At 33.3% G+C, this 63,007-nt stretch overlaps 1 protein-coding gene across 1 annotated transcript; it reads right to left on the minus strand.

The window, feature by feature from the left end:
• Nucleotides 1-46,236: 46,236 nt before the first annotated feature.
• Nucleotides 46,237-48,129, minus strand: LOC135955592 (uncharacterized). Its single transcript, XM_065505946.1, has one exon. It carries the CDS (start codon nt 48,127-48,129, stop codon nt 46,237-46,239), a length of 1,893 nt encoding a protein of 630 aa, XP_065362018.1.
• Between the last annotated feature and the right edge of the window lie 14,878 nt (nt 48,130-63,007).

Raw genomic sequence — 63,007 nt, forward strand, 5'->3', positions numbered from 1 at the left:
AGAAATTTGTTGGATATTTTCCCGAAGCTCCTGATTACCCACCAACCGAATTCTATCACTTATCGAAGGCCAGAATGATGACCTAACGGTAGAATATTGGAAGGTCTTGAATCGGGTCAGCAAGGGCAGTATTGCTGAAATCACATTTGCAATTTACCCTAAATCAGCCTCCAAACTAAAGGCAAAGGAATACAACATTGGGTATGGTACAGTGCACTTGAGGCCTACTAATCGCCAGCACGTGGCGAAAGATTTACCCATGAAGGCAAAAGTGAGTGACAGAACAAGTCAGCTAGCGTCTAGCGTAAAGGACACCAAGTGCCCAAAAATGCAATTAGACCAACCTTCTTGTTCTGGTACAATCACCAAGCCTGCTACGCTGAAGAAGGATGTACCCTACTCAACGGGAGTGGTTCGTCATGACCTAAAGGACAATATTGCCCACAAAAGGTCCTCTGATGAACCAACCAGTTCGAGGAAAGGTATAACTTCTTCTGTAACTAAGCCAAAATTCAACTCAGCGAAGAGAAGCTCTGGAAACAGACCACGAAAGGGCGCCAGTGCCTCTGCAGAGGAAGCAGCTCTTAACAGCACAAACCGCGGCAGAAAGATGGCAGCGCGGTCCAGGAAACACTAATGTTTCCGACCGCTAGCAAACAAAAAGCCAAGAGGCACTTGAAGTGCCTACAGGTGAACTTACACCACGCCATGGCAGCGTCTAATTTGCTATGCCGTAAGTTCACCAATGAACTTCTGGATATAAGCTTTATCCAGGAACCATGGATCAACTCAGGGGTAATTAAGGGACTCCATTGTGATCATGGTAAGCTCATTTATGATTCAAATGCGACAAGGCCCAGAGCGGCAATGCTTGTCAGGAAGGATCTAACGTTTTTAACTATTTCAGAATTCCTACATGGGGATCTGGTGGCGATACGGGCAAACATTCCATCGATAGCAGGCGAACACGAAGTGGTCATTGCCTCTGCCTACTTGCCAGGTGATGATACAATAGCGCCTTCATCAGAGGTCTCTAAACTGGTAGAGTATTGCCAAAATAGAAATCTGGGATGGATTATTTGCTGCGATGCCAATGCTCATCATACGGTTTGTGGAAGCAGTGATATCAACAAACGAAGAGTTATCAGACTCATAGAGCCTACACTGAATGGCTCATCTATAGGGTTTTCTAAGGAGGTGAAATATCTTGGGGTCACACTTGATAGTTCTCTCAATTGGAATTCTCACTTATCCAACACTATCAAAAGAGCTACTAGGGCAATATATGCCTGCCAGCGACTTTTTGGTAAAACGTGGGGGTTAAGACCGAAGATGATATATTGGTCTTTTATTACAGTTATTAGACCAATAATAACATATGCTGCTTTGGCATGGTGGAAAAAAGTGGAACAGGTAACAGCAAGATCGCTACTTGATAAGGTCTATCGGCTTATCTGTATTTCTATTACTGGGTCCATGAGGACCTGTCCCACTCATGCTCTGGGTGCAATCCTACACATCCCACCCTTACATTTATCAGTAATGGAGGAGGCCTATAGGAGTGCATCCAGATTACCGGAGATATCGCGCTTAATGGCGGGTGACCTGGTAGGGCACATGAGCATACTGGGTATCTTTGGGAATGATCCCAGTATTGCAGTATCGGACTATATGCCAACGACTCTGGTGTTAAATGGGAATTTTAGGGTCCTTATACCTGAAAGGGATGAGTGGTTAAACCTAACATGGTGGCAGAATAATGCCGATCAAGTGTGGTTTACCGATGGTTCCAAACAGGCAAATGGTGACACTGGGGCTGGTATATATGGGCCCAATTTTCAAAGAGGTATCCCAATGGGTACATTCCCATCTATATTTCAGGCGGAAATTTACGCCATCCTTATATGCTCTAACGAATGTTTGAGACGGAGAGTTAGGAATAATAAGATATTTGTTATGTCCGATAGCCAAGCTGCTCTCAGATCCTTATCTTCATATGAGGTAAGATCGGGTCTTGTTATGGACTGCTGGACATCATTGAATGAACTCGGCACACACAATGAACTTACCTTGTGCTGGGTACCGGGTCATGAAGGCCATGCTGGTAATGAACGTGCTGATTGTTTGGCCAATAGAGGTGCCCGGCGCCCATTTATAGGCCCTGAACCGTTCTTTGGCATCCCACGTGGATACACTATGGAACGAATTCGTTCTTGGGTCGAATCGGAATTTTCCCGATTTTGGAACAACCTACCAGGACTTAGACAGTCTAAAAGGTTTATTACTTTATCCAAACGTAGATCTAAATTGTTGCTATCGCTCAGAAAGGGTGAATTGAGACTACTTACTGGATTATTCACAGGACACTGTGGCTTTAGGTATCACCAATTTACCATAGGTAATGCTGCGAATGAACAGTGTAGGTTTTGTGAACTTCAAGCTGAAACTTCTGAACATATTCTATGCGACTGCCCAATGCTGGCAATACGCAGAACAAGATGGTTCGGAAGGGCCTTTATGGCCCCAGTGGATGTAATTGATCTCTCATCTAATAGGATAATTGGCTTTATACACAGCCTAAATCTGACATGATGAAACTCTAAGGCTGCACAAAAGATCCTACGGGTCGTAGTGCTTGAGGCCTTGTTAATAATAATAATAGTAAAGAATCATGGTGTGCCTTTAAACTCATATGAATGTGTGGCTCCAAAGGTACTAATTGGATTGGACCATTGCCATTTAGGATTGCCCGATGAAATAGTCCCTTTGGAAGATGCTGGTCCATATGCTGCCAATACTCCTCTTGGATGGGTTGTTTTTGAAAACGTGAAAGGAGGTTGCCCTGGAACACAAACATGTTTGCTGACACAGTTGGATAATTTAAATAATTTGGTGGCAAATTATTTTGAAACTGAAAATTTTGGTGTTAAGGCTCTACCAGTGATTGAGTCAAGAGATGATTTACGTGCACGAGAGATATTGAGAAATTCGACGAAGAGGGTTGCCGGAAGATTTGAATCCAGACTACTATGGTGTAATGATGACGTAGTCCTGCCGGATAGCTATTCCATGGCCCTTAATAGATTTTTTGGAATGGAAAGAAAAATGAAAAATAATCCTGAATTTGGTGCGGCCTATAAACAAATAATGAGTGAATATTTGCAGAAGCGGTATGTACGCAAATTATCATTGAGTGAAGTCGATACGTTTCATCCGAGAACATGGTACTTGCCCCACTTTGGTGTCGTAAACCCTAATAAGCCAGGGAAGATTCGTGTGGTGTTCGATGCAGCAGCAAAAGTGGAAGGTGTCTCGTTGAATTCAAAGTTATTGAAAGGCCCTCAGCAGTACAAACCGTTGCCATCAGTTTTATTTAATTTTAGAATCGGTTCCGTAGCTGTTTGTGGGGACATACAGGAAATGTTTCATCAAGTTGTTGTTGCTGAGGAAGACAGGTGTTCGCAGAGGTTCTTATGGCGAGATGATGCTAGTGGTCCATCGGAAGTGTATGAGATGCTTGTGATGACGTTTGGAGCTGCCTGTTCGCCCTGTATTGCCCATTATGTGAAGGAAATACATAAAGTTGCTGGTTTTGAAATGCTCAGGAGACATAATGTACTTTGGGACGAGATGTTGCCCATTGTTGCGTCATTACAAGCAATGTGGAATAAATTGCGCCAAGAGCTAAGAAATGTTGTCCATGTAAAGGTTCCACGATTTTATTTTGGAAATGGTTTGCCCTTGGAGTTAGAGCTGCATATTTTTGTTAATGCCAGTGAAGATGATTGGAGATTGTTGCCTACAGTTCTCAATGTTGCCGATGATACTACAGGAGCTAAAAATGAAGTTGATTTCTCCATTGAAACACGTTGGTTCCAAGGGCCACAATTTTTGTACGAAAACAAAGCTGACTGGCCGAATAAGAATTCTGAGAAATCTGATGATTTGTGTGAAGAAGAACTTCGGCCCAAATTTGTTATGATGGTTAGTACAAATTTAGTAATTGATTTTAATCGTTTTTCTTCATTTCTCAGGCTTAAACGAACAATGGGTTCTGAGATTTATAAATCGCTGCCGAAAATATGATAAATGTAATGGTTCGAGATGCCTGTGTGCTGAAGAGTTAAGGGTTGCTGAAACTAGTCTGTCCCAAGAAGAGTGTTTCGCCTTTGAAATAAACGTTTTAAAATCTGATGGTTCTTTAAAAAAGGACAATGAGTTATTTTCCCTTTCGCCTTATTTTGATGAAAATAATTTACTTCGAGTGAGCGGTCGTATTGATGCTGCGAGTTGGTTGCCTTTAGATGCCAGGCACCCCATTATTTTGTCGTCCTGTCACCGCTTTACACAACTACTTGTTGCCCATTTGCATAATAAAATGAGACATCAAAATTTTGAGGCTACCATAGGCGAAATAAGGAAAAGATTCTGGATTCCACGACTTCGAAATCTGTTGAGAAAGACTACATCAAATTGCAACATTTGTAAGATTCGTCGTACCGTTCAAGTAGCTCCCTTTATGGGATCGTTGCCAAGTGATAGACTAACTCCATATGTCCGGCCATTTACTTATACTGGTGTTGACTATTTTGGTCCATTAAATGTGACTGTTGGTAGACGCCATGAAAAACGTTGGGTTGCCCTGTTTACGTGCCTTACAATCAGAGCTGTACATTTACAAGTGGCATATGATCTATCTACTGATTCGTGTATTTTGGCTATACGGAATTTTATAAATCGTCGTGGCACCCCGTTGAAGATTCGGAGTGATAACGGAAAGAATTTTGTTGGAGTTAACCAAGAAGCCCAGCGATTTGATGAAGTATTTGATCTGGTTAAAATTGAAGATGAGTTGTCCACAAGGGGCATTGAATGGCAGTTTAATTGTCCACATAATCCTGCAGAAGGTGGAATATGGGAGCGAATGGTTCAATGTGTTAAAAAGGTTTTAAGAGTAACCCTAAAAGAAGTCGCCCCAAAAGAGCACACCTTGCAAAGTTTTTTAATTGAAGCCGAAAACATCGTGAACTCTCGCCCATTGACTCACTTGCCTGTCAGTCCGGAAGACGAAGAACCATTGAGCCTAATCATTTCTTGTTGGGTTCTGCAAATACGGCTCAAACGCCAGAAGGTATTGAAACTACAAAGCCAGTGGTACTGAAGAAGCAGTGGCGAATTGCTCGACAGCTACGAGATCATTTTTGGAAAAGATGGATTGTGGAATATTTGCCCACACTTACAAGACGGTCCAAATGGTGCGAACATACGAAGAAGCCTGTGGCCCCGGGAGATCTTGTACTAATTTGTGATCCAGCTGTTTCCCGCCGAGATTGGAAGAGAGGTCGTGTCGTAAATGTGTTTCCTGGCAGTGATGGTGTAATCCGAAGAGCTGATGTCCAAACAAGTAGTGGAATACATAAACGCCCAGTTTCCAAACTAGCAGTCCTTGATTTGGAGTAGTGAATCGTTGCCGATCCACGGGGGTGGGAATGTCGCCGATGGCTCATATATTTATTTATTTAAATTTATTACGATTTTTATTTTTATTAATTTTGAATTATTTCGGTTTGTTTATATTTATTGTTTGTGAGCTACCTTAATGTTTACTTAAATTGTCTTATTTGCCAATTGTATGATCACTGTTGTTTGGTTCATTTGTCCGTTAGGATTTTTTTTATATTGTTTTGTATTCCCTTTTGTTCATATTTGTTTACGAACTAATCGCACTTTTTGTCCCTAAATTATACTGCAGTATTTTCGTTCAGTTTATTTATTTGGAAATGAACTGTTTTAATAGTACATAAACAAAAAGAAATTTGTAGGGTCAGTAATAACTGGCTTTAGAATTAAAATTTAGTTTGTTGGGGATAAAGACTGCGGTAAGTCGCTTTATGTATTTATAAGTTATTTTTTTGTAATAAGTTCTATTTTTAGAAATAAACGGTGCTCAAGTATATGCATCATTAATTGTAAATTTGTGGTTCATTTATTTGGGACTGGTTAAATTCGCTGTCCTCAACATATAGGCTCAGGTCGCAGCCAGCGACAACACTTAACAACAACAAGATACAAATTCAGCTCACCAAAATGCTTATTAATATAAAGCTTCAATACTAATGTATATTGAGTATTCTAAGAAACCAGACCTCTCTGTCTATCTGACCATCTTTCTGTTTGTTGGTCTGACTATACATAAGCCTATCTGCCACTCTGTCTGTCCGATTGCTTTTCTTTCTTCAAAAACACTTCAGCACTTGATTTATTAAAATTAGAAAATAAACAAATTCCCCCAAACACTTTCTAAGTATGCACATGATCATTAACCAAACTAAAAATCACAACAACAACATACGTTACATGTAGCTCATCATCCTAAACAAATTTTTATACGATAATTAAGGCCGACGCAATTTTCTTTTTTTATTTAACAAATAATTTTTTCACAATTAGATTTTTTTACATTTATGTAAACAAAACAAAATTTAACATCTAGACAACAGCTGTTTCTCTGAGTTGCCGCAAACTAGAACAATCGTGTGACTGGAATGCGACAATTATTGCCACTATATCGCTTTGCGCCAATTAACGACAATCAAATTTATATAAAATGAGGCAATCATGTGACTGCTGAGAATTTGATTGGGACAATTTCTTTATTGGGCCCCAATTCAGCACAATAAAAATTGTATTAAATTGGTGCATTGCGGCAATCGTGTGATCCTACCTTTAGAATGTTACATTTGGCTATGCCGAATAGACAAACAAAAATGTATAATATTTATTCCTGTATGTAGATCCTTAACTTTAAGATAACGTAATATGGGGCCATGTTTTAAAGCCTCGTATTTATCACCTGGCCTGCAAAATGATCCTAGCAAATTTTTTTATATGAAAGACAAATTATGAATAGAGTAATCCTTTGAGATAACTTCGATGGAGAATATTTTAATAAGTGAATATATGGCAAATTTGCCTCTCATGTAATGCAGAAAAAAATATTCTAAAAATTATACACGTCGCCGGACAGAATTGATTTTCATTGGCAAAAACATAAATTATGCCATTAGTTAGTAAACATATCAAAACTAAGGTAGCCAAAATATGTAAACATAAATATTTAATTAAATTTGGAAAAAAGTTAATTTTCAGATAAAAATTATCATAGCTAAATTATTATCGACTAGCTGACCCGGTGCGCTTCGCCACCCCAATTAGAAGCAATAGTACTATCAAGTCTCACTTTGTGAATCTATTTGTAAATGTCTAATTTCATATTTCTGGGTCCATTATTATAGAAAATGCAAAATGTGTTCCTAATTTTAAATTTTTAGGTTTATTATTATAAAATATTCAAAAAGTACCATTGCAATAAGGAAATAGTACCATTGATTATCACTTATAAATTCGCATTCACTAAACCATAACCCTTCAAGTTTGAATTTTAGATTTGTAATCATTTCCTATATTATCAACTAATTTTGTTTCTATAATACTTAATATTTAATAAATTATCACAAAACCGAAATTTTTAATTTTTTAAAACCGAAATCGCGGTTTTGAAATTCTTCGATTTTTTGGAAACTCTATGTCCATTATTATAGGAAATTCAAAAAAAGTACCATTAGAACATATAAAAAGTACCAAAAATCCCCCACTTGTGGATTCCCACTCACTCGGGTCCATATAAGCTTAATTTCATGGCTTTAGGTTCATTGGAGAAGAAATTACAAAAAGTACCATTCGAATAAAGAAAAAGTACCCAAAAGTCTCCCCCTAGAATTCTAACTCACTTTCGACCATGTATGCTTAATTTCATGTTTTTAAGTCCATTGCTATAGAAAATTAAAAAAAGTACCATTAGAATAAACAAAAAGTACCGTGAGGTATCCGCTTGAATTTTTAATCACTTAGGACCATATACGCTTAATTTCATATTTCTAGGTCCATTATATTATAGAAAATTCAAAAAGTACCATTAGAATATCCACTCGGGTCTATATAACCTTTATTTCATGTTTATATGTTCATTGGTGAAGAAATTACAAAAAGTACCATTTGAATAAAGAAAAAGTACCAAAAAGTCTCCCCCTAGACTTCTCACTCACTTAGGACCATATATATTTAATTTCGTGTTTCTAAGTCCATTGTTATAGAAAATTCAAAAAAGTATCATTAGAATATAGAAAAAGTACTAAAAAGTATACACTTGTGGTTTTCCAGTCACTCTGGTCCATATAACCTTTATTTCATGTTTCTAGGTTCATTGGTGAAGAAATTACAAAAAGTACCATTCGCATAAAGAAAAAGTACCAAAACGTCTTCCCCTAGAATTCTAACTCACTTAGGACCATGTATGCTTAATTTCATGTTTTTAAGTCCATTGCTATAGAAAATTAAAAAAAGTACCATGAGGTATCCGCTTGAATTTTCAATCACTTAGGACCATATACGCTTAATTTCATATTTATAGGTCCATTATATTATAGAAAATTCAAAAAGTACCATTAGAATATAGAACAAGTAAGAGTGCTATATTCGGCTATGCCGAATCTTATATACCCTTCACCTTTGTTGTGGATGCATTATTATTTTTTATAATTAGTATATAGGTATGTATGTACATTGCCCACTTTCAGCGTACAGCATCCTAAATTTATCAAGAACACAAAAAACAACAACAACGCCAAACAAAACAGAACACCAAAAGAAAAAACAAAAACAAAATACGCAAGGCAATGAAACCAACACACATCCAAACATACGTTTAATTGTATAAAAAACAACAACAACGCCAAAAGAAACAAAACACAAAAGAAAAACAAAATACGCAAAGCATGCACATTCATACATACGATTTGTTGTTTTTTTGTCAAAAAAACCAACACACAACCAAACAAACGTTTAGTTGTATAAAAAACAACAACAACGCCAAAAGAAACAAAACACAAAAAAAAACAAAATACACAAAACTTGCACATCCAAACATACGTTTTGTTGTTTTTTTATCAAAGCATGCAATACATTGTGTTTTTTGATGAAATTTTCAGAGGTTGTCTCGGATTTTTGCTCATATCTCCGTTATTTATGGACGGATTTTGCTGATTTTAAATAGCAAAATTCTCGAAAGTATGTCTGACAGAATTGTTGAAGATTTGGATCCCGGAGATAGACAGACAGACAGACAGACAGACAGACAGACGGACATGGCTTAATCGACTCCGCTATCTATAAGGATCCAGAATATATATACTTTATAGGGTCGGAAATGAAAAATGTAGAAATTACAAACGGAATGACAAACTTATATATACCCTTCTCACGAAGCTGAAGGGTATAAAAAGTACCAAAAAGCACCCACTTGTAGTTTCCCACTCAAACTACATTCAAAAAAGTACCATTAGAATAAACAAAAAGTACCAAAAAGTCTCCCCCTAGAATTCTCAATCACTTAGGACCATATACGCTTAATTTCATATTTCTAGGTCCATTATATTATAGAAAATTCAAAAAGTACCATTAGAATATAGAAAAAGTACCAAAAAACCCACACTTGTAGTTTCCCACTACTCGGTTTATGTATAAGCTTTATTTCATGTTTCTAGGTTCATTGGTGAAGAAATTACAAAAAGTACCATTCCAATTAGGAAAAAGTACCAAAAAGTCTCCGCCTAGAATTCTCACTCACTTAGGACCATATATGTTTAATTTCATGTATCTAAGTCCATTGTTATAGATATTTCAAAAAAGTACCATTAGAAGAACAAAAAAGTACCTATGTTCAGTTCACACATTTTGGTACATAAATATTATCCCCTATTCCTAACACTAACTTCACTCAGATACATATCAGCTAACTTTAACTAAAAATATATGTGTTTTGTGATATATGTTAATGTAACGTTGTTCCGAATGATAGTGATGATATCTGTATGCGATAAATAATTTGTTGCAATTAGTTTGCAAATCCATTAGTCTTCGAATTGTTTCTTTTGTTTAAATTCGTAATACAAAACAAAGGCATTTAATTTTCAATATTAAATGTGAACAAAAGTTCAGAAACAATCAACCCAACCTATGAAAAATTATGTAGTAGTTCCCTCAAATTTCTTTTGTTTTTTCATACAAAAAAAGAAACCTTTTAACTACCTATTAATGAAAACCAAATAAAAACTATGAGCTTATTTTCTAAATCCCAGAAACAAAATATAAAAAAATATTATTGCCAACATTGTACCATTACCTACTTTCCTAATCTAGAAGGAGTTTAAAGTTATTACAAATTCGCCAGACCATTAACATGTTTCAGGCCACTTGTACATAAAATTTAGGAAAAAAATTAACATATTTCGAGAAAAATTAAAATAAAAGCTAATTTTTATTTAAAATATATCCGTATTTACTTGTGTACGAGTTTTTGTCTTCGTAGGATATCGTTAACCTATTCGTACGTATGGCCAAAAGAAAATATTTTTTTTAACGGCCGTTTCGAATCTCCATTTTCAAATTTTTAAAAATTTTGTTAAAGAAATTTCAGAATTTTTTGATCATAACATTGGGATTTATTGAGATCAAAGTAGGGAATAAAAATATGAAAAAACTATGTCAATACCTCTTACAGTTTTTCCTTACCTCCGATTTAAATTTGGCGATTTTCAAGAAAAACTAATTTTTTGCCCATATTTAGGCGAATGAGCCCAATTTCCTCACTGTTATAAATTTTAAGTAAAACTTATTCATAATATTATAATCCTGGTAATTTTAATTATGGTCTGAAAGTTTTACTAAAATCGGAAAACGAAACTGTAATAACTTTAACATTTTTTAACCAAATTTTGTCATTTATATCTCATTACAACGATAATTACGTACATATTTCGATTCTTTTGCATTGAATTGCAAAAGTATTTATTTAGTAGCAAAATTTTATCAAAAACTGAAAAATTTGCATTTTTCTTTAATTTTGGCGATAATACAGTTTTTGGGTCATTTCTAGTTCAGTTCTAGTTCAGTTCGGACGTGTTTATTTTTACTCCGAGTTAAGTCGTTATTTTAATGTATCTATCGGAAAATAAATATAAATATCACCTGTTTATTATTTACGCGAAAGGACGCTTTTATTTTAATAATAGTATTAAATAAAAAAATCAAAACAACAACTAAAAGACAAATAAGTAAAAAAAATTCTTTATATATTTTTCTTTTTTTGAACCTTTTTTGTGCATTGACTATTAAATAAAGATCAAGAGTGTTAACGAAAGTAATTACAAATACTCTTAAATGAGTCTCTTCAACGAAAACAGTGAGCGAAGGTTAAGTGTAAACGGCAGAAATGCATACATTACAGTTAATGTAGACGAAAAAAATATAAACAAAACAAACAGAAGAATAGATGACAACTTGTTTTTAACCGCCAAACCTCTTAACCGCGCTCGTTCTTGTTCCCCCGCATTGACAACAACTAATGATTGTCAAACAAAAGAAAATTCAATTCAATCAGAAAATAAAAATATTTTATCTATGCCTGAAAGTATGCTAGCTATATCAGCTTCAGATACGAAATCCACCACAGTAACTACAAATAAAATTAACCCATTAATCGGCGCTGTACCCAAGATTAGTCAACAATTAAACAATGATAATAAATCCCAAATACAGGTTGGAATGGACCGGTATATTACAGTATTAAAACGGGCACGAAGTCCCAAGTCCTCGAAAGCGGCACCCTTGGCCAAATTATATAAGGATAGTGAACCTCATAGACTAAACAATGAAAATCGTTTTTCTATTCTGGAATGTGAAACTAATGAACCAGTAAATAAAATCCATTCTACAAAACCACCCCCCATTTACTTGAGAGAAAATAATTCGAATCCACTGGTTCAGAGCCTGATCTCATTAATAGGAGAGAACTCTTTTTACGTAATCCCAATCAAGAAAGGCACGATTCATGAAACTAAAATACAGGTCAATAGTGAAAACGATTATAGAAAGATTGTAACATATTTTGAAACTCAAAAGAAAAGTTTTTACACTTATCAGCTGAAAGGAAGCAAGGGTCTACAAGTTGTAATAAAGGGTATTGACTGTAATGTTGAACCACTCGAAATAAAGCAAAGCTTAGAAGATAAAGGCTATAAGACAAAAAACGTGATAAATATTAGAAATCGCGAAAAAAAATACCCCAACCACTCTTCCGTGTTGAACTTGAACCCGGTGACATAAACCTGAAAAAAATGAAACACATCCCATATATAACCTGAAGTACTTATTGCATCGTAAAATTACGGTAGAAGAACCACATAAACGATTTGGCCCCGTCCAATGTATGAATTGTCAAGAATATGGACACACCAAGGCATATTGCAAATTGCCACACGTATGTGTTATTTGTGGAGAGTTGCATAACACATCCCAATGTAACAAATCCAAGGATGATCCTAAAATGAAAAAATGCAGCAATTGCGGAGGTAACCACACATCGAACTACAGGGGTGTCCTGTCTACTCAATTGTTAAAAAATCACAAAGCCATAAACCGAAGATTTTCCCCGCTCAGCCATTAAATAACATCAATTTTAACTACCCCCCGTTGCAACAGACATATGACAACAAAGAAACATATGCAAATGTACTAAGAAACAACCAAACTCAGACGCAAGTCCGTCAACCCCAAAACGAAAATATGAACCCAGAGGTAAGAGAGCAAACGCCAATTTTCAATTTTACCCGACTAGAATCTACAATAGAAACTCTTGTACAATCGGTAAATAACTTTACAAACTCAATGAGTAACATGATGCAAGAAATGCTTAAGATGCAATCAATGTTATTGCAGGCTGGGCTTAACAGACCATGAACTGCCTAAGAATATGTTTTTGGAATGCAAACGGCATACGCCAACACAAAAACGAACTCGAATATTTTTTAAGAAACCAACAAATTGATGTAATGCTGGTTTCTGAAACTCATTTGACTTCCAGAAGTTCCTTTCGAATAAATGGATATGTAATATATGACACCAAAGATCCCAGAGGTAGAGCATGCGGAGGCTCGGCAATTTTAATAAAAGCTCGAATAAAACACTACTTAATGTGTGATTTTTGCGAAGATTATCTTCAAGCTACTACAATCTGTCTTGAAGATTTTCATCGAAACTTAGTGATTTCATCGATATACTCACCCCCAAGATTCTCAATTACAGAAAGTCAATATAATAGATTTTTTAAATCGCTAGGCCCCCGTTTCCTGGCTGCTGGCGATTATAATGCTAAGCACACATTCTGGGGATCACGACTGATTACCCCTAAAGGTCGTGTTTTGTTCGACTCAATTTCTAAAATGGGTTTGCATGTGCTTTGGAGCGGCCTACTTACTGGCCTACTGACCCACGAAAAATACCGGATGTTATTGATTTTAGCGTGATGAAAAATATCCCTAGAGAAATGATTCAAATTGAATCCTCGCTGGAACTATCTTCAGACCACTCACCCACTATTATTCTATTATTAATTTATTGAGCCCCCTAGAAATTGTATCCCCGACTGGTAATTTAGCGATGGCAGGCACAAGAATAAATTGGCTCAAATATAAAAAATACCTCAGTACACATTGCTCGGAAAACATACCGCTAAGAACACCAGAAAACATCGATCACTCTCTTATCTATTTCGATAAAAATCTCAGACTGGCTGCTCAACATGCTACCCAAACCCCCCGACAATTCAGATATAATAGAATTAATTCTGCAGATGTCGAACGGCTCTTAAATGAAAAAAGAAGATTTCGAAGAGAGTGGCAATTGCACAGATCCCCCCAACTAAAATCGAAGCTTAAAGATTGTATAAAAAGACTTAAAAAGCTCTTGGAATTTCGAAAAATGGAATCATTGAATAAATATTTAGAAAGCCTGGACGCAACCCCGCAATCGGATTACTCATTATGGCGAGCAACAAAAAATCTTAAAAGACCCGTTATATGTAAGTCCCCTTTGCGAAATTCAAGTGGTGGTTGGGCAAGAAATTATACTGAAAAAGGGAATCTGTTTGTTAATCATTTAAAAAAAGTATTTACACCGAACACATCAAACGAAGCAATTGAGTTGCCACCAGTTGCACCCTATTTTGGAGCAGCCGTACCCCTACGTTTTGAGATTCGAGAGATCGAAAATGCTATTGCTGATAAGCAACAAGATGCTTATGGAGCTACCCCGGATAGCAATAAAAATAATTCTTTTTATTTTTAATGCTATATTACGACTTGAATATTATCCTCCAGAATGGAAGGTTTCACTGGTTACCATGATACCCAAGCCGGGAAAAGATCACACAAAAGTAGAATCATACCTATTGTCTAATATATCAAAGCTATTTGAGAAGATACTTATGAACAAGTTGTACCCGATGTTAACTGAAAACAATTGTATTCCGAATCATCAATTTGGATTTAGAAGAAAACACAGTACTATCGAACAAACCCATAGACTTGTAAATATGGTGAGAAAAGCGTTTGAAGAAAAGAAATACTGTTCTGCACTCTTCATCGACATCTTTCAAGCGTTTGATAAGGTATGGCATGCTGGATTAATATACAAATTGAGTCAAAATTTACCGGCAAACACACATAAGCTGTTGGAAAGCTATTTAACTGGTCGAACATTTAAGGTTAAAGAGGGAAACTTTTTAAGTACTGCACAACCCATTGAAGCTGGAGTCCCCCAAGGCAGTATTCTGGGACCTCTTTTATATTTGATGTATTCGTCTGATATGCCAACTAACAATCGCACTCATACATCAACATTTGCTGGTGATACTGCTATTCTAAGCATTCATGAAAACCCTCAAGAAGCGTCTCGTTACTTACAAAACCACATATTTGAATTAGAAAAATGGTTAAAACAATGGAAAATTAAAGTCAACGAGCAAAAATGTACCCCCTATTCATATCAATAACCAAACAATAATTCAACAATCGGAAGTGAAATACCTCGGAATACATCTCGATCGTCGCCTTACATAGAAAAGTCATATAGATGCAAAGTTGACTCAAATGAAATTGAAATCAATTCAAATTAATTGGCTTATTGGCAGAAACTCCACGCTTAGTTTAGATTGTAAATTTCTACTTTATAACATGATCATAAAACCGATATGGTGTTATGGCATACAGTTATGGGGCACGGCCTCAGCGTCAAATGTAGAAAAGATCCAAAGACGCCAAAACAAGTTTCTAAGAATGATCACAGTTGCCCCCTGGTATATCAAAAACGCGAATATACACAAAGATCTAAACGTGCCCATTGTAAAAACTGAAATCTCCAAAAACGTACAAAAATATTTTAAAAAAACTTGAAGTTCACCCAAACCCGCTGGCCCGCAACATATTAGATAACCGTGGCCACACTCGATTAAGAAGGAGGGACACAGCAGACCGAATCTAGAAGGAAGAATGCCAATTTAACCAAAACAACCATGAACACAAAATTTTTTCGTCCGGCACTGGCTGGACTAATTAAATAATAATATTAGATATAAGATTTGAACCACTTATTGTTAGTTCATTAAATAATGAAGATACAATAAATAAATGATGAAAAAAAAAAAATTTTTGACCCAAAGGAGATACTTTGAACTCGATGCGCGTCCAGAAATCGTTGCCCGATTTGGCTCAAATTTTCAGCACTTAACATGTCACAATATTCCACCCGGCACTCTTTAAAATCTAAAAAAAAATCGGCTGTCACTCTAATATACATATTACAAATCTCACTTATTACAAATTTCCTAAATATCCCGTTTAAATTGTTTTTGCAATAATATTTCTCCAATATTATAAAGAAAAGGAGTGAAGAAAAATACAAAATAATATTTGTTGTATGGTTTTTTTTAAGCAAGTGTTTTAACAGTATAAATAAAACAAAAAATATACACCCAAAGAAAAAATAAGTGCTCGCTTGTAATTAAAAATTAAAAGAAAATATTACAAACATATTAAAGTGCTACAATAATAAAATAAATTTATTTTTCTGCTGTAAATCTCAAACAAATTACTTCATCTACTCAAAGTGATTCTTTAAAGAAAAAATTCAATCACAGTGAAATTTTTATTCTTACTAAAAATTGTGATCATTAGTGCTGATATTTTTTCTCGAGTGTAAAATAAATAAGAATGCTTTGTGTTGTTCTCTCAATTTAAATATTTTGTTGTTCCTTAAACCCAAATAAAATTACATACAGTCCACTGTAAAAACAAAAAATTATAAGCAAAACAACATAAATAGAAAAACAAAATTAACAACACAAAGTTATTATTAAATTTGTTCACAATACTCTAAAAAACAAAGAAGAAAACTCGAAATATAAAGAATTAAATTAAAATAACAATTTCCAAATTAATTAAAAAAGCAGAAAAATAAATTTTTAATTTTATAATCCCGTTGAATTATTCCAAAAATAATTTACTAAATAATTTACAAAATAAAACTCAACCCAAAAAATTAAATAAAAAAGTGCAAGTGTAAAAGTGTATTAAAAAAAAAATTCGCTTAATATTGATCGTGTTGACATCACTTTAATTTTTTTTCATACATTCTCGCTCATTCTCAATAAGTGTTACCATCGTGTTTTTTTTAATAATTGATCGCAGAAAAGTGTTACCATCGTATTTTTTTTATTTTTTCTTAAAATCATAAATAAAATAATTTCTTTGAAATAAATTTCATACGAAGAAAAATTTTTTGGATTTTGAAAATTTTTTAAACTCAATTAGCGAAAAATTTTATTCGGATCACTATTTTTAAATAATTAAATAAATTTAATTAAAATCTCGAAAGCAAATTTAAAAAAATAAATTAAAGTAATTTAAAATTTTTAAATCAATCGATTTTTTTTTCGAAAAATTAAAATTATTAACCCTATATTTGCACAATAACTATGGTAACATTTAAAGCTCATTAATACACTATTAAGCGAATACACTTTTAAACGTACACAATTTGCAGCAATTAAACAATTTTAACACATTATTATATTATATACATATATCTCATCTCCATATCTCAATATTTAATTTTGTTTCAGCTCAATTCGAAAATCTTTATTGAATACATAATTTAACTAGATAAAAGTTATCTAGTGCTATTAATAAAAACTCACAACAAATTAAAGATAATCGAATAACATTTTTTTAAATTTTTAATCTGAAATTTTATAAATATTAACTCGACAATCTTTATTCTCAATTTTAATAAGCTATCTCGTGCTATTAAACAATAGCATATAACAAAATAAGGAGAATAAAGAAAATCGAATACAAAAATTTGTTTATAATTCAATATTGAAAACTTTTTTGCATGATTTCTGTCGTTATTCTCATTTATATTAAATTTTTAACAAGATACAATTTATCAAGTGCTATTTCTCAATAGCCACATTACAAAATTAAGAGAATAACGAAACACATGTAAATTTGCTCTAAGATTCCAAAAAGGAAAAATTAAAATTTTTGTTTATTTCCGCGAGTTTGATTCATCATTTCAACTAGATATCAGCTCTAGTTTGCAATAATCGCTTACAAACCACTAGAATAAAGAAAACTAAATAATTTTGCTCTGAAATTCCCAATTTCGAAAATTTTGATCACATTGTGTCACTATTCTATTCTTATACTCAATTTTTAACTAGATAATTGGTATCTAGTGCTATAACCTAATAGCCCCTTTACCCAGAGTATTAAGAAATACGAATAATTGATTATCTGAAATTTTATAACTTTTTCTTTATGTTCATATTATATTTTAACTAGATAATTGGTATCTAGTGCTATTACTTAATTTTTGGGAAATTTCTAACTCGTTGGTTTATATATTTGTCCTTAATCTTATTTATCTAAATTCCAATCATTTAATATCAAATAATAACCGCTACTCAATAAAGAGATTAAGAAAAGCAAATAATATTTTAACAAAAAGTCGCAATTATCACTTTTTATTTTCATTTTGCCAATTTAACTAAAGAGCTATAAGTCAATAGCCGCTTATACAAAAAAAAATCTTATAGAAGATTTTTATTCTCGTCTTTATAACTCAGCTTTTAATAGCTAAAAAACATTAATATGACTTCTACATCAAAATCAAAGTCTACTTCAGCTCCAAAAGAGCGCTTCGTATTTGACTGCGGTCATCTTCTCCTATTTTGCGAAAAATTCAACAGAACGCCTGTTGAAGAACAATCTGAATCTGTTCTCGAAGTAAAATTAAAAGATTTGGACACAAGATGGGTTAAAGTCGAAGCTTCTTATGAAGAAGTCATGTTAGCTTCTGATGACTCGATAATTCCCGAATTCAAAGAAGAAGCGAAAACTAATTTTAATGCATGCGTAGATGCATATTATTTATGCATCTCTCAAATTCTCGATTTAATTAAAGCTACTAGACTAGATATTTCTAATGTAGCAGGGTTCGAGGCAACAGCCCGATACTCACTCCCAAACCAACCTCTCACTCAAAACTTTGTGCCAGATAACTCAAGTAACTGTATAAAACTTCCCCCTTGCGATACTGAAATATTTAAAGGCAGTTACGAACAATGGCCATCGTTTCGTGACATTTTCACGGCCGTATATATAAATCACTCTAAACTCTCTTCTGTCACAAAATTATACCACCTTCGAAATAAAACACGAGGTGAAGCTGGTGACATTGTAAAGAGATATCCCTTATCTCATGAAAATTTTGAATTGGCGTGGAATGCTTTAAAAAACCGCTATGAAAACAAACGTGTTCTGGTTGATAACCAAATAAAACAACTTTTTAATATACCACCAGCAACTGCTGAAGACAGTGATTCAATAAGAAGAATACAATCTTCAGTTAATGTTTCCCTAGCAACTCTGAGTACTCTTGGGGTAGAAGTACAAAGCTGGGATCCTATTTTAATACGTTTGATTTCAACAAAATTGCCAGATTTTACTCTATCCCTTTGGGAACAGTCTTTAACTTCTCCCCGCGAACTTCCCAAGTGGTCTCAAATGTCACAATTCCTTGTAGACAGGTATGAAGCAGTAGAACGCATTAACAGCATAAAAACTTCAAAAAGTTCTTTTACTCTCACAAATGCACCTCAAACCAAAATTCAAACTTATACATCTCAAGAAAATCTGTATGATCCCGAATGTAAACTCTGTAACGAAATTCACTCGTTAAGAACATGTCCAAATTTTAGGACATTTACCGTACAACAGAGAGTGGATTATGTCTTTAAAATTAGTTTTGTAATAATTGCTTGGGTTCATCTCATTTTAAAGCAAATTGCTAAAGTAAAGGAACTTGTCTCCATTGTAAAAAATCCCATCATACTTTGCTTCATATGAGACCAAAAATACAACATCCAGCTCAAATCCCAGAACACTCTCAAAATAATGAAGAGTCAAAAGAAAATAAAAATATTACTCGTAAAACTTTGTCGAATTCAGCTCAAACTGAACAAAATAAAAATCAAAATGAACATCCCATATGTTCAAAACAAATTCAATCAAATTGTTCAATGAGTAATGAAAATATTCTCTTGCGTACTGCATTAGTACAAATTGATCATCAAGGTCAACTTTTTACTGTTAGGGCTCTAATAGACCCTGGTTCTCAACGAACAATTTTAACAGAAAAAGTGCGTAATCGTCTTCAGTTGCCTTATCAAAATTCCCAATTTGAAATTATTGGTATTGGCGGGCAAAAACAAATAGCAAACAAAGAATGTGAATTCGTTCTATATGCTAAAAGACACAATTTAAGAATTCCAGTTAAAGCTATAGTAATGCCCAAAGTCTCTAAATGGCTTCCAACATATTCATTCGAAATACCTAACTCGACTGAGCTTTCTGAACTGGATCTCGCAGATCCAACTTTCAATAAATCTGCTCAAATTGATCTCATTATAGGGAATGCTTATGAACATTTTATCAATTTAGAAGGTATAAAAAAGAATATATGTGGTCAAACTTCTGCTTACAGCACTGTTTTTGGTTGGGTTCTTAGTGGTCCCATTAAAACCCAAACTATCCAAACTTTTACCACTGAAGTCATACCATGTGAAACTACAGAACTGAATAACACATTAAAAAAGTTTTGGGAACAGGAAGAAATTCCTACTTCTCATCCAAAAACCCTTGAACATGAAATTTGTGAAAAGTTTTATGCTCAAACTACTACTACTACGTCATGAGAATGGAAGGTACGTCGTTAGACTACCATTCAAATCAGAATTTCCCGACAAAGTTTCCCTGGGCTCATCTCGATATATTGCATTAGCTCAATACTCCAGAATGGAGAAAACACTCGCAAAAGATCTAGAACTTCAAGCTCAATATAAATCAGTTCTGAATGATTATATTACTCTAGATCACATGGAAGAAACTTCTTCCAGTGAAATTGTATCCCAAGATAAATATTATTCTTTTTACTTACCGCACCACGCAGTTGTTCGCCCAGAACACAAAACAACCAAATTAAGAATCGTATTTAACGCATCAAGAAAATCAAAATCAAAAATCTCGCTCAATGATGTATTATATACAGGTCCCACTCTGCAAAATGATTTAATCACTATAATGCTTAATTGGCGAATACCAATATGTATTTAGTGGCGACATAGAAAAAATGTATCGTCAAATACTTGTTCACCCTGCTGATAGATCTCTTCAAAGAATTTTATTTCAAACTGTGTCAGATGGACCAGTTAAAGATTATCAATTGAAAACCGTTACGTTTGGCATAAATTGTGCTCCTTATCTCGCGATTCGGACACTTCTTCAACTCGCATCAGATTCCGAATTAACATACCCTAAAGCAGCATCAGTTCTGCGAACTGAAACTTATGTCGATGACATTCTCTCAGGAGGTTATTCGATTGAAGAAGCTCTTTCTGCCCAAACTCAACTTATTGAAACATTAAACTCAGCAGGGTTCCCATTAAAAAAAATTACTGCAAATAACCCCCAATTACTCGCTCATTTGCCTAAAGAAAATCTTTATGATTTAGATTTCTTACGTTTTCACGAAGCAAGTTCTACAAAAACACTTGGCATCAAATGGAATGCAATCACTGATACATTTTCCTATAGTTTTTCACCCATTGACGAGTCCCAAAAAATAACAAAACGTCAAATTCTATCATCAGTAGCAAAACTTTTTGATCCAGCTGGATGGCTTGCACCCATCGTTATCAGAGCAAAAATGCTGATGCAGCAGCTGCGGTTAGAACACTTGGAATGGGATGAAGATGTTTCATCTGAATCTCTTCAAAAATGGAATAGTCTAGTTCGAGATTTATCTCATATAGAAACAATTTCCATTCCACCCTGGTTACAGTATACGCCATCTGATGAAATTCATATACACGGATTCTCAGATGCCTCTAAAACCGCATATTGTGCTACAGTGTTCATTCGATGTAAAACACAATCTTATAATACTTTCGTAAATTTACTTGTAGCAAAAACTAAAGTAGCACCAATTCAAACAGTTTGCCTTCCAAGACTGGAACTAAATGGTGCAGTATTGCTAGCAAAGTTGGTAAATTACGTAATTTCTTCTCTAAATATTAGGGTATTCAATTAATCGGGTTTTTGGTTTAATCGGTTAATCGAGCAAATAATTAATCGAGGTTAAGATTTATTCGGTTAATAATCGGTTAATTTAAAATTGTTCGATTAACCGAATAATTTCTATTTTAATTTTAAATTGAAAATACAATAACGAATTTTGTGTACAAAGCATAAAAAACAGCAATAAGGTATTTGAGATAATTTTTGTAAACATATCGCCTATTTGCTGCAAGTGTTTTTTTGTTGTAAACATCAAAATTAAAATTCATGTTTTCTCGTATATTTGATAAGTAAAAATTTGGGTTAAATACAAATTAGAAAGATATTAACATCTATTTATATTTCTGAAATCGCTTGATTTGTTGAAAATTTATTTAAGAAATAGTAAAATGTCATAAAATATTCAAAGACGTTTTTCTCGAAACGACTTTTTATGAATTATAACGTTGTTGCAGCAAATGAGCGAAGTGTGAGTTTTTAGGGTTTCAGTGAGATCTTCTGAAATAATATTTTATAAAAAGAATATAATTTAAACGATTTTTTTCTTTCGATTTAATAAAACTTTTCTTGGAAAAAAAAACTCTCTCTCTGATTGTATATGTTTCAGAAATCAAAAGCATGGGGGCATTTACATTATGACTTTAAGTCATGACTAAAAATCATGTTTTATTTTTTGTACTAACAAATTGTGACGTCTAAACAAAAGGCAAGTTTTCTGTTTTTCAAGACTTTTTTTGATATTCTGCTTTGAGCTCTTTTCTGATTGGTTGTTGATACGATTATATGCCAAAAAAAGGCAAACGTGGTTGACAAAAAAGGCATCGTATAAATGCAAGGGGATTTTCGTAGGGGTTTTAAAAGAAAAACAACAAAAAAACGACATGACTTTAAATCAAAGTGTAAATGCCACCCATGATAAAGAATATTCCTTTTTGGATTGTTTTAGATTTTGATTAGTTAAATAGTTTCGTTTAGTTATGATAAAAGACTAATTTCAAAGAAAAGTTTCGTCTATAAATGTAAATACAAAGTTTCAAAGACATGTAAATTAAATATGTCAGTTGTTATACAAGGTGGCGCAAAAGTAATCCTCCTATCAGAAAATGCTATAAATTTTGCGATTGGCCCCTAATGTCAGTTCTGTTTTGACATTTGTGTAGTAAACACATGCGAAATACACGTTAATAAACAATGTTACGATACACTGCTCCAGAACGCGGAATATTGCTGACTATTTATTTGACCTTAATCACCACCAAGAGGAAGATGATTTTTCATCAAAAATAATCATGAGTGATGAGGCCCATTTCCATCTTAGCGGGTACGTAAATAAGCAAAATTTACGCTTCTGGGGCACTGAAAATCCGCGTGTAACCCACGAAGAGTCATTACACCCGCTCAAAGTCACTGTATGGTGTGCTGTTTTCGCTGGAGGAATCATCGGACATTTTTTCTTCGAAGACGTCGCGGGCCAAATGGTTACCGTGAATGGTAAGCGCTACAGAGCAATGATCAACGAGTTCTTTTTGCCGCAACTTGATGAATTGGGATTGGAAAACATGTGGTTCCAACAAGACGGTGCAACGGCACACACTGCACGTGCCACAACCGATATGCTGAAGGATGCATTTTCCGGGCGCCTAATCTCCCGTTTTGGCAATTTGCACTGGCTGGCAAGATCGCCTGATTTGACCGCTCCAGACTTCTTTTTGTGGGGCTTTTTGAAGTCGAGGGTTTATGTCAACAAGCCTCAGACTCTTGCAGCTCTTAAAGACAATATCCGTCAAGAATGTGAGGACCTATCGCCGGATGTTTTGGCCAAAGTGATGGAAATGACATAAAAAGGGCTCAAATGACTATCAACTGTGGCGACGGCCATTTACATGACATCATATTCTCGACTTGATGTAAAAAAAATTAAAATACCAAATAAAAATAATCCACAAGAAGAATCAAAGTTTTTCATTTTTTTTTTAATTACAGCCAAAAAACATCGGAAGTTTACTTTTGCGCCACCTTGTACATACTCACTAATCATGTTTATTGGATGTTCAAAAAATATATAATTTTAATTTGAAATTTGTATTTGAATTGAAAGGGAATGAATACAAAAAAATTGTTTAAAGTGCAAAAATAGTAATTTCGGTTAATCGACACAAATTAATCGGTTTATTTGTTATTTGAAAATCGGCAATTTTAAATTATTCGAACAGTTAACCGTCCAAAATTAATCGGTTAACCGATTAACGGTTAATCGAATGAATACCCTACTAAATATCAATACAAAATAAATCTTTCTTTGGACTGATTCATCCATTGTGTTAGGTTGGCTCACTAAACACCCATCTTCGTGGGAAACCTATGTCGCAAATCGTATTGCCGAAATTCATCGTTTAACGCCAAACGCAACATGGAAACATGTCCCAACACATGATAATCCAGCAGACTTAGGAACAAGAGGTTGTAAACCTCAAGATCTGGTACACAATTCGATTTGGTGGCATGGACCATCATGGCTAACTAAACCATCGTCAGAGTGCCCTAACAGAAATCCTTTAAAAACCCCAGAATGCCCAAAGAAAATAGTATCAATGCATTCAGAATCGCAACAAACAGATATTCTTGAAAGATTTTCATCGTATAGCAAAGCCTTACGTGTTATCTGCTATGTTTTTAGATTTATTAACAAATGTAAAAAAGTTAATTCCCCTACTCAAATCTCTTTAACTCAAGATGAAATGAAATTTTCAAAAAATAGACTCATAACACTCGCTCAAAAAATATTCTATTTCGAAGAATATGAATGTTGCTTAAAATCTGAACTTTACCCAATAAAAGTTCGCTAAAATCGCTCAATCCATTTCTGAACTCGAACTCAATTTTACGAGCAAATGGAAGATTATCGCATTCATCTCTTCCCTATAGCGAACGTTATCCCGTAATTTTACCCGGTAATTCAACACTTTGCTAACTCTATCTCAAATATTTACACGAATTTTTAGCTCATGCCGAATGTGGTCAAATGTGCCGAATGGTACAAACGGAATTTTATGTGTTCCGACTCAAGCCTGGTGTAAAAAATATAATACGACACTGTAAAACTTGTATAATTTACAAACAGAAACCATGTTCTCAAATAATGGCTCCTTTACCCCCTACCAGATGCAATTTGTCTCTACCTTTTCAAATAACAGGCGTTGACTTTGCTGGGCCCTTTGAGCTCAAAGCATCAGCTTTACGAAAATCAACATTTGTCAAATGGTACGTCAGCGTATTTGTTTGCTTCAGTACGAAAGCTGTGCATTTAGAAGTATGTTCCGATCTGTCTTCAGCGGCATTTCAAGCTGCATTTTCTCGTTTCGTTGGGAGGCGAGGACTACCCCAAAGGGTAGTATCTGATAATGGTAGAAACTTTCTAGGGGCCAGTAGAGAACTTTTACGAGAATTTTCCTCTTTTATAAAAAACGCATCTCAAGATACAGCTCAAAAGTATTTGACACACGGCTTTGAGGGGAAATTTATTCCTCCACACGCTCCTCACATTGGCGGCTTATGGGAAGCCGCCGTAAAAAGTTTCAAATTTCACTTAAAACGAATTACTGGTGCTCAAAAATACTCATTTTAAGAATTTTCAACAATTCTAACTAGAATTGAAGGCGTACTAAACTCTCGCCCTATCTGAAGACCCATCAGATCTAACTGCCCTAACCCCAGGACATTTCCTTAGAGGAGCCCCGATAATGGCTCTCCCAGAACCAGATTATCAAAATATATCTGTTATTAATAGATGGGCAAAATTAAAATCAATGCATCATCAATTCTCTATTCGTTGGAAAAATGATTATCTTAAAACTTTACACAAACGCTACAAATGGAAAAACTCTAGTACAAACCTTAAAATCGGAGATCTCGTCGTTGTAATGGACGATCTTCAACCGCCTTACGAATGGCGTCTAGGCAGAATCCAAAAAACTTATGTTGGTTCAGACGATAATGTACGCATTGCCGACGTAAGAATAAGCTCAGGAGTTATAACTCGGCCCATCGTAAAATTATGCTACCTACCCTTTTTAAGCGAAAATCATGATTCAAATTTTAACTTAGATTAAAATTTTAATCCCATTTACATAATATAATTATTTCTTTCAGCAATCTCTATGTAAACATTAGGTATGTTCATTTACTTTCCCAGTAAATACTTGCAACGAGAGAATAAAATCAAAATTTACAAAATTACTCTCTTAAAATCTCAAAAATAGTAAAAAATAAATGAACGCTTTTCTAGTAACAATTGTTTTATACACACAATTTTCATATTTTATTCCTTTTAAAATGTATAAATACTCAAATTTTCTTCAATTTTATTGAAAATTCTTTTTTTTATATTTTTTCACCACAAAAATAAAATTGAAAATAAATATACAATAACACAAAACATATGAAATATAAGCTGCTAACTATTACGAGTTCAAAATAGAACTTGTAATCAGCGTTGCCACTCATAAAATATTTTTCCTACCAAATTTCAGATTAAAAACTACCAAAACCTACCAAATTTTAAATATTTGTGAAATGCTATTTGGATTCCTTTCAAAATTAATAGTTAAATTAAAATTATATTATTGCTGCTATAGCATTACCCTGAGGATGAATATTATTTAATTACACTACAATCATAAATATGTCACATCTAAAAATTGTGTGTGCATCGTTTTATAATTGACCATTATACATAAATAAAATTCAACATAAATAAGTTTCATGGCGATTGATACATAATTGGTCATAGCTGCCCACTTCTGAAAATCACTCACGAAAATAAATTATTGAAATTTTAAAAGAAAAATGTTTTTGCTCAATACTTATTACTTCTTTTAACATGACTACACACAATTTAAATAATATGTGTTAAAATTTTTAAATATTTAAAATGTGTAAATTAAATGTATAATACGTTAAAAGTTTTAGTATTGCAAGGCCATTGGCATTTTATGAACTGAACACTACTAAATACGTACACATTTACTTGACTAAACTAAAAATTAAAGATAATTCTGTCTTCATATTTTATAAATAATTTTATTATTTTGGATTTACATAGTTTTTTTGTTAAGTTTTTTGTTAATTTGTTCTTAAAAATACGTATTCAAAAAACCTACCAAAATGCGACAAAAATCGGAACAAACCAACCAAACTACCAAAAGTCAATTTGTTAATTTAAAACTACCAATTTTGGTCCAATTGGACCAAAGCGGCAACGCTGCTTGTAATAGTTTGCAACGAGAGAGCACTCTCTAAAATTTATACGCTCTTGAATTTTTCTCTACTTGCAAGTTTTTTGAGTTAATGAACGCTTTTCCAGTAACAATTGTTACTAACTAGTAACAACTTTTAATTATTGATTATCTATTATAATTACTCTAACACATTTCATTTACTAATTAATTAACATTTCTCATTTTTACATTTTACACTCTTAACATTCCCACATTTCCCGCACTAACCGCTCCATTTAATCTTGTTTATCAGTTACTTACACTATTTTTCCCCCATCTAGAACCAACCGAAGACTAACCGCCACCCGGCCAAGCGAAGACCACAGCCATCAGGAGTTTCGCAGCGAATCCACTCAGCCAAGCGAACGAAGAAGCCAAAGCCGCAGCCATCACCGCAGACCTGCCATCAGACGTCCAAGCGAAATTCATAATCGCCAGCATAACCGATACCAAATCCGAAGAGATCCAGAGATTTATCAGTGTAGAATATGTTTGAGGTTCCACGCCATATGGTTCTGTCCAAAATTTCTACAAATGACAGTTATCCGAAGAGCAGAAGTAGTCACTAGACACAGGTATTGTGTTAACTGTTTGGCTAAAAGCCACGTGGTACTCTCTTGCACATCAATGGCAAGCTGTCGCAAGTGCCACAGGTACCATCACACTTTACTACACCCGCCAAATCTAAGGATCACAGTTGGGACCAACACACCTCAACAACGGCGAAAAATTCCACGGTCGACAATCCATCGCACACAACATGATCAAACACCAAATGTTCAACCAACCGATCAACAACCACAACAAAATCTGCCAACAGAATCGAACCCAACTCTAACCACATCACCAGCCACGATGATTCTCATTGAAGCGATCAAATCATTATCTGACGTACTATGTGCTACCAATAAGAGGCCATCTGTTGCCTAAAGCCAAGGCCGGCGGCATGTCCAATCATGGACAATATTTTAACTTTTATATATGGGGGATTTCATGTCAAGTGAACCAACTTTTGAAATCGATGTCTTCCGATCGGGATGAAATTTGCACCAAGGTTAGCTCTATTGGATAGTAACTCAGACACAATTTTTCAACAACATCGGTCGAGAACTCTCTGAGTTATAGGGGGTAAAATTTTGACAATTTGGTCAAACAGGGGTTTTTTCTTATCCATGTAACTTATTACCTATTGTTCTTAGCAAAATGTGTTCCAAATAGTATAGATAGCTATTTCTTCGATCTTTCGAAAAAAAATATTTAAAAAAAAAAATAAAAAATTTTTAATATTTTTTTTCCGAAATCAAAAACTTTTTTGACTTTTTTTTAAAATACGCTATTTTTTTTTATTTTTTTTTTTTTCTTAAAATAAAGTTTAGATATTTTCCTTGAACACCTACTTGGTCGCTTAGTGGGATGCGAGTGGGATATCTATCAAAATAAATATTTTGTAACTCAAAACATCAAATTTTTGACTTTTTTTGCAAAATCAAAAACTTTGTTGACTTTTTTTTTTCAAAATGGACCCTTTTTTAATTTTTTTTTTTAGGTCAAACAAAAGCTTAGATATTATCCTTGAAGACCCTTTTGGTCGCTTAGTGGGATGCGAGTGGGATATCTATCAAAATAAATATTTTTTAACTCAAGACTTAAAATTTTTGACTTTTTTTTTTGCAAATACGATTTTTTTTCCAAATGGGCCCTTTTTTTAAAATTTTTTTTGTAGTCAAAAGAAAGCTTAGGTCCATTCCTTTAAGATATTTTTAGTCCCTTAGTGGGATGCGAGTGGGATATCTATCAAAATAAATATTTTGTAACGCAAGACATACAATTTTTTAATTTTTTTTTGCAAAATCAAAATTTTTTTCCAATATGGGCCCTTTTTTAATTTTTTTTTTTGCTCAAAAGAAAGCCTAGGTCCATTCCTTTAAGATATTTTTAGTCCCTTAGTGGGATGCGAGTGGGATATCTATCAAAATAAATGTTTTAACACAAAAATTGTATGTCTTGAGTTACAAAACATTTATTTTGATATATATCCCACTCGCATCCCACTAAGCGATCAAAACCATCTTAAAGGAATAGGCCTAAGCTTTCTTTATAGCAAAAAAAAAAATTACAAAATGGGCCCATTTTAAAAAAAAGTCAAAAAAGTTTTTGATTTTGCCAAAAAATCAAAAATTGTATATCTTGAGTTACAAAATATTTATTTTGATAGATATCCCACTCGTATCCCACTAAGGGACCTAAAATATCTTAAAGGAATGGACCTAAGCTTTCTTTTGACTAAAAAAAAATTTTTAAAAAGGGCCCATTTTGAAAAAAAATTCGAATTTGCAAAAAAAAAGTCAATAATTGAATGTCTTGAGTTACAACATTTTTATTTTAATAGATATCCTACTCACATCTTCCTAAGTGACAAAATAGGTCTTAAAGGAAAAGACCTAAGCTTTCTTTTGAGCAAAAAAAATTTTTAAAAAAAAGTCCCATATTGGAAAAAAATTTCGATTTTGCAAAAAAAAATTAAAAAATTGTATGTCTTGCGTTACAAAATATTTATTTTGATAGATATCCCACTCGCATCCCACTAAGGGACTAAAAATATCTTAAAGGAATGGACCTAGGCTTTCTTTTGAGCAAAAAAAAAAATTAAAAAAGGGCCCATATTGGAAAAAAATTTTGATTTTGCAAAAAAAAATTAAAAAATTGTATGTCTTGCGTTACAAAATATTTATTTTGATAGATATCCTACTCGCATCCCACTAAGAGACTAAAAATATCTTAAAGGAATGGACCTAAGCTTTCTTTTGACTACAAAAAAAATTTTAAAAAAAGGGCCCATTTGGAAAAAAAATCGTATTTGCAAAAAAAAAAAGTCAAAAATTGTAAGTCTTGAGTTAAAAAATATTTATTTTGATAGATATCCCACTCGCATCCCACTAAGCGACCAAAAGGGTCTTCAAGGATAATATCTAAGCTTTTGTTTGACCTAAAAAAAAAGATTAAACAAGTAAGAGTACTATATTCGGCCGTGCCGAATCTTAAATACCCTCCACCTAAATATGAAAAATTGTATCTAATTCAGCAATTTATAACTGAAATTCCTATTAGAACGTTTGACACAGTTAATTATTGTGTTTTAATTGAAAATTGTCGTCTAAATTTAATTTTTCTAAATCTTCGTGTACATTATTATTTTCTTACATAGGTAACCGTAAACAGTTTGTTGGAACTGGGTTAAACGATCTACAATATCTGAGTGTCAAAGTGGCGCACAGTGGTATGAGAAAAAAAAAGAGGGAAACAAATCTGTAACTTCTAAACCCTTAGTCCGATTTTAATGAAATTTCACATGCGCAAAGGGGAAGTGTTGTCGAGTTTAAGTCTGGACCTCAACATTTTTCCCTTTTAACCTCAAGTGAAGAAACAGAGTATAAAAAAGGGTATACAAATATATTTAGACAAATTTCACAATATTTGGTTGTGGGACTTATGCGGGAGCTATGACCTATTATGATTCGATTGTCATAAAATATTTTTACGTGATTTTTATGTATTTATATGAGAGCTGTGGCCAATTATGGACCAATATTCACAAAATTCAGTATTATGATTTTTGAATACAAATTACTGATCTGTGTACTATTTTGGTTTAATATATGGATGCTATGACCTATTATAGTCCTAAGTATTTAAGGGCTATTTTTGTAGAATTTCATATAAACAACGCTATTAACAAGAGTGGATCTTATGTGGGATCTATGCCGAATTATGCACCAATATTTAAAAAATCTTGTAGTACGATTCTTGGATACAAATTACTCATCGGTGTAAAATTTTGGTTGATTGTAGATTTTTATGGATATTTGTGCAGGGTAATGTGTTTTCCTGAAGAAGTTCTTATATGGAGGTTATGACCAATTATGGGCAATCATCATAAAATTTGGTACATCGATTTTTGTATATATTGAATAAATTTGTTTTGAATTTCAACCTGATAACTATATTTGTAAGAAATGTATGAGGATATTAGTGATTTTCGGGAGTGGACCTTATATGGGAGCTATGGTTAAATATGGACCGATATTCACAAAATCCAGAAGTATTATTACTGGATTCAAATTACTGGATCTGTGCGTAATTTCATTTTGATATCGATATGTTTATAATACTTTTTAAGGTTAATATCTTTTTTCGGAAATGGGACTTATAGGGGAGCTATGACCAATTATCGGCCAATCTGCATAAAATTTGGTACAGTGATATCTATATATATGAGTATAATTTTTGTCGAATTTTAGCATGATAAAGATATTTATAAGAGATTTATGAGTACTTAACTGATTTTCGGAAGTGGACCTTATATGGGAGCTATGGTCAAATATGGACCGATATTCACAAAATCCAGTAGTATGATTTCTAAATATAAATTACGGATCTGTGTGAAATTTTGTTTTGATATTGATATTTTTTAGATATTTATGTAGGTTATTGCGTTTTTCGGAAGTGGTCCTTATATGGGAGCTATAACCAATTATCGGCCGATATTCATAGAATTAGGTACAGCGATTTTGGTATATATGGGGATTATTCATTTCGAATTTCAACTTGATAGCGATATTTGTAAGACATTTATGCTTATTTAAGAGATTTTCGGAAGTGTACTTTATATGGGGGCTATGGTCAAATATGGACCGATCCACGAAAAATTTTGTAATATAATTTCTTTTACCACGAAACTTATTTTTGCTGAATTTCATGTGGATATTCCTATTTTGTAGGCATTTATAGACCATAGAAACATATTTCGGGAAGAAATTTGTATGGGGGCTAGGAGAAATCATGGACCGATTCTTATAATTTTCACCAGAGTTACTCCTTTTGTCATAAAAGTAACGAGTGCAAAATTTTATGATATTAGCTGCAATATATTTACAAAAAATGTCCAAAAATATGTGAAAATTATCAATTTTTTTTTGAGGTTGTCCCACATTTTCATTCATAACTTTGGTTCCACTGTACCGATTTTGCTGATTTTCAATACCAAACTGCTTAGGACAATAATAAACACTTTTCTTGCAACTCTACTAAGTTTGTTTGCGTATTTTGGACGTGAGCGTGTTTTACACAGACGGACAGACGGACAGACAGACGGACATGGCTCAATCGACTTAGAATTTCATAAGGATCAATAATATATATACTTTGTTGGGTCTCAGATGAATATTTCTCAATGTTACACACGGAATGACAAACTTATATATACCCTCATTCACCACTTATGGTGGTGGAGGGTATAAAAAGGGTCCATTTTGAAAAAAAAAAGTCAACAAAGTTTTTGATTTTGCAAAAAAAGTCAAAAATTTTATGTTTTGAGTTACAAAATATTTATTTTGATAGATATCCCACTCGCATCCCACTAAGCGACCAAGTAGGTGTTCAAGGAAAATATCTAAACTTTATTTTAAGAAAAAAAAAAAATAAAAAAAATAGCGTATTTTAAAAAAAAGTCAAAAAAGTTTTTGATTTCGGAAAAAAAATATTAAAAATTTTTTATTTTTTTTTTAAATATTTTTTTTCGAAAGATCGAAGAAATAGCTATCTATACTATTTGGAACACATTTTGCTAAGAACAATAGGTAATAAGTTACATGGATAAGAAAAAACCCCTGTTTGACCAAATTGTCAAAATTTTACCCCCTATAACTCAGAGAGTTCTCGACCGATGTTGTTGAAAAATTGTGTCTGAGTTACTATCCAATAGAGCTAACCTTGGTGCAAATTTCATCCCGATCGGAAGACATCGATTTCAAAAGTTGGTTCACTTGACATGAAATCCCCCATATGTATTTGAATTTTTATTATTTTTATTATTATTGTAATTTTATTAAATCATGAATTTCTTGAACTGTAACATTATAAATTTGTAAATTTACAATGTACTAAAAAAACTCTCCAAATTGAACTGCCAAAGAGTTCTAAATTATAAATCATTGTATCGAGTTTCATAAATTTTTATTATAAAAACACTTGTCATCTATCACTCGTGAAGTAATCATCTTCTCTCTCTCTTAAACCCCGCTTACATTTGTGAAATAAACAAAATTGTTATTTAAAAAAAAACAAACCTACAAACAATATTATTTATTACCGGCAGTTATAAATAGGTAAGCAGCCTCATTCCCATTCTCTTTCATATATTAGAAAGATATACTAATTCTTTCTTTTATTTCTTAACCCGCCACAAATGCATATAATTATAATTACTCGGACAAGAGTAATTATAATTATCAAACTTCTTATAGATTGCCAACATTGTACCATTACCTGCTTTCCCAATCTAGGAGTTTATTTACTTGAAACTATTTCACCATATAAAGTTTCACTTGAACTGGATTTAGAAAATAAGGTCCAAATAAAAACATTAAATACAACACAGTCTTCCCACAGTATTGAGCTATATTATTTCAATATTTATTCAATATTTATTCAATATTTATTCAATTTTACTTAAAAATAAAAATCTTAAAATTAACTAGAACTAAGATAAGATCTCAAGTACTCTTGTGTACTTTAAACCAGGGTTTAAAATTAGTTAAACGTTTTTTACATTTGACTACCGACTGCGCAATGAATATGAATCGTTTTCATATTAATGTGCACAAATACTGAAAATATACAAACTATAAACCAATGCCATATATGCACAAGCTTCATGGTAGAAATATGTATTTGTCGCAGTTTTTCCAAAAATATTTTGCCTTACAAAATATTTTACGTTGCAGCTAGAAGACAAAATGAAAATTTTCATTTTTAAAAGATTTGCTGCCTAAATATATGTATATTTTTGGTTAGCAAAAACAAATGAAATTTCTTGTGTATAATATTGTGTATAATATACAAAAAAAAATACTACAAAAACATCATACATGCAAACAAATTGCAGCGTGAAAACCATAAGTAAAGTAAGTAAAGCGTTTTATTGAGTCTTTTTTTTCTTTACATGGAAGAGTGAGATACAAAATCGACATTTTGATGTGTAAAATCTTAAAACTATATATTTGTCTTGTTTTAATACACATTAATAGATGAAAAGCAACTTCCTAAATAAAAATCATATGTTGTTAACATTGAACTGTTAAAATGATACGCAAACAATGCTTGTTCCCGGCATTTACTATAACTAACAGAGAAGACTGTTAAACAAAATAAATACATAAAACTAAATAACACTTAAAACTAAATAAAACAAAACCGTAAATCACATTGGCCAACAGTGAAAACCGATATCACAGATAAATTAAATGACTAACAATAATTACATGTAACATACATTGTATGTGAATATAAATTAAATAACTGAAATGGAATTCCCAGAATTCAAAAATCACGTTAATAAAACAGTTACATTGATGAACAATAAGTACATACATAATTCGAGAGTACCATTTAAGTACAAAAAAAAAATAATAAATTGTCATATAAATAAATAATAAGTAAATAAAATGGATGAAAAAGTGGTGAATTCATCCTCTATGGGCACCAGGAATTGCCTTGCAATAAAAATCCGGCAGCTTAAATGGATCCATGTCAGCATCCAAAGACTCCATAACAATACCAATAGGCGATAGGTATCCAAATCTCGACCAGTCCGTGTATCTCTCCTCCTCATAAATGTCGTTCATAAGGGAGTTATCATGGTGACCACGATTTCCAACAAATTTCCTTTGGAGGTCGAAGGCATACGCACACAAAGGTTTGACACCAGACTGGGTATATATATATGAGTTGGAGTATCGTTTGGTATGGCTTTGAAAATTTCTTCCAATACATTTTCGTAGAACTTTTCTTTTATGTATTTCCAATTCTTTTGCAACTATCGGTGAAATAGAAAACCAGATTGGAAATGCATAAATGAGAGCTGATCTGATAGCAACCTTGTACAGAAGAAGTTTCGTGTTCTGGTGAAGGTATTAAATAAACTGGAAAACATGCCAGTAATACGTTTAGCTTTGGTAAGTAAAATTCTTCCGTGATTATTAAGTTTCATTAACTTATCAAAGTTTACTCCAAGGTACTTAATACTGGATTTAAATGGAATTTCAACGCCATTCAAGGAGAGTCTCAGAAGCTTACTTTCCGGAACCACGAATCTAGCGCATTTACCTGATGCATTTCTTATACAAATAGCCTGAGATTTTGCAGCGTTTATCTTAATGCCCCACTTTCTATAATAATTATCGATTGTGTTCAGGTGAAGAGTAGCATTACACAATGCCTGTGCTGGTGATTCATGGTGAGCGTAGATTAGACAGTCATCCGCATATAAAATGGCTTTAGTGGTTCCTACACAGTGAGGAAAGTCATATAGAAATATGTTAAATAAGTAAGGTGCCAGTACACTTCCTTGGGGCACACCGCTGTTTACTAAATCAAAACTAGACATAGACTCGTTGATCTGCACGTTGAACCTACGGTCCGTGAAATAGCTCTCAAACATCTTTACAAGAAAAGGATCAACCTCAAGCTCAATTAGCTTATATAAAATTCCCTTATGCCAGGCCGAATCAAAGGCCCTTTCAATGTCTAGAGAAATGGCAACGGTACAAATCTTTTGCCTCAGATTATGAATGACGTCATTGTGCAGTTTTAAAAGAGCATGTTGTGTGGAGTGGTATTTTTTAAATCCAAATTGGAACGGTGACACTGGGTTAACCAAGAAATCATTTTCAAGTTTATTTTTAATAATGTGCTCAAATACCTTTCCGATATTTGATAATAACGATATGGGGCGAAAATCTGCAAGATTGTTACTGCTCTCCTTCTTCTTTATTGGAATAATTTTAGCAGATTTCCATGCTGCAGGAAAGTAATAGTTGTTGAGGCAATTGTTAAATAATATGATCAGAAATTTCCACGATATGTCCGGGAGCTTTTTCAGAATAAAATTTGAGACCCCGTCTATACCATACGATTTTTTATTGTTTACTTTTTTAACAATTTGCTTAACGTCATCAAGATTAGTAAAATGATAATTATCAGGATTTTCCAAGGAATTTGAAGTTGTGTCAAAAGAATATATGTGTTGTGGCATAACTTCCATTAAAGTGGATATACGGGAATTAATATTGTCTAACGGCCGCTCAGGTGTGTTTTCGCTGTAGACTCTACTGTAGTAACTACGGAAATGTTCTGCAATGATATCATCATCGGAGATGGAAATGTTGTTGACAACAATTTCATTACAGAATGACGACTTCTTATTGCCTATTGCCTGGTAAATTTGCTTAAAAGCAGTTGGGCCTGGCCTTATTTTTTGCAGTTTGCTATTAAATATATTGCCTTGTTCTATGTTTACAAGCTCCTTTATAATTGTTTTTAAAAGTTGAATTTGCGTTGAAATCGTTTTATACTCTTGAGACATTCTATTTCCTGTACGATGGAAAATTTTCTTTAGATCACTTTGCCACCTGTGCTTTATTTTAAAAAACTTCTTAATATTTTCGGAAATTGGAGCTTTGTTATGGCTAATCTCAATCTTTTCAGAGTTGTGGTCATGTATAGATGTAAGAACAGAGTTGAACGTCGATATCAAGGAATCTATTTCATTATTCTGAAGATTTCTATATTCAGAAGGCATGATGTCCATACAGGCAGACTCCAAATCGTGGCGAAAACGATTCCAGTTTGTATTCTTATAGGATGTAAAAAAGCGTGGATTACGTAAAAGTAAGTCGCTGCGTCTGAGAATTAATTTAAGTTTGATTGGAAAATGGTCTGAGAATGAGGGTAATGTTGAAACTCTTAAATTTTGGGAACTGGAGTCCAAGAGGTGCGGGCTTACCAGGAAATGATCCAGAAAGGAAGATCCGTTTGGGTATGAGGGTTTGTCTGCGCAAATACGAACCACCTCGAGTGAATGGTCTAAAAGCCAATTATATAAGATTTTACCGTTTGCATTGTCCAATAGATCTCCCCACGAGGGATTTTTAGCATTCAGGTCTCCTCCAAGCACGAAACCGTCAAACTCACTAGCCACTTGTAGAATTTTTGATAGGCCATTACTTAAGGCAGTGACAGGAAAGTTTCCAGGAATATAAACTGAGCCAATTAAATATTTTTTGAGTATATTATTCGTATTGAATTTTATTTGAATAAAATTACAATTGAAACCTGTATCGTTAATGTTAATACGACTATAAGATATATTGTCCTTTAAAACAATTGCTACTCCAATGTGTGAGTGGTCATATACAAAATTATAGCCTTTAAGGTATATTTTTTTGTTTCGATTTAGGCGACATTCTTGTATGAAGCCGATGTCAATTTTGTTGTAATACAGGGTGTTGTAGAGATCAATTTGACGACTTGTATCCACAAGTGATCTTACATTAAAAGTCAAAAAGTTAAGAAATCTATGGCCCATAAATACTTTTAACTTTAAAGAGTAGGCTTAAAAAAACTTTTTTTGCTTCATACTTTGACATATTTTTGTGCTCTGTAAGAAATTTATTTATCTCCTGCTCAAGCGTTAATTCCTCTGGTTCCAAAAAGAGATTAGCAAGTTTTAAAAATTCATCTACAATAGGTGATTTTTGTTTGTATGACGTTTCAGCTTGAAATGATTGCGTCCTCAACAGACTTGCAAATGTCTTACCATGCGAAACTAGAGATGTGTTGATGACTCTATTAATGTTAGTTTTTGCAGTATTCCTGACTTCCTTTGCTTTTATAATATGCTCTTTCTTGCCAGACAGATATTTTTTATATGCTGGACATCCCCTCCAGTTTGCCGGGTGGCCGGAATTGCCACAATTTACGCAGCAAGGATCTGAATCCGTAGAATCATTGCGAGGACAAGAGCCTGGTAAGTAAGAATCATTGCACTTAACGCATTTAAAATCTGAATTGCAGTTCCTAGAAATATGTCCCCAGTGTTGACATCTGTGGCATTGGATATCATGATCCTTTCTTTTAGGCTTTTCCCACACAATGGATTGATTCAGCAAATATTTAATGTTGGATATGTCTCCCAATTTTTTTCCTGGAATCAAAGTTATGAGAAATAAACCAATTTCCATGTTGTTTTTTTTTGAAAATGATGTTGAAAATTTTGATACCTTGGATACTGTACTAGGGACCTGAATGTCTAAAGCTGCTTTAATTTCTTCAACCTCTGTTTTGTAATACATACCGCGAAGAACTAGGGATAATTGTTTATATTCCTTTGGCGTAAATGAGTATGAACTTATTTTCTTCTCTCTTAGAAGTGACATCATTTCCGCATGAACCGAAGTATCTGACAAGTACAACTTACTTTTGTGTTTGTTTACATTCTTTATTTTAAAAATAATTTTAGGTGACTTGGCCTCCAGTTGGTCACAAAGGTGCTTTACGTTTACATTGTAAAGAAATATTGGCGGGCAAAAAGATTTACCAGTCGGCTTTAAATTAGAAGTCCCATCCTTTGCCGCATTCTTAATGTTCTTATTATAACCAACAGAATCATCACAGTTATTCTGTATCTCCAAGTTAGCAAGACATGAAAATTTATTTTGATGATTTGGATCAAAGCTTGCAGAAACATTTCCGTTTAAACGTGAGACGTCTACAGTAGCGGATGAAGTACCAGCACCGTCCAATCGTGGTCTTTTACCATTCTTCCCATCATTGTCGCCGGGGGACTGTATACAACAGTGACCGGCGTCGTCAACATCAGTGTCCATCCTAGAGTTTACACTCTATTCTCCACCAAATCACAATAGCCAGTATACTCAACTGTTTGTACACAGTTTTCCAGATTACCCTCCAAAAAAAATAAGCAAAAGCTCGCAAAAAATAAAATAAATGCAAATTGAAATAATATTTCAGCCTCCGTCACGTGAAAACTATATACTGCAAACGATATGCGCAGTGAAAAATTCGAACAATGAAAATATGGAAGATGCTAAAAGTAGACTGCCAAACCATACGAAGTTGAAAAATGTAAAATACGAAATTGTGCAAAGTTAAAAATGTTTAAAGCGAAAGTGTTTATTTTTAAAATATTACCGCCGCATATACAGTCAGCGTCTAAAGAAAGTGTACAACTTGTTTTTACATTTAAAACATTTTATTTACATATTAAAAAACTATTTGTTCTCCAGTTCTAGTATATTTAACAAAACATTTAATTGTTCTCTTGCAATATATAAACAAACAAGTAAGAGTACTATATTCGGCCGTGCCGAATCTTAAATACCCTCCACCTAAATATGATGGTATAAAAGCTGAAATAATATAACAATTGTTAGAAAGACTAGTTTACGCAGAAGATATTTTATTTCAAATGTACAAAAAATTGTATCTAATTCAGCATTTAATAACTGAAATTCCTATTACAACGTTTGACACAGTTAATTATTGTCTTTTAATTGAGAAATTGTCGTCTCAATTTAATTTTTCTAAATCTTCGTGTAAATTATTATTTTCTTACATAGGTAACCGTAAACAGTTTGTTGGAACTGGGTTAAATGATCTACAATATCTGAGTGTCAAAGTGGCGCACAGTGGTATGAGAAAAAAAAGAGGGAAATAAATCTGTAACTTCTAAACCCTTAGTCCGATTTTAATGAAATTTCACATGCGCAAAGGGAAAGTGTTGTCGAGTTTAAGTCTGGACCTCATGAAATGAAATTTAACAATTTATATGCTTAATAATTAGTTAATATGTTTGGATCAACATTTTTCCCTTTTAACCACAAGCGAAGAAACAGAGTATAAAAAAGGGTATACAAATATATGTGGTCAAATTTCAAAATATTTGGTTGTGGGACTTATGCGGGAGGTATGGCCTATTATGATTCGATTGTCATAAAATATTTTTACGTGATTTTTATGTATTTATATGAGAGCTGTGGCCAATTATGGACCAATATTCACAAAATTCAGTATTATGATTTTTGAATACAAATTACTGATCTGTGTACTATTTTGGTGATGCTATGACCTATTATGGTCCTAAGTATTTAAGGCTTATTTTTGTAGAATTTCATATAAACAACGCTATTAACAAGAGTGGACCTCACGTGGGAGCTATGCAGAATTATGCACCAATATTTAAAAAATCTTGTAGTAGTGTAGATTTTTATGGATATTTGTGCAGGGTAATGTGTTTTCCTGAAGAAGTTCTTATATGGAGGTTATGACCAATTATGGGCCTATCATCATAAAATTTGGTACATCGATTTTTGTATATATTGAATAAATTTGTTTTGAATTTCAACCTGATAACTATATTTGTAAGAAATGTATGAGGATATTAGTGATTTTCGGGAGTGGACCTTATATGGGAGCTATGGTTAAATATGGACCGATATTCACAAAATCCAGAAGTATGATTACTGGATTCAAATTACTGGATCTGTGCGTAATTTCATTTTGATATCGATATGTTTTTAATACTTTTAAGCTATGACCAATTATAGGACAATCTGTATAAAATTTGGTACAGTGATATCTATATCTATGAGTATAATTTTTGTCGAATTTTAGCATGATAAATGTATTTATAAGAGTTTTATGAGTACTTAACTGATTTTTGGAAGTGGACCTTATATGGGAGCTATGGTCAAATACGGACCGATATTCACAAAATCCAGTAGTATGATTTCTAAATATAAACTATGGATGTGTGTGAAATTTTGTTTTGATATTGATATTTTTAGATATTTATGTAGGTTATTGTGTTTTTCGGAAGGGGTCCTTATATGGGAGCTATAACCAATTATCGGCCGATCTTCATAGAATTAGGTACAGCGATTTTGGTATATATGGGGATTACTCATGTCGAATTTCAACTTGATAGCGATATTTATAAGAGATTTATGCTTATTTAAGAGATTTTCGGAAGTGTACTTTATATGGGGGCTATAGTCAAATATGGGCCGATCCACGAAAAATTTTGTAGTATAATTTCTTTTGCCACGAAACTTATTTTTGCTGAATTTGATGTGGATATGCCTATTCTGTAGGCATTTATAGACCATAGAACCATATTTCGGGAAGAAATTTGTATGGGGGCTAGGAGAAATCATGGACCGATTCTTATAATTTTCACCACAGTTACTCCTTTTATCATAAAAGTAACGAGTGCAAAATTTTATGATATTAGCTGCAATATATTTACAAAAAATGTCCAAAAATATGTGAAAATTATCAATTTTTTTTTGAGGTTGTCCCACATTTTCATTCATAACTTTGGTTCCACTGTACCGATTTCGCTGATTTTCAATACCAAACTGCTTAGGACAATAATAAACATTTTTCTTGCAAGTCTACTAAGTTTGTTTGCGTATTTTGGACGTGAGCGTGTTTTACACAGACGGACAGACGGACAGACAGACGGACATGGCTCAATCGACTTAGAATTTCATAAGGATCAATAATATATATACTTTGTTGGGTCTCAGATGAATATTTCTCAATGTTACACACGGAATGACAAACTTATATATACCCTCATTCACCACTTATGGTGGTGGAGGGTATAAAAAACTAAACTAGTTCAACTGCAACAAAAACAGTCACAACAAAACCAAAAATACTCCATTTTTAACGCGTCAAAAGAAAGTGTACAGTTTAGGGAAATTAGAAGAAAAAACCTGTTTAGTATTTTATTTGACATCTTTTGGGTTTTAAAACAGTTTCAAGACTCCTTGGCATTGTTTCTACCAATTTTGATGTCACCGATGTTGGGATGTTGAACCACTCTTCTTGCAGGATTTCGTGTAGAGAGTCATTGCTGGTAATATTTCATTTTCTGATCTGTCTGTCCAAATGCTACCACAGATGTTCAATGGGATTAATGTTCGGTGACTGTGGGGGTTGTTCCAGTTGTTTCGGTGTATGATACAACAACCATTCTTTAACAAGTTAAGAAGTATGCTTCGGATAGTTGTCCTGTTGGAAGATCCAGGTTCGGTCTAGATTTAATTTTCTAATGATGGGTTCCATATTTTCTATAAGAATGTTTAGGTAATCGGTTTTGCTCATCAAACTATCAATAAATATGAGTTTTCCCATGCCACTTGCCGCCATACACCCCCACACCATCACCTAACCACCACCATGCTTTACGGTGGATAGTACATTTTTTGGTCGAATTCTTGATTTTTGCTTCTCCAAATTTTACTCCTTTTTTTACTTCCGAAAATCTCAAACTTGCTTTCGTCCGTAAACAGCACATTATTCCAAAACAATTTTCTTGGTTTTTATACCTGTTTGCGAATTCTCGAAGTCGCTCTTTATTTCGTTTGGAAATGTGGGGTTATTCTCTCGGAACTCCACCATATAGAGCATTTGGGTGTAGCGCTCGGCGAACCGTACTGTTACTAACTCTCACTCCAGACGAATCTGTTAATTCTTCGCATAATTTTACTGCACTTACTGTGAATACTTTCTTCACTGCTCTCACAATCGATCGTATTTCAAGGTTGTTAAGGCGTTTTGGTGTTCCGGCACGTTGCTGATCTTCTAAATTTTTTTGTTTGTCTATATTTTTTTTACAGTATTATGGCTTCTTCCTATTATAGAGGAGATTTCACGTGACGATTTGCCTTCATTTTTAAATTTTATGACTTACTTTCATGTTTCAATTGCAGTTTGTTTTCCCATTTTGGTTTAAAGTTCTCGCGATCAAACAAGAAAAGCTACTATCTTAAAATCTCATGAGACTAGCAGCAAGATCCACAAAAAATTATAATCTAGGCAAAAATAAAGAATAACAATATATTTTTTTATGTAGCTAGAAAAATGTTATTGCAATTCTAAATTTTACACTTTTTTCTGACGCGTTAAAAATGGAGTATTTTTGGTTTTGTTGTTACTGTTTTTGTTGCAGTTGAAATAGTTTAGTTTTTTGTTTATATATTGCAAGAGAACAATTAAGTGTTTTGTTAAATATACTAGAACTGGAGAAAAAATTGTTTTTTAATATGTAAATAAAACGTTTTAAATGTAAAAACAAGTTGTACACTTTCTTTTGACGCTGACTGTATGGTTTTGTTTTGCCGCACATAGTCATTGAGTAGAAAAATGTGAAAAAAACTATGAAGTTGATTTGGGTGTACAAAATAAAAAATTGTATTGAAATGTGTGTTAATAAAGAATTTTAGTGCAATAAAATATAAGTTTTATTTTTTGAGGTATGTAATTGTATGTATTGTGAAAGATAGCAATGCAGTGAAAATTAAATTAAATAAGATTCTGGACAAAGGATAGCTAGCGGAGGATATTATTATTGAATTTTGTGATTGATTGGCTTTTTTAATACGAATTCAAATGTATTTATGCTGGTGGTAATAGGAGTCCAAAAAAATTAGTAAGAAAAAAATTATTTTGTATGTAAAGCGGTTAAAAAAGGATATATAATGCAACAACAAAATGTGACAAAAACAAAATACCATAAATAACAGGATCATTCATTTTATGAATAAAATCTATCATAATAAAGTGTTGTACATTCAAATGTTTCCTTTCGTAAAATTTGTAACAGGAGAACAAACAAAAAAATAAGCAGCATAGAAAATAATTGTGGAAGAACAATTTTATGTGTAAGATATAATGCAAAAAAGGTACAGGTATAAGTACAACAGGAGCAAAACGAAATTAATTATGATATAAAATTGCTGTTTGTGTGTACATACAACAACAATTTATGCAAAAATCATAAACAAATACATAAATAGGTTCAATCGTGATCGTGAGTGATTTTGTAGCAGGTGAAAAAAGGATAAAGAGGAATGATAGAAAATGTAAGCATCAACAAAAGAAATGAAAAGAGTTAAAAAGGGATAGAAAATGCAACAACCAGATTATGGAAGGACACATGAATGAAAACAAGAAGACTACAAATGAATACAAAGAGGTTATAAATAACAGGAGATAAGAAATTTAAGAAAGTTCCTGAAAATATAATTCTGCAATGAAGAAAATTTTACTGTATACAAATATCAAGTGAGAGCGTAAATGATCGACTTTGATTGTGTTTTTAAATGTTCATTCATATGTATCCATTCGTAGTATTTCTAACAGGAGAACAAAAAAACAAATAAGCAACAGAGAACAAATTATGCAACGAAGGCTCAACAAATTTTTTACATAGGCACGAGTGCAGCAGGAGAAAAAGGAAATACAACAACAACTACTTAACTACTACCTCAAGTAATTTTGAAATACAACTGTGGTTTGTGTGTCCTCTAGCTGCATAAAGCAACAACAACACCATGGTGTAATGATATACAAGGTGACATTAATCAAACAGCTGATTATTTTTTTGCTCGAGTTTGTTTACAACTTCAATCTTGTCAAAAATTTTTTTTGCTGTAGTTTGTATACATTATCTCAGTTGTTTTTGACACTATAAAAGTTATTTGTTTTTGTATTGTTGTATTTGTTGCCGTAACGCATACACCTTATAATCATTACGCCATGAACAACACATTCAAAAAATAGGAACAAATACAAAAGCACCGATCCTCGAAAAAGTTCCGTATTTGTATAACCCTATATGTTGTTTAAATACTTAGAAAGTTGTTTTACTATCACACGGTAAATAGCGTCGCAGTAGGCACTTTTCTAAAAAAAACTCAGTTTTTGGAACACATTTTCCCCGTTTTAGGAATTTCGGTATTTGAAAATAAAAAATGTCAAAAATTATAATGTCATTAATTTAAGGACATTTGGATCTAAATTTGTTCCCAATTTTGTTATGATATCTTTAAACGTTAAAATTTTACATTAAATCAAATTTTATATTTTTCTTCATGGAAAATCACCATATTATAATTTTTTTAGTTTTTAAGGTAAATGACGTTCAAAAAATTAATTAAATTCTTTAATTTTATTAAAATATGAATCTACAAGTCCTAAGGTTTTTACCAATATCAAATACTTATATAAAAAGCATATATCTACTACTCAGAAGCTCCACAATATATTGCATGCAAAATGTGTATACTTACATATTAAATGTAACTAATGAATTCAAACGTATACTGACCTTAAAGAAAAGTTGGTATAATGCATTTTTCGCAGTAAAAACAAATAATATTTATTTTCGTGTAGGTTAATCTTCATTTAGATATATATTATTTGAACATTTTTATCCTTATATTGTAGACCATAATATAGTATTTGGGCCAGTGTATTCTATGTAAATTGTTTTTGCAGAGTTATAAAATTTATTGAACACGAATTTTATTTTTTTTAAATGTACCTATCATAATTTCTAAAATTTACAGTGAGTAGTAATGGAACCTATTTTTTACCTACAATAAATTAGTTTATTAGGTAGAATAAAGGTTGCATTTATTACATAAACTACAGGTGTGAGGTGTCACAGTGGGCACTTTTAGGTGCTAGGTAGGCTACACATTATGCCCCTACAATTCCCTATTTAGTTATATGGATTTTCTGTTTTACCTGTAGATTTAACATATGAATGAATTATAAATATAGAAGAAAATATTATTATTTATTCTACCTATGTGAATATTTTTTAATATTGTCGCTGGCTGCGACCTGAGCCTATATGTTGAGGATAGCGAATTTAACCAGTCCCAAATAAATGAACAAATTTACAATTAATGATGCATATACTTGAGCACCGTTTATTTCTAAAAATAGAACTTATTACAAAAAAATAACTTATAAATACATTAAGCGACTTACCGCAGTTTTATCCCCAACAAACTAAATTTTAATTCTAAAGCCAGTTATTACTGAGCCTACAAATTTATTTTTGTTTATGTACTATTACAACAGTTCATTTCCAAATAAATAAACTGAACGAAAATACTGCAGTATAATTTAGGGACAAAAAGTGCGATTAGTTCGTAAACAAATATGAACAAAAGGGAATACAAAACAATATAAAAAAAAATCCTAACGGATAAATGAACCAAACAACAATGATCATACAATTGGTAAATAAGACAATTTAAGTAAACATTAAGGTAGTTCACAAACTATAAATATAAACAAACCGAAATAATTCAAAATTAATAAAAATAAAAATCGTAATAAATTTAAATAAATAAATATATGAGCCATCGGCGACATTCCCACCCCCGTGGATCGGCAACGATTCACTACTCCAAATCAAGGACTGCTAGTTTGGAAACTGGGCGTTTAAGTATTCCACTACTTGTTTGGACATCAGCTCTTCGGATTACACCATCACTGCCAGGAAACACATTTACGACACGGCCTCTCTTCCAATCTCGGGAAACAGCTGGATCACAAATTAGTACAAGATCTCCCGGGGCCACAGGCTTCGTATGTTCGCACCATTTGGACCGTCTTGTAAGTGTTGGCAAATATTCCACAATTCATCTTTTCCAAAAATGATCTCGTAGCTGTCGAGCAATTCGCCACTGCTTCTTCAGTACCACTGGCTTTGTAATTTCAATACCTTCTGGCGTTTGAGCCGTATTTGCAGAACCCAACAAGAAATGATTAGGCGTCAATGGTTCTTCGTCTTCCGGACTGACAGGCAAGTGAGTCAATGGGCGAGAGTTCACGATGTTTTCGGCTTCAATTAAAAAACTTTGCAAGGTGTGCTCTTTTGGGGCGACTTCTTTTAGGGTTACTCTTAAAACCTTTTTAACACATTGAACCATTCGCTCCCATATTCCACCTTCTGCAGGATTATGTGGACAATTAAACTGCCATTCAATGCCCCTTGTGGACAACTCATCTTCAATTTTAACCAGATCAAATACTTCATCAAATCGCTGGGCTTCTTGGTTAACTCCAACAAAATTCTTTCCATTATCACTCCGAATCTTCAACGGGGTGCCACGACGATTTATAAAATTCCGTATAGCCAAAATATACGAATCAGTAGATAGATCATAGGCCACTTCTAAATGTACAGCTCTGATTGTAAGGCACGTAAACAGGGCAACCCAACGTTTTTCATGGCGTCTACCAACAGTCACATTTAATGGGCCAAAATAGTCAACACCAGCATAAGTAAATGGCCGGACATATGGATTTAGTCTATCACTTGGCAACGATCCCATAAAAGGAGCTACTGGAACGGCACGACGAACCTTACAAATGTTGCAATTTGATGTAGTCTTTCTCAACAGATTTCGAAGTCGTGGAATCCAGAACCTTTTCCTTATTTCGCCTATGGTAGCCTCATGTCTCATTTTATTATGCACATGGGCAACAAATAGTTGTGTAAAGCGGTGACAGGACGACAAAATAATGGGGTGCCTGGCATCTAAAGGCAACCAACTCGCAGCATCAATACGACCGCTCACTCGAAGTAAATTATTTTCATCAAAATAAGGCGAAAGGGAAAATAACTCATTGTCCTTTTTTAACGAACCATCAGATTTTAAAACGTTTATTTCAAAGGCGAAACACTCTTCTTGGGACAGACGACACAGACTAGTTTCAGCAACCCTTAACTCTTCACCACACAGGCATCTCGAACCATTACATTTATCATATTTTCGGCAGCGATTGATAAATCTCAGAACCCAAGCCATTGTTCGTTTAAGCCTGAGAAATGAAGAAAAACGATTAAAATCAATTACTAAATTTGTACTAACCAGCATGACAAATTTGGGGCGTAGTTCTTCTTCACACAAATCATCAGATTTTTCAGAATTCTTATTCGGCCAGTCAGCTTCGTTTTCATACAAAAATTGTGACCCTTGGAACCAACGTGTATCAATGGAAAAATCAACTTCATTTTTAGCTCTTGTAGTATCATCGGCAACATTGAGATCTGTAGGCAACCATCTCCAATCAGTTGGGCGTGTCGAATCAAGTATTTCGGCAATTCGATGGGCAACAAATGGTTTATATCTCCTGCTTTCAGAACCAATCCAACTAATGACGGTTGTAGAGTCACTCCAACAGATTCGACGAGAAACTTTGCGTTCATGTTCCTTCATTATAGTGTCCATCAATCGGGTCCCCAAAACGGCGGCTTGTAGTTCTAATCTGGGAATAGTCATACATTTCAATGGGGCACATTTCGACTTGGCAGATATAAACGACACTCCTATTTGTCCATCAGATGTTGTATATCTCCAATAGCCAACTGCACCGAAGGCATCTTCACTGGCATCAACAAAAACATGCAGCTCTAACTCCAAGGGCAAACCATTTCCAAAATAAAATCGTGGAACCTTTACATGGACAACATTTCTTAACTCTTGGCGCCATTTATTCCACATCGCTTGTAATGGCGCGGGCAACATCTCGTACCAAAGTACACTATGTCTCCAGACTTCTCTCATCAAAAGTTTTGCAGTTATCATAAAATGGCACAAAAAACCAAGTGGATCAAAAATGGACATTACGGTACATAATAACTCACGCTTTGTGGGACACCTTTTACCAAGGATGACGTCAGAATTCACACGATGGAATTTCAAAACAAATTTAAACGCGTGGATCCCAAAACATGCCAAGTACCTTTTCAGTTGAACCCTCCAACTCATTTAAGCCACCTGAGAAACTAACCTGATGATCTGAACATCCTTCTAGAGACACAACCACCTCCGATGAATTCGATGTAAATTTACGCATTTCAAAACCAGCAGCTTTATGTATTTCACGAACTTGTATGGCTATTTCAATGGCTTTTGACGGATTTACAAAACTGTCTACAAAGTCATCTACGTAATGATGGTCCAAAATTGACTTCACGGCTCTAGGGAAACGATTTTGATGCTCCATTGCATTTGTTTCCTTCACATAATGGGCAATACAGGGCGAACAGGCAGCTCCAAACGTCATCACAAGCATTTCATATACTTCCGGTGGACCACTAGCATCATCTCTCCACAAGAACCTCTGCGAACACCTGTCTTCCTCAGCAACAACAACTTGATGAAACATTTCCTTTATGTCCCCACAAACAGCTACGGAACCGATTCTAAAATTAAATAAAACTGATGGCAACGGTTTGTACTGCTGAGGGCCTTTCAATAACTTTGAATTCAACGAGACACCTTCCACAAAAAATCTATTAAGGGCCATGGAATAGCTATCCGGCAGGACTACGTCATCAATACACCATAGTAGTCTGGATTCAAATCTTCCGGCAACCCTCTTCGTCGAATTTCTCAATATCTCTCGTGCACGTAAATCATCTCCAAAAACAACAAATCCAAGAGGAGTATTGGCAGCATATGGACCAGCATCTTCCAAAGGGACTATTTCATCGGGCAATCCTAAATGGCAATGGTCCAATCCAATTAGTACCTTTGGAGCCACACATTCATATGAGTTTAAAGGCACACCATGATTCTTTACTAAATCCGCATTAAAACTCTGACTAGGCAACTTCAAATTCGAGACACCATACATATTTTTCAAAGCATATTTCCTCTTCTTATTAACACCGCTCACATGAAGATCCACCACCATAACTGGTTCTTGTGCCGATTTACCACCATACCAACTCAAATTCAATTGACTTTGTCGACCATGCAGTCCAAGCTGTCTCACTAAAGAGCTATCCATCATCGTGACCGAAGAACATTCATCTAGGAGTGCATAAGTTTCAATAGCACAATTTGGTCCATAAAGAACCACTGGGTGCACTCTGAATAACAAATCACTTCTTTCACTAGCACTGGAAACACAACTAAGCACTGGCTCGACTGTTGAAGCTCTCTCTGTTGGCAGCACATTTACGGATCGTTCACTTGGTTCATTAGGTTTAGTTTCATGCAATAATTAATTGTGATTTCTTTGGCACTTTTCCATTGGACACTGCTTACGCCGACGACAATCTTTACTTGAATGACCACCACTGAGACACGAAAAACATAACTTCAATCTCTTCACTTCACTCCATCTATTAGGCACACTCAATTCTAAAAATTTCTTACAATCAAAAATTTTATGTGGGTCAACACAATAAAAACATTTTAACTGACGTTCTGGGCCATCAGAAGCATATAAAATCACTTTTCGTTTTGGATCACTGCTAGATCTATTGCCACTTGAACTGCTTATTTGCACACTTCTTACCAAATTTGCAACACGCTTGAGCCAGGTACTAAAATCCAAAATAGTTGGCAACTGAGGTAAAGTTGAAGCAAACTGGGCCCAATCCAAACGTTTGCTCATTGGAAGCTTCTGTACTAACTCCTCCATGAGTGTTGGATTCGACAAATGTTGATAACCATTGGCAGATTCCAAAAATGCTGCTAAATTTCTGACCTTAATGGAATACGGCACCAATTTATCGATCGCGTTTTCTGCTATGGGCTGAACTTCCTTCATTTGTTGCAATTGACATCGAATAAGCAACTCTGGGCGACCATATTGTAGCTTTAATTGCTCTATAACTGTTGGCACATTATTTGAGTGGATGAGCAAGGACTTCACGCACTCTCTGGCTTCACCTTTCAAAGCCTTCTGTAATCTCAAACAATTTTCAAAATTATTGTACGAATATGCCGCTGTCGAATGTTCAATGGCAGACTAAAACATTGGCCAGTCCTCGGGAATACCACAAAATTCGGGCAGATAATAAAGTTTGCGTTGTACTGGCATGGGCACTGTAGCAGGGGAAACAATAAGAGGCTGAGATGTCATCAACTGGTCTGACTGACTAACATAGGAATATGGCGTTGGATTCCGGCGATCAACCATGTTCTCAGGGCCACTGCTAATACTTTGGATGACTGGCGCATTATGTCCAATAACATTCGGCGTATTTAAATTTTGATTTGATCTTAAAGCACGTTGAGCGTTTGCCAATTGAGCTTGCAGAATATCAATTTGTCGTTGCAGGTTCTCATTATCAGACGATATGGTTTGTGGTGGCTGGGTTCTCACATTAGGACTGGGCACTAACGGCGGCAGACTAAAGGGCTCTTCACTTGTTGAACTGAAAATGTTTTGCGTTGATACAGCAGGTGTCGGTTCTCTAGAGGCACTAGTTACGGTTGTTGTCGTTCCGAGGGCAACAGAACTGACATTTTGTATCGACGGCATTTGAGAAACATTTGCTGAACTATCTGTTCCGGCAGGCGTGGAACTTTTCACATTTGGCTCGTTGCTGTCTGCAAACGAGAGCTTTTTCTAGATGGCGACCGTTGCATCTTGAATCACAAATATTTTCAAAGGGCACACAAATTCACAAATATTAAACAGCAACACAAAATTAATTTGTTCCGGCAGGCTATTCACTGCAGATTAAAATTTAATTGCTCCGGCAGCCAAGGACTCACACAATTTATCACAAATAAAAAAACACAATTTTTCCAGCAGGACAGGTTACAATTTCATACAAGTTTACTCGTTCCGGCGTGTAAGGAACCACAAAATCCAATAAAATTTGTTCCGACGGGCAAGGAACCACAAGATCGCTCAAAGGTTGCGAAATAAAATTTGTTCCGACGGGCAAGGAACCACAAGTTCGCTCAAAGGATGCGAAATAAAATTTGTCGCTGGCTGCGACCTGAGCCTATATGTTGAGGACAGCGAATTTAACCAGTCCCAAATAAATGAACCACAAATTTACAATTAATGATGCATATACTTGAGCACCGTTTATTTCTAAAAATAGAACTTATTACAAAAAAATAACTTATAAATACATTAAGCGACTTACCGCAGTTTTATCCCCAACAAACTAAATTTTAATTCTAAAGCCAGTTATTACTGAGCCTACAAATTTATTTTTGTTTATGTACTATTACAACAGTTCATTTCCAAATAAATAAACTGAACGAAAATACTGCAGTATAATTTAGGTACAAAAAGTGCGATTAGTTCGTAAACAAATATGAACAAAAGGGAATACAAAACAATATAAAAAAATCCTAACGGACAAATGAACCAAACAACAATGATCATACAATTGGTAAATAAGACAATTTAAGTAAACATTAAGGTAGCTCACAAACAATAAATATAAACAAACCGAAATAATTCAAAATTAATAAAAAATAAAAATCGTAATAAATAAATATATGAGCCATCGGCGACAAATATATAAATTAATATTTTTTAAAATATTCATCATTATTTTTTAACCGTCATGGCTTTAACATTGCAACATAAAGGACTTTGCTGCGTTTTGTGGGAGACTCCGAAAACCTTAAGAGCCGAAAAAATACAAACGATAATTCAATATGTTGAAATTGAAAACCAATCGAAAATTATTAATACCGAAGTAGATAAAGTAAATAATTTCATCAAGCTATTTGAGTTGAAGATGAAGTCTGTTAACTACAATATACGAAGATTTCAATCCAAATTTGCTACTTGGTTAGAATGTTTTATTGAAATAAAAACAACTAATGCAGGAGCCCCCTGTAAATCATACGAAGACCTGGGAGACAAATCTAAAAAAATGAGGCTATCAGATATATTATCTACCCATTCGGATGCTGAAGTCAAGGATTCTTTTAAAGAAGTGCTGAGAAGAAATAAACAACCTGCAGAAGCAACACAAATAGCAGACATTCTTTTTAGAACACATGCTTCACATTGCATATGATCTAAAATACAGAAGCATACCGGGAAACCAAACGAAGATGGTTAGAAATAACAAAGAACTCATGGAAATGAGAGCAAACGAAAAACGGAGAATTCAAGAAGAGTTTAAAGAGATAACTGGCTTAAATATAGACAAACCACTTATTGGATACGGCAGTACAAATGATGGGAATACGGCAAGAAGGTTTTTCCAAAATTACGAAATAACATCGACAATAACTGGAATTAATGAGGAACTTCTTCGAAGATGTCATGTTATACTGTCGGCAATAAACAGTAAAAATAATATAAATGGAGATAAATTTGAATCCTATGCCAAAGAAACCTTTAACCTTTTACGTTCCTTGTATGAATGGAGAGAACTTACTCCTACTGTGCACAAAGTTCTTCGACATGGTCGTGAGATTATAGAATCGAATCTTCTCCCACTAGGTGAACTAACTGAAGAGGCACAGGAAGCGAGAAATTCCGATTTTAAACACCTACTGTTTTTTAATACAAGAAAGTGTTCCAGGCAGTCGCAAAATGAAGATCTCATAAATTATCTTATGTTGTCTTCTGATCCTGTACTATTTTCAATTAGAAAGAAATGGAGCAGGGACAGAAATTTATCATATGAAAACGAAGAGCTCAAAGAAGTACTAGATATATTCGATGTAACTGAATATATTGTTGAAATAAAATAAAAAAAACATATTTAAAAATAAAACAATTGTGTCTCTAATTAATATCGTATACAAACCATTACATAGAATTCAAACCGGCCCAATTACTGCTAATTTATGGTAGGACCCATATTATGGCCTACAATATAAGGATAAAAATGTTCAAATAATATATATCTAAATGAACCTACACGAAAATAAATATTATTTGTTTTTACTGCGAAAAATGCATTATACCAACTTTTCTTTAAGGTCAGTATACGTTTGAATTCATTAGTTACATTTAATATGTAAGTATACACATTTTGCATGTAATATATGAAAAAACGTTCAAATTTTTCAAAGGCGGCAAGGTTTGTGGAGCTTCTGAGTAGTAGATATATGCTTTTTATATAAGTATTTGATATTGGTAAAAACCTTAGGACTTGTAGATTCATATTTTAATAAAATTAAAGAATTTAATTAATTTTTTGAACGTCATTTACATTAAAAACTAAAAAAATTATAATATGGTGATTTTCCATGAAGAAAAATATAAAATTTGATTTAATGTAAAATTTTAACGGTTAAAGATATCATAACAAAATTGGGAACTAATTTAGATCCAAATGTCCTTAAATTAATGACATTATAATTTTTGACATTTTTTATTTTCAAATACCGAAATTCCTAAAACGGGGAAAATGTGTTCCAAAAACTGAGTTTTTTTAGAAAAGTGCCTACTGTGACGCTATTTACCGTGTGATAGTAAAACAACTTTCTAAGTATTTAAACAACATATACGGAACTTTTTCGAGGATCGGTGCTTTGCCTTTTTAGAATTTTTTACTGAAACCTAAATATTTTTTTTAAAATTGTCCAAGTTTGGATAGGTCTGGGGGATACTGTGTCCGCTTAAGTGAGCCCAATTTTAATTTACATGCTTTTGCATTAAGTTTTCTTTCCGGAACATATAAAAATTGTATATAGTCCCAAAGAAAATTTGTTTCTACAAAAGAAAAAATATAGGGACTTTTTTAGGAAAAATTGTAAAAAATTAGGCCCATTTTACATGTTCCAATTTTGGATGCGTGTAACTTTTTACACGGACGAGATAACTGTTACCAAGTTTTTTTATTTTATTTATAATTTTATTGCCAATATAGCTGATATTTTGAAAAAAAATTCGACCCTCCGTAGGGCCGCCATATCTAAAAAACAAACAAAAATCGAGCAAAATTAAAAAAAAAAAATAAATAAACCTAAATATCTCTTCAACTGAAGGAGATAACCTACACATGTAGGCGTATTTTTTGTAGATCTTCTCAAGGACTATTTATATTTTAAATTTCAGCTCATTCGGATCATAAATGAATTTTTGGGGATTTTTTTAAAAATATTGAGACCCGAGGTGATCAACTTTGAGGGGGCACAAACTGGCCCGTATTACCCCTAGGAAGCTGAACAAATGTAATTCAACTCAAAAACACCGCAGCTCTAACCATGTGAAATTTTGTAATAATATCTCTAATAGTTCCCGAGATACCTAATTATTTCCAAAAAAAGTTTCTAAACCACTGTGCACCATGAGACATTGGGAACTGTTGAAAGAAATCACAGGGTACTTATTAGGGTATTCATTCGATTAACCGTTAATCGGTTAACCGATTAATTTTGGACGGTTAACTGTTCGAATAATTTAAAATTGCCGATTTTCAAATAACAAATAAACCGATTAATTTGTGTCGATTAACCGATTAACCGAAATTACTATTTTTGCACTTTAAACAATTTTTTTGTATTCATTCCCTTTCAATTCAAATACAAATTTCAAATTAAAATTATATATTTTTTGAACATCCAATAAACACGATTAGTGAGTATGTACAAGGTGGCGCAAAAGTAAACTTCCGATGTTTTTTGGCTGTAATTAAAAAAAAATGAAAAACTTTGATTCTTCTTGTGGATTATTTTTATTTGGTATTTTAATTTTTTTTACATCAAGTCGAGAATATGATGTCATGTAAATGGCCGTCGCCACAGTTGATAGTCATTTGAGCCCTTTTTATGTCATTTCCATCACTTTGGCCAAAACATCCGGCGATAGGTCCCCTCACATTCTTGACGGATATTGTCTTTAAGAGCTGCAAGAGTCTGAGGCTTGTTGACATAAACCCTCGACTTCAAAAAGCCCCACAAAAAGAAGTCTGGAGCGGTCAAATCAGGCGATCTTGCCAGCCAGTGCAAATTGCCAAAACGGGAGATTAGGCGCCCGGAAAATGCATCCTTCAGCATATCGGTTGTGGCACGTGCAGTGTGTGCCGTTGCACCGTCTTGTTGGAACCACATGTTTTCCAATCCCAATTCATCAAGTTGCGGCAAAAAGAACTCGTTGATCATTGCTCTGTAGCGCTTACCATTCACGGTAACCATTTGGCCCGCGACGTCTTCGAACAAAAAATGTCCGATGATTCCTCCAGCGAAAACAGCACACCATACAGTGACTTTGAGCGGGTGTAATGACTCTTCGTGGGTTACACGCGGATTTTCAGTGCCCCAGAAGCGTAAATTTTGCTTATTTACGTACCCGCTAAGATGGAAATGGGCCTCATCACTCATGATTATTTTTGATGAAAAATCATCTTCCTCTTGGTGGTGATTAAGGTCAAATAAATAGTCAGCAATATTCCGCGTTCTGGAGCAGTGTATCGTAACATTGTTTATTAACGTGTATTTCGCATGTGTTTACTACACAAATGTCAAAACAGAACTGACATTAGGGGCCAATCGCAAAATTTATAGCATTTTCTGATAGGAGGATTACTTTTGCGCCACCTTGTATAACAACTGACATATTTAATTTACATGTCTTTGAAACTTTGTATTTACATTTATAGACGAAACTTTTCTTTGAAATTAGTCTTTTATCATAACTAAACGAAACTATTTAACTAATCAAAATCTAAAACAATCCAAAAAGGAATATTCTTTATCATGGGTGGCATTTACACTTTGATTTAAAGTCATGTCGTTTTTTTGTTGTTTTTCTTTTAAAACCCCTACGAAAATCCCCTTGCATTTATACGATGCCTTTTTTGTCAACCACGTTTGCCTTTTTTTGGCATATAATCGTATCAACAACCAATCAGAAAAGAGCTCAAAGCAGAATATCAAAAAAAGTCTTGAAAAACAGAAAACTTGCCTTTTGTTTAGACGTCACAATTTGTTAGTACAAAAAATAAAACATGATTTTTAGTCATGACTTTAAGTCATAATGTAAATGCCCCCATGCTTTTGATTTCTGAAACATATACAATCAGCGAGAGAGTTTTTTTTCCAAGAAAAGTTTTATTAAATCGAAAGAAAAAAATCGTTTAAATTATATTCTTTTTATAAAATATTATTTCAGAAGATCTCACTGAAACCCTAAAAACTCACACTTCGCTCATTTGCTGCAACAACGTTATAATTCATAAAAAGTCGTTTCGAGAAAAACGTCTTTGAATATTTTATGACATTTTACTATTTCTTAAATAAATTTTCAACAAATCAAGCGATTTCAGAAATATAAATAGATGTTAATATCTTTCTAATTTGTATTTAACCCAAATTTTTACTTATCAAATATACGAGAAAACATGAATTTTAATTTTGATGTTTACAACAAAAAAACACTTGCAGCAAATAGGCGATATGTTTACAAAAATTATCTCAAATACCTTATTGCTGTTTTTTATGCTTTGTACACAAAATTCGTTATTGTATTTTCAATTTAAAATTAAAATAGAAATTATTCGGTTAATCGAACAATTTTAAATTAACCGATTATTAACCGAATAAATCTTAACCTCGATTAATTATTTGCTCGATTAACCGATTAAACCAAAAACCCGATTAATTGAATACCCTAGTACTTAATGAGTATTTTCTATCTTTTGTAGAGGATGATAATTGGGAACAATGGATTCCTTATTATACATTTGCATACAATATAACTCCTCATGTGGATCCTGAGTACTCACCATTTGAACTGATTTTCGGAAAATTACCAAGTTTACCAGGGGATGAATTCATGAATCATTCAAAGGTTTACAATTTTGAAAATTATGCTAATGAACTAATGACAAGACTAAGATATTCCTTAGAAAACGCAATGAAAATGATAGAAAAAAATAAAAAACAAAAGACAATTAGATTCATATAAGACAGTAAATAGAATTAGACATAGGAGATTTAGTGTTAGTTAAAGTAGAAAATAGGAAAAAGAATGAACCACCATATAGAGGTCCATATGAAGTAATTGATATTGATGATTTAAATGTAATTGTAAAAATAAATAATAAAACAAAAAGTTTTCATAAAAATTTGCTAAAAAAATACAAAAATTAATCAAATAAATAACAAAATATTGTCAGTATACCAAAATTAAACGTCAGCTAATTTATAACTGACCTATAACAAATAATAACCCAATTGTAAAAATCGTATATATAAGAGAAGAAAAATAAAAAATTAACAATAAACAAAATAATAAAAATGATTGTAAAGAATTACAAAAGAAATTTTTTTTTTTTTGCATTTAAGTAAACATTTAAAATTTTGTAGCACAATGTACATAAATATAAAATTTCAACAGACTTTGTTATTATTAAAAATTCAGCAGTCTTTGTATAAACAAAGCTTGCATAATTTTTTCTAAAGGGTGAGGGTGTAGTGTGCACATATAATTGTTGCACCAAAAGCTTTTATATGCCACACACTTAGTTATTGATGCATTCTTGTGTAAGTGATCTTTTACTTATCGTAGTTTTACTTTGGAGTTATTCACTTCCAATTTTTGCTAACGTAATGTGTTTTAAAATCAAACAAAGCGGTTGACCAAGAATTAGGTCAACAGCTTAACATTACAATTATGAGTGAAAGAGTTTGCAGCTAATTATGCTCCTCCTTCATTTTTACATACTGCACAAGTATGCATGAATACAATAATAATTGTAAGATAAATGTAAGTATAAGTAATGAGTAGAACATAAGTTAGTGAGTGATTTAGGAATCACTCAAGATTAGCTTTTAAGAATTTTAGTTATAAGAAATAAAATTCTAAATAAAAATTTAATTATTAATCTGATTTAGAGAAAGAAACACTTCTTGTTTATTTTATAAAAACGACAATCCCTACGTACTACAGGATTGCAAATACATATTAGGAACAATTTAATCCATTATTATTCCGAACATTTTTTTTTGTTTAGATATGTTAATATTTGGTCTTACAAAAAAAATTCAAGTCAATATCTCAATAGATTCAAAAATATTTACACTAATGAAAAATCGTTATTTCATATTACATATGTAAGGCAAGATTGTATACTTTCATGTAACTCTACGAACATTTTTCTTCATATCCTCATTATTTTTTTTAAAGCAAAAATCTCAATGTTGATGAATACCTATTTACCTATTTTGACGATTTTAGTTTTCTATGGTAAATGTTTATTATTAATCATCTCTTTTCAATTATTATTTTTCTTTTGGTGTAAACAAAATAGCTTACAGATTTTTTTTGTAACAATATACCTTAATACTCGACAAAATACTTAAGTATTTTGTCGAGTTAAAATGACTAGTCACGTGGCTATCGAAGTAACTAGCTCCCACCCTAAAGGATGGGTAAAATCACTAGTTCGGTACTGTCTCCTCGAACTGCTGGGCTTCTTAGTTGTGTTTCTACGCATACATACACAAAACTGTTGTAAACATTCTCACAACAAAATGTTATACAAAATCCAATTTAGCAACTTTGGTAAGTGTCCGTGCTAAAATGTTAAAAACTATATGCATGTTGCTGTCGAATACGCACTTACACAAAGGTAAACTTAAATAAAAACACAATAATTTATTATAAACATATTTATATGTTAAGAAATAGAGATGTTACTTAAAAATTATTTACATATGGGGCATTTCACGTCAAGTGAACCAACTTTTGAAATCGATGTCTTCCGATGAAATTTGCACCAATGTTAGTTCTATTGGATAGTAATTCGGACACCATTTTTCAACAAGATCGGTCAAGAACTCTCTGAGTTATAGGAGGTCAAAATTTGACATTTTGGCCAAACAGGTGTTTTTTTTTATCCATATAACTTATTACCTATTGTTCTTAGCAAAATGTGTCCCAAATAGTTTAGATAGCTATTTATGCAATCTTTCGAAAAAAAAAATTAAAAAAATTTAATAAAATATTTTTGATTTTTTTTTTTTAAATCAAAAATATTTTTGACTTTTTTTTTCAAAATGGGCCCTTTTTATTTATTTTTTTTAAGAAAGCTTAGGTCTTTTCCTAAGCGACCTATATGGTCGCTTAGTGGGATGCGAGTGGGATATCTATCAAAAAAAATATTTTGTAACTCAAGATTTAAAATTTTTGAATTTTTTTGCAAAATCAAAAACTTTGTTGACTTTTTTTTAAAAAATGGACCCATTTTTTAATTTTTTTTTTGCTCAGAAGAAAGCTTATGTGTTTTCCTTTAACACCCTTTTTGTCGCTTAGTGGGAAGCGAGTGGGATATCTATAAAAAAATGTTTTGTAACTCAAGACATACAATTTTTTACTTTTTTTTGAAAAATCAAAAACCTTTTTGACTTTTTTTTTCCAAAATGGACTCTTTTTTTATTAATTTTTTTTCTCAAAAGAAAGCTTAGGTCTTTTCCTTTAAAACCTTTTTGGTCGCTTAGTGGGATATCTATCAAAATAAATGTTTTGTAACTCAAGACAAAGGTTTTTAAATTTGCACTATTTTAATTTTTTTCATATTTGTGTGTAAACCTTAAAAATTAAACTTACGCAGAGAAACTAGACACATTAGCCTTTCCGATGGTATGTAACATACCCAACTAAAATTTCATAGCCTCGATACTGTAATACCCATAATATGTTAACCTCAGGAATAAAAATCACTTTTTTACTATGGAAATGTTGAATAATTTAATTTTGTTATTTATTTGTAATAATAATTAATTTAATATATAATAATAATAATAATAATAATAATAATAATAATAATAATAATAATAATAATAATAATAAAAAGATGAATAATTTAGTAAAATTTAATCTTAATCACAATAGATCAATTTATATAATAACTATTTTTACACTTAATTTATGAAGTTTTTAAATTTTCAAATATCCATACTTTTATCCTCCTTATTTGTCACCTTTATTAGCTGCTTTTTTTTTTGTCAATCCTTTCTTGGCGTTATTAGATTCAGCTACTGATTTCGCTGCTGGCTTCTTTTTTGGCTTTGGAAAGAAATCGCATTAAGTAGATGCAGAAAACTTTTTTAATTTGAGTCTTCCATCGACAAGCGGTATGAAAGCATGGTATTGAGCAGTGCCATCGATTGTTACCGCAGCATCGAATCTGCTCTTTAGTGTTTTCAATGTTTCCTCATGATCCTCTTTGCTACTAAAAACTATTTTAGTTTCTTTAGAATAATTCTTTGCCCAATGGAATAAAGCAGTCGCATCTAAGATGCGATCTTGATGAGAGCACTGGAGGCTATGGTTATGGTTTACGTGGTAGTTCACTACGTGCGAACAATCAAGTAGAGTCGAAGGGACCCCGTGGAGGCTATACTTCGCTGCATTTCTTTTGAGGTTTGCTCCAATACCATCACATGCTCCTTTACCATGAACAGTAGGATGAAAATGCCACTCAGCTGGCATTCCAAAATCTTTTTCATGAGCTGTAAGATTTGCGAAGCTACTTTTGTTTTTAAAATGTTGACGAGCTCCGTCCGAAACGTAGTATACCTTTTCTACTGTAAATTTTGATTTTAGATAATTTATTATTATCTTCTGGTACTCATAAACTGCAACGGTGTCATGTTTTAAATCGTCGGATATGATTGCCATACTTTTGTGTTCCAGGTTTTCTTCTTTCATGTAGTAAATAACTACTGTGAATATAGTTGCTTGGTCGTTATTGAAGTGGAATGCTTGTATGGAATCCTGAAGAACATATTTATAGTTCTCTGCGAAATCAAATGAAATAATGAATTCACCAGACTTCAAATGTGTTTTCAAGTCCTTGAAGAATGACCACTGCTCTTTGACTAAAAAGTCATGGGTTCTCAAATTTAGCAACCCTCTACACAGTTCTTCCACAAAATCATCCACATTTAAAATTATGGTTTTCAGTGTGCATCTTTCAGTCTGAAGCCAAGATTCAAATTTTAACTCCTCAATACATTCTCGATCAAAAGAGTTGATTAAATTTTCTTTGATGGATGTGGTTTCCGGGCAATTCGAACATTCACCTAAGTGGCAAGAAGTTGTAGCATTAGGGCACATAGTCAATTTAAGGCAATCGCGGTAATGGTGTAAATCTTCTGATGAATCATCTTTTAAGTAATTTAAGTTGATTTCCTTCAACATCAATTTAACATTTTCATGGTAAATACAAACACATACTGTGTGAGTTCCGCTGCTTCCTGCCAAAACGCAATGTTTTGGCCTCAGTTGTGTAAATTTTGTGAATCCAATTTTGACATCCTCGTATTCAGATTGAAATGTTGCGAATAATTCATTTAGGTTACAGAGAACCATTCTCTTCTGCATTTGAACTTTCTTGCCATCGATTCGTACAGACATCCAGTCTTTCATCCCTGGCATCAGGCGACTCATATCATCTCGCTGATAAAACTGAGTTATTAGAGATTTAGTATCGCACTCCAAAGTTTTTCCCTTCTTTTTGTTTTGGAGTGTGAGAATCCCATGCTCAGCAACCAATTGTTTAGCAATTCTTGCTTTTCGTTGAGACGTTCCAAACTCAGTCATTGTTTTTGCAGAACTCCATGTTCTTGGAGCAAGCGTGAGAAGTTGAATTCTTTCAGCTTCACTCTGTGACGTTTTGTATTTCTCTTTTATTTGTTCAAGAACTTCTACTGCATCCTTATGGTATTGGTTTCGACACTCATTCGTTGAATTTGAAAAGTTAGAATAACCATCATCATCAACAGTTCTGTCTTCATTCTCGGAATTACTTTTGTCTTCATCTGGAATAACTTCAACGCAAGGCTCATTACTATTCAAATTCGGTAATTCGTTCAACTTTCCGAGCTCTTTCCTGCATGATCCACAAATTTTCAATCGTTTTGACAGCGTAGGGAATTTTTTTAATAAGCCGTCGGAAATATTTCGCATATCTGATGATCTGTGCTTCATTTTGTTAAAGGGATTAAAACAAAAAGACGAATAAATTTCATTTTCAACTTTAGCCTTTTTAGAAGTCGTAGACATTTTGAATTTTGTAAGTATTTATGTAAATAACACACGTCTTAACTTTAACGCTGTTTCTAAAAAACTGATTTCCGTATGTCTTCAGAATGACAATAAATAGTTTTTTAAGATCATATAGGTGTACGTTTTAATGAATGAGTCCAAAATCTTTTATTAGGGTCAAGAAGGGCTTACATACTAAAGTACCTAGTTTAACCAAATGTTACAAATAATAATAAAAATAAACCACCATATAAATAACCTACCTGTCAACTTCTACCTCTCCACCCACTTCTTAAAGTCAAATGTCATAAAATAATAAATAAACTGGTACTTCGGAGAAGGGCCATAAAATATTTCCACTTGATTCCAAAAATTTGTTTCTGGGGCACCTGATATTTTAACAATGAAAATCACGTGCGCTGAAAACTACCTCTAGGATTGACTAAAAAAGCCGCAAGATACAAAACTCAGACAAATTTTGGGGGTGGAAAATTAATAGCGGTCGGCCTCATATTGCACCCCTCCAGTGGCTATTATCGGTCAGTTGTTGTGGTTTTTATTTTTAAGGTTTTAGAAACACTTACACACAAATATGAAAAAAATCAATTTAAAAACATTTGTCTTGAGTTACAAAACATTTATTTTGATAGATATCCAACTCGCATCCCACTAAGCGACCAA

This window comes from Calliphora vicina, chromosome 3, assembly GCF_958450345.1.
Source record: "Calliphora vicina chromosome 3, idCalVici1.1, whole genome shotgun sequence".
Taxonomy (NCBI): Eukaryota; Metazoa; Arthropoda; class Insecta; order Diptera; family Calliphoridae; genus Calliphora; species Calliphora vicina.

Excerpts from the sequence above, each read along its gene's own strand:
- LOC135955592 (XM_065505946.1), bottom strand. The coding sequence starts at position 48,129 with ATGTTGCCCGCGCCATTACAAGCGATGTGGAATAAATGGCGCCAAGAG.